The 72,089-nt window shown below is 46.7% G+C and overlaps 1 protein-coding gene and 1 long non-coding RNA gene across 2 annotated transcripts; one reads left to right on the top strand and one right to left on the bottom strand.

The window, feature by feature from the left end:
• The first annotated feature begins 29,897 nt into the window (after positions 1-29,897).
• On the top strand, positions 29,898-36,659 carry LOC147115466 (extracellular calcium-sensing receptor-like). The gene is made up of 5 exons (XM_085989424.1): positions 29,898-30,185; positions 34,048-34,884; positions 35,062-35,289; positions 35,440-35,563; positions 35,672-36,659. The coding sequence occupies exons 1-5, from the start codon at positions 29,928-29,930 to the stop codon at positions 36,580-36,582; spliced, it is 2,358 nt and encodes a 785-aa protein (XP_085845550.1). The 5' UTR covers positions 29,898-29,927; the 3' UTR covers positions 36,583-36,659.
• An 18,899-nt stretch (positions 36,660-55,558) lies between these two features.
• Positions 55,559-62,525, bottom strand: LOC147115465 (uncharacterized). The gene is made up of 2 exons (XR_015078578.1): positions 62,403-62,525; positions 55,559-56,642 (listed from the first exon to the last, which is right to left on the bottom strand). It is a non-coding gene; the product is annotated as an uncharacterized LOC147115465 (long non-coding RNA).
• Between the last annotated feature and the right edge of the window lie 9,564 nt (positions 62,526-72,089).

Raw genomic sequence — 72,089 nt, 5'->3', positions numbered from 1 at the left:
GGCAATAAATGCTGGCCTTGCCAGCGATGCCCATATCCCATGAATTAATAAAAAACTAGTACTCCATCATGATTGGAGGCTGTATTTGAGGAGCGAGCAGAATCATTTCTGGCAGACTGGACAAAACAACCACCGTTAGACAATGGCTGAAATTGAACCGGCTGTGCAATCGGGGAAAACAGAAAGCTGTATAAATGAACTACGTTATTTATTCTAGTGAAATACTTCCAATAGCACTGTAAAATATAGAAGTGGAATTAAAGATTTTATTTGTAAACACCAACTACCGCCATCGAGATTCATAGGTGTGGTACCAATTATAAGAGTTGGACAACAGTAATTGGTCGTGACAAAATGCGTGCAAGAATAGTGTCTATTTTATTTTTACACAAAACTGCAGTTGCTCTACTGGTTATACAAGTGCAACGGGCCATCTGTCTCGAGAGATACAACAATGTAATTGAAATGGATCATAGAATTCAAATTACAAGCCTCCCTGAGCAGATAAAATTAAATTAAAGATACACATAATGCAGCCACCTGCGTGGCAGTAAAAGTAAATTACAATTTATATTTTGGTCTTCGCCTGAAGGCTGCTAAACCGCTGTATAATGAATCTGAAGCTCTTGATTTATATTATTTTGCTATTCCAGCAATCTAAAGGACGTTCTTTCAATCCCTTCTCGCAAATGCAACCATTCCACACAAAGAGCTTACGCTGAAACCTGAACAACAGAACAAATAACATATAAAATTACCTCACACACCTTAAAATTTGGAAAAATGTTATTTGATCTCTCTACTCATGTGTATCTCTCTCTGTCTGAATATCTGTCTGTTGGTCTGGCTGTCTGTCACAATATCTCTCTATCTGTCTGTCTGTCTGTCCATCTGTCTGTCTCAGTATCTGTCTGTCTGTCCGTCTGTCTGCTTCAATGTATGCCTGTCCGCCTGTTTGCCTCAATACCTGTCAATCAGTCCATCTGTCTCTCTCAATATCTGTCTGTCAGTCCATCTGTCTGAATATCTGTCTGTCTTTCCATCTGTCTGTCTCAATATCAAGGGGTATGTGGAGAGAGCAGGAATATGGTATTGAGATAGAGGATCAGCCATGATCATATTGAATGGCAGATTAGGCTCCAAGGGCCGAATGGCATACTCCTGCTCCTATTTTTCTATGTTTCTATGTTTCGATCTGTCTGTCTGCCCTTCTGTCTATCTCAATATCAGTCTGTATGTCTCAATGTATGTCTGTCTGCCTGTCGGTCTGTCTGTATGTATATCTGTCCATCTGTCTGTCACATTATCCGTCCGCCTGCCTGTCTCAATGCCTGCCCGTCCATCTGTCTCAATGTCCATCCATCCATACGTTCATCCCTCAGTCTGTCTGTCTGTCTGTCTGTCTTGGCCAGCAGCGGGGCTGAGAGAATAGAAGATGCCAGTATCCTTATGTTTTATCCTGCTTCTCATATCCCATTTCCCCATCAACCCACAATCTCTTCTGATTTACAAGCTACACATGGTGTAAGCATATACCTCTTCCTTCCCTCTCCTCCCCTCACCACAACTCTACCCTTATGCCTTCTTCTTTTCAGACACCCAAGAAATATAGCCTGCACAGCCAATGGAAGAAGAAGAAGAAGAAGAAGAAGAAGAAGAAGAAGAAGAAGAAACAACAATAACAACAATAACACTGGCGCTTGATTTTGCACTTGTAGCTACCTTCTCCTCGAGGTCATCCTGCCAGGCCATCTGCTGTCTCCTACACTGAAAGTCAGAAGCCTTCAACCAGCCATGCTGCAGCCACTGCAGTAGCACTGCATTGGAGCACTAGAATAGGCAAAGGCACATTAAGGGAATGAACAAAGGTGATTAATTGATTTTCTGCTGTAATATTGGATGCAGATATGGATAAAGTTTCATTGGAAAATTGGCTTTCTGGTAGGTTTTATTTCATTATTGTGGACAAGAGGACACTGTTGTTGTCCTTAAAAGAGAGAAGGGAAGGTGTGGGACAAATGTTCAAAGGGGAATTGGGGTTGTGGTCACTGGCAGTGCAGGCAGATGATTCGATCAGGCTTATCCTGGCCAGAAAGGGGCTGTCTGGTTTGCTTCTTTCCTTCCATGTCCTCGTCCTCCTCTTCTGCTTCTTCCTCTTCCTGCTCTTCCTCTGTCTTGTGTCTTACTGCGAGGACCATTCGTAATAAGGTGGATGAATTAGCTGTGCAAATAGAGGTAAATGAATATGATTTGATTGGGATTACGGAAACATGGCTCCAGGGTGGCCAAGGCTGGGAACTCAACATCCAGGGGTATTCAATATTCAGGAAAGATAGGCAAAAAGGAAAGGGAGGTGGGGTAGCATTGCTGGTTAAAGAAGGGATTAACACAATTGTAAGGAAGGATATCAGCTCCGATGATGTGGAATCTGTATAGGTAGAACTGAGAAACACCAAGGGGCAGAAAACGTTAGTGGGAGTGGTATATAGGCCTCCAAACAGTAATGCTGAGGTTGGGGATGGCACTAAAAGGGAAATTACAGAAGCATGAAATAAGGGCACAGCGGTCATCATGGGTGACTTTAATCTACATATAGATTGGGCTAACCAAATCAGTAACAATACTGTGGAGGAGGAATTCCTGGAGTGTTTAAGGGATGGTTTCCTGGACCAATATGTCAAGGAACCAACGAGAGAGCAGGCCATCTTAGACAGGGTATTATGTAATGAGAAAGGATTAATTAGCAATCTTGTTGTACGAAGCCCCTTGGGTCGGAGCAATCATAATATGATCGAATTCTTCATTAAGATGGAGAATGAAGTATTCAACTCAGAGACTAGGGTCCTAAATTTAAATAAAGGAAACTACGATGGCCTGAGGCACGAGTTGGGTAGGATTGATTGGGGAATGCCACTCAAAGGGTTGATGGAGGATAGGCAATGGCAAACATTCAAAGACCGCATGGATGAACTACAGAATTTGTTCATTGCAGTTTGGCATAAAAATAAAACAAAAAGGGTGACTCACCGTGGCTAACAAGGGAAAATAGTGATAACATAAGTTCCAAGGAGAGGACGTATAAATTGGCCAGAAAAAGCAGTAAACCTGAGGATTGGGAGCAGTTTAGGATTCAACAAAGGAGGACAAAGGGATTAATTAAGAAAGGGAAAATAGAATATGAAGGTAAGTTTGCAGGGAACATAAAAACTGACTGTACAAGCTTCTATAGATATGTGAAGAGAAAAAGATTGGTGAAGTCAAGCGTAGGTCCCTTGCAGTCAGAATCAGGGGAATTTATATTGGGGAACTGTGGTAAACCACGTCCACTATCGTATCACTGTTAGTAGTTAGCACTGTTCACCACTGTTCGTTATAACTGTATCACTGACCACTATTGTATCACGGTACGAGGTCGCCTCTTGCCACACTGCTATACCTGGGATGACCACCGCCGACTCCGCCTTGGCTCCACCCACCAGGCCAGGTATAAAGGTGAGCGACTGACTGGTATTCCTCCTGCTTGGATCGGATCACCCACGAGAGTGGGCTCTGTTATTTAGTCAATAAAAACCTTTAGTCACCTTCGTAACTCTTCGCCTTTTATTGGAGGAATTGATAGGTATATCAATTTTATTGACTAAATTTAATGATGTCCGACAACGAGTCACAACCGGCGGAGGAGCCACCAGCGCAGCTCCCAGGAGCACAGCCACACCAGCCAGCTTGGCTGCGAGCCCTCAGACCGCCGTACCTGGACCTGAACCCACGAGCAGCAAACTCAGCCGCAGACTTTAAACACTGGCTGGTCTGCTTCGAATCATACCTGAGAGAATCCAGCGTCCCTCAGGCATCCAAACTAAGTGTCCTGCAGGCGCAACTGAGCCCGAGAGTATACACTCTCATCGAGGACATGACTACCTACGAGACCGCCATCAACCTGCTGAAACAGAAGTACCGGACCCCGGTAAACTACATGTACGCTAGGCACCTCCTAAGATCACGGCCGCAACAGCCAGGAGAATCAGTAGCCGAATTCTCACAGGCGCTATATGCACTCGCCAGGAACTGTGACTTTAAATCGGTGTCGGCAGCCGAAAATACTGAAGATAATATCCGCGACGCATTCCTGAAAGGCCTACGGTCCGAGTACTCACGGCAAAGACTGCTGGAAGCTAAAGACCTCAGCATGGAAAAAGCTGAAGCCCTCGCTATCTCCCTGGAAGTGGCCCACCAAGATCAGGAAGCATTCACCAGGTACTGCTCGCGACCCTGGGACTCGGGCCCGACCCCTACCACAGCACCCTTCCCAGCGCCGCCCCCGGGACCTACCTCTGCGTCGGCGTCCCGGACCCGACCGGCCCCGCCACCCCCGGCACCGGCCCCGACATCGGGCATCCGCGATCGGGCCGCCGGCTGTTTTTTTTGTGGCCAGGAGAAGCACCCGAGGTCGCGCTGCCCAGCCAAGAACTCCACATGCAGAACCTGCCTGAAGAAAGGCCACTTCTCCAAGGCCTGCAGGAGCGGATCCTCAGAGGCCAGCAGTGCCGCATGCGAACTATGGGGGCGGCCATCTTCGTTTAGGGCAACTGAGGCCAGCATCCCCACACATGAGTCATGGGGGTGGCCATCTTTGTTTAGGGCAACTGAGGCCAGCATCCCCACACATGAGTCATGGGGGCGGCCATCTTTGATTAAGGCAACCGACCCCAATAGTGCCTCATGTGAGCTACGGGGGCAGCCATCTTCTCCGTCATTTTGCCCTACCTCGTGGGAGACGCCATTTTACTCACCACGCCCGACCGCCTCGCCCGCAGATGACAACGACTCGCTCAGCTACACACTAGCTTCCGTCACCCTGGACCAAGCCCGCCCGCACCATCTGTCCAAGTCAATGATGGACATCAAAGTGAACGGCCACGCCACGACCTGCCTGTTCGACAGCGGAAGCACGGAGAGCTTCATCCACCCAGACACGGTGAGCCACTACTCCCTCTCTGTCCTACCAACGCGCAGCCGAATCTCGATGGCATCGAGGTCCCACGCCACGGACATCAGCGGCTACTGTGTCGTGACCCTGTCGGTTAAGGGCACGGAGTATAAAAACTTTAAACTCCTCGTCCTCCCCCATCTCTGCGCTGCCGTCCTACTAGGGCTGGACTTCCAATCCCACCTCCAAAGCGTAACCCTAGCATACGGTGGACCCCTCCCCCCACTCACAGTCAACAACCAGCAAACGTTAAACCGCCCACCGCGTAACACCTGCAGCCTCTCCACCCTCAAGGTCCCGCCACCCTCTCTGTTTGCTAACCTTACCCCTGACTGCAAACCCGTCGCTACCAAGAGCAGGCGGTATAGCGCCGGGGACAGAGCCTTCATTAGCTCTGAGGTGCGGCGCCTCCTGAAAGAGGGCATTATCGAGGGGAGCAGCAGCCCCTGGCGTGCCCAGGTCGTAGTCGTAAAGACCGGCGATAAAAACCGCCTGGTCATCGACTACAGCCAGACCATAAACAGATATACCCAGCTGGACGCATACCCCCTCCCCCGCATATCTGACATGGTCAATCAGATTGCACAGTATAAAGTATTCTCGACCATCGACCTGAAGTCGGCCTACCACCAACTCCCTATCCACCCTGAGGACCGCCAGTATACCGCCTTCGAGGCGAATGGGCGCCTATACCACTTCCTTAGGGTCCCCTTCGGTGTCACTAATGGGGTCTCGGTCTTCCAAAGGGAGATGGACCAGATGGTTGACCAGAACGAACTGCAGGCTACATTCCCCTACCTAGATAACGTCACTATCTGCGGCCGCGACCGGCAGGAACATGACGCGAATCTGGAGAAATTCCTCCGTACGGCCCAACGGCTGAACCTCACCTACAATAAGGAGAAATGCGTGTTTAACACCACACGCCTTGCCATCCTCGGCTGCGTAGTGGAGAACGGAATCATCGGCCCCGACCCAGAAAGAATGCGCCCCCTCATGGAGCTACCCCTCCCCCACTGCCCTAAAGCACTTAGGAGAACCCTGGGGCTTTTCGCCTACTATGCCCAATGGGTACCCAATTACGCGGACAAAGCCAGACCCCTCCTGAAAGCCACTTCCTTCCCCCTCACGGAGGAGGCGTGCGCGGCCTTCTCCCTCATTAAGGGAGACATAGCCAAGGCCACGATGCACGCAGTGGACGAGTCCATCCCCTTCCAGGTGGAGAGCGACGCATCCGACTTCGCCTTAGCCGCCACCCTAAACCAGGAGGGGAGGCCAGTGGCCTTCTTCTCAAGGACCCTACAGGGCCCCGAGATCCGACATTCGTCGGTCGAGAAAGAGGCCCAGGCGATCGTGGAGGCAGTACGGCGCTGGAGGCACTACCTGGCAGGCAAACGATTTACCCTCCTCACCGACCAGCGTTCGGTGGCTTTCATGTTTAATAACAAGCTGAAGGGCAAAATCAAGAATGACAAGATTTTGAGATGGAGAATCGAGCTCTCCACCTACGATTATGAGATCTTGTACCGGCCAGGCAAGCTGAACGAATCCCCTGATGCCCTTTCACGAATGACATGCGCCAGCGCGCATATCGATAGGCTTCAGACCCTCCACGACCAGCTCTGCCACCCCGGAGTCACCAGACTCTACCATTTCATTAAGGCCCGCAACCTGACCTACTCCATCGAGGAGGTCAGGACCATGACCAGGAACTGCCAGACCTGTGCGGAGTGCAAACCGCACTTCTATAGGCCGGACCGAGCAAGCCTGATCAAGGCCACCCGCCCCTTCGAGCGCCTGAGCATCGACTTTAAGGGGCCCCTCCCGTCCTCTGACCGTAATGTGTACTTCCTCAACATCGTTGATGAGTACTCCCGTTTCCCCTTTGCCTTCCCCTGCCCCGACATGACCAGTAGCACGGTCATCAAGTGCCTGAATGCCCTCTTCGCCTTGTTCGGGTTCCCGAACTATATACACAGCGACCGGGGCTCCTCCTTCATGAGCGAGGAACTCCGGCAATTCCTCCTAGAGAGAGGTATTGCAGCAAGCAGGACCACCAGCTACAACCCCAGAGGTAACGGTCAGGTGGAAAGAGAGAACGCGACGGTATGGAAGGCCGTCCTCTTAGCCTTAAAGTCTAAGGGCCTCCCAACCTCCCGCTGGCAAGAAGTCCTCCCGACAGCGCTGCACTCCATCCGGTCATTACTTTGCACGGCCACTAACACCACCCCCCATGAACGAATGTTCGTTTTCCCCAGGAAGTCGACTACGGGAACCACTCTACCAACCTGGCTGACCGCCCCGGGGCCGGTCTGGCTGCGGAAACACGTGAGGGCCCATAAAACGGACCCCCTGGTCGAGAGGGTGAACCTCCTGCACGCCAACCCCCAGTACGCCTACGTGGCGTACCCAGACGGGCGGGAGGACACTGTCTCCCTACGAGACCTCGCACCCTCAGCCGATCCGGAAACACCGCCACCACCCCCCCCAACCCCAGCCCAGGTAGACGGCATGCCGGAACCCCACGAGCCCTCGCCGACCACGCAAACACCAGCATCAACACCGGATAAGGCACCAGCACCGGATAAGGCAACACCACCGCTGCGGCGATCGGAGAGGCTTACGAAGCCTCCGGACAGACTGACCTACCAGAATTGGTAGTACACTTCACCCCGCCGGACTTAATTCTAAACAAGGGGTGAATGTGGTAAACCACGTTCACTATCGTATCACTGTTAGTAGTTAGCACTGTTCACCACTGTTCGTTATAACTGTATCACTGACCACTATTGTATCACGGTACGAGGTCGCCTCTTGCCACACTGCTATACCTGGGATGACCACCGCCGACTCCGCCTTGGCTCCACCCACCAGGCCAGGTATAAAGGTGAGCGACTGACTGGTATTCCTCCTGCTTGGATCGGATCACCCACGAGAGTGGGCTCTGTTATTTAGTCAATAAAAACCTTTAGTCACCTTCGTAACTCTTCGCCTTTTATTGGAGGAATTGATAGGTATATCAGGAACAAAGAAATGGCAGACCAATTAAATACATATTTTGGTTCTGTCTTCACAAAGGAGGACACAATTAACCTCCCAGAGATGTCGGGGAACATAGGGTCTGATGAAAGGGAGGAACTGAAAGAAATCAGTATTTGTAGGGAAATGGTGTTCGGGAAATTGATGGGATTGAAGGCCGATAAATCCCCAGGGCCTGATAATCTACATCCTAGGGTACTTAAGGAAGTGGCCCTGGAAATAGTTGATGCTTTGCTGATCATCTTCCAGCATTCGATGGAATCTGGAACAGTACCCATGGATTGGAGGGTAGCTAATGTTACCCCACTATTCAAAAAAGGTTGTAGAGAGAAAATGGGGAATTACAGACCGGTAAGCCTAACATCGGTAGTGGGGAAAATGCTAGAGTCCATTGTAAAAGATATAATAGCAGAGCACTTGGAAAACAGTGACAGGATCGGACAAAGTCAACATGGATTTACAAAAGGTAAATCGTGCTTGACTAATCTACTTGAATTTTTTGAGGATGTAACTGGTAAAATAGATAAGGGAGAACCAGTGGATGTGGTGTATTTTGACTTTCAGAAGGCTTTCGATAGGTCCCGCATAAGAGATTAGCGTGTAAAGTTAAGGCACATGGGATTGTGGGCAAGGTATTGACTTGGATAGAGAACTGGTTGGCAGGCAGAAAGCAAAGAGTTGGAATAAATGGGTCTTTTTCCGAGTGGCAGGCAGTGACTAGTGGGGTACTGCAGGGATCGGTCCTTGGACCCCAGCTATGCACAATATATATTAATGATCTTGACAAGCGAACTAGATGTAATATCTCCAAATGTGCAGATGACACAAAGCTGGGTGGGCGTGTGTGCTGTGAGGAGGATGCCAAGAAACTCCAGGATGATTTGGACAGGTTGGGTGATTGGGCAGAAGCATGGCAGATGCAATATAATGTGGATAAATGTGAGGTTATCCACTTTGGTGGCAAAAACAGGAAGGCAGATTATTATCTGAATGGAAATAGATTGGGAGAAGGGGAAGTGCAACGAGACCTGGGTGTCCTTGTGCACCAGTCGCTGAAGGTAAGCATGCAGGTGCAGCAGGCGTTTAAGAAGGCAAATGATATGTTGGCCTTCGTAGCGAGAGGGTTTGAGTACAGGAACAAGGATGTATTGCTGCAGTTGTACAGGGCCTCGTTGAGACCACATCATGAGTATTGTGTGCAGTTTTGGTCGCCTTATCTGAGGAAGGATGTTCTTGCCATGGAAGGAGTTCAGCGAAGATTCACCAAGCTGATACCTGGGATGGCAGGAATGATGTATGAGGAGAGATTGGGTCGATTGGGCTTGTACTCGCTGGAGTTTAGAAGAATGAGAGGGGATCTCATTGAAACGTATAAAATTCTGACAGGACTGGACAGACTAGATGCAGGAAGGATGTTCCCGATGATCGGGGAGTCCAGAACCAGGGGACACAATCTAAGGATAACGGGTAGGCCATTTAGGACAGAAATGAGGAGGAATGTCTTCACCCAGAGAGTGGTGAACCTGTGGAACTTTCTACCACAGAAGGCGGTGGAGGCCAGTTCATTAAATATATTCAAGAAGGATTTGGATATATTTCTTAAGGCTAAAGGGATCAAGGGGTATGGGTACCGGGTACTGAATTTGGATGATCAGCCATGATCGCATTGAATGGCGTAGCAGGCTCGAGGGGCCGAATGGCCTACTCCTGCTCCTATCTTCCATGTTTCTATGTTTCTATGTCTCATCCCTCAGCAAGCAGCTTATCCCATTTGCTGCCTCTCCTCTATTTCCATATCATCCTGCAGCCCAAGTGGGACTGCAAGCAGAGTCCCCAGGACTGGGAGCAAGTGGTGTTCTCAGAGTCCTTCCTTTATGATCCAAAACCTTGTAAATGTCCAGCAGCAATCTGTGCACACTTTAACATATTTTTAAAAGACTTAAACCAAGCCACTACTCAAATAAACTGTACAGGAACAAGCACAAAAGCAAAAATTAAAACTTACCTGAATGTTGCATGTGTACCTTTAATAGCACTGGTGGTGGCCTGTCCTGCAGCTGAATGCACGTTCACCTGTGCGTGCTTTTGAAAACGGGTACATTCGGGCGGCAATGTCCAAAATAGCAGGTGATGCATCAAATCAGCTTTGCATCCTGATTAACACCAGAATCTGACGCATTACCATTTTTCCAGCAAACGCAAGCAAAGGCAGTACGCAAAATGGCGGCCATTATGGTCCATGCCAGAAATGGGTGGAAGCGAGACGTCCGCCATTTTTTTGACAAAACCGGCCTTAACTTCCGACGATAAGGTACCCAAATCCATGGTCTGTATATATATATATCTATAAACGTATCACGTTGTAATTGCATTCTACAGCCAGAGGAGGCAATGCAGAATCTCAGTCTTGTATCTTCCAGCTCTTCCGGCTGAAGTGCACAGAAACCCCAATACCACAAATTCTCTACTTCCCAAATTGCGGTTAGCTTTAACATTTGATTATAAATTATAATATCGCATCAGTACTTTTGAAGTTTATCAAGCAATAAGAACATAAGAGCATAAGAAATAGGAGCAGGAGTAGGCCATTCATCCCTTCAAGCATGCTCCGCCATTCAATGAGATCATGGCTGATCTTCTGCGTCAACTCCATTCACTGGCCCTATCGCCATATCCCTTGATGCCCTTACTATCGACTTCTCTTTTGAATATCCCCAATGACTGAGCCTCCACAGCCCTCTGGGGTAGAGAATTCCAAATATTCACCACCCTTTGTGTGAACAAATTTCTTCTCCTCTCAGTCCTGAATGGCCTACCCTTTATCCTGAGGCTGTAGCCCCTGGTTCTAGACTCCCCAGCCAAGGGAAACATTCTCCCAGCATCCACTCTATCAAGCCCTGTAATAATTTTGTATGCTTCAATGTGATCCCCTCTCATTCTTCTGAATTCAAGAGAATGCAGGCCTAGTTTACTCAATCTCTTCTCATACGACAGTCCCGCCATCCCAGGAATCAATCTTGTGAACTTTCGTTGCACTCCCTCTATGGCAAGTATATAATTCCTTAGGTAAGGAGACCAAAATTGTACACAGTACTCGAGGTGTGGTCTCACCAAGGCCCTATATAAATGGAGTAAGACTTGTTTACTCCTATACTCAAACCCTCTTGTAATGAAGGCCAGCATACTGTTTGCCTTCCTAATGGCTTGCTGCACCTGCACATTCACTGGCAGTTGCTCACGTACAAGGACACCCAGGTCCCTTTGAGCAGCTGCATTCCCCAAACTTTCACATTTAGGAAATACTCTGACTTTCTGTTTTTTCTACCAAAGTGGATAACTTCACATTTATCCACATTATAATCCATCTGCCATCTTCTCACCCACTCACTGAGCCTGTCGATTTCCCCTTGAAATCTCTTCACATCCTCTTCACAACTGACACTCACTGCCGCCTAGCTTTGTGTCATCAGCAAATTTGGAAATGTTACATTTAGTCCCCTCATCCAAATCATTGATATAGATTGTGAATAGCTGGGACCCAAGCACTGATTCTTACTGTACACATCTAGTCACATCCTGAAAAAGACCCGTTTATCCCTACTCTTTGTTTTCTGTCTGTTAACCAATTTTCAATCCATGCTAGTATATTATCTGCAATTCCATATGACCTAATTTTGCTCACCAACCTCTTGTGTGGGACCTTATCGAAGACCTTCTGAAAATCCAAATACACAACATCTACTGGTTCCCCTTTGTCTACTCCATTAGTTACATCCTTAAATAACTCCAATAGGTTTGACAAACAGAATTTCCCTTTCACAAATCCATGTTGCCTCTGCCCAATCTTACTATCAGTTTCTAAGTGCCCAGTTATTGCATCCTTTATAATAGATTCCAGTATTTTCCCAACTACTGATGTGAGGCTAACAGGTCTGTAGTTCCCCGTTTTCTCTCTCCCTCCTTTCTTAAATAGCGGGGTTACATTTGCTGTCCTCCAATCTGCAGGAACCATTCCAGAATCTAAAGAATTTTGGAAGATGACAACCAATGCGTCCACTATCCCAATGGCCACCTCTTTCAAAACCCTAGGATGTAGATCATCCGGTCCTTGAGATTTATCGACTTTTAGCCCCATTAATTTTGCTAGTACTGTTTTTTTACTATTAATAATTTCTTTAGGTTCCTCATTCTCGCCACACTTTTGGTTTTCTCGTATTTCTGGGAGGTTTTTTGTCTTCCTCCTTGAAGACAGAAACAAAGTATTTATTTAATTTCTCTGCCATTTCCTCATTCCCCATTATAAATTCTCCCATCTCTGACTGTAATGGACCTCATAGAGTCACAGAGTCATAGAGTTATACAGCACAGAAAGAGGCCCTTCTGCCCATCGCGTCCATGCCGGCCATCATGCCCTGTCTAATCTGATCCCATTTTCCAGCATTTGGTCCGTAGCCTTGTATGCTATGGCATTTCAAGTGCTCATCCAAATGCTTCTTGAATGTTGTGAGGGTTCCTGCCTCTACCACCCTTTCAGGCAGTGAGTTCCAGATTCCAACCACCCACTGGGTGAAAAAGTTCTTCCTCAAATCCCCTCTAAACCTCCTGCCCCTTACCTTGAATCTATGCCCCCTTGTTATTGACCCCTCTACTAAGGGAAAAAGTTCCTTTCTTTCTACCCTATCTATGCCTGTCATAATTTTGTACACCTCAATCAGGTCCCCCCTCAGCCTTCTCTGCTCCAAGGAAAACAACCCCAGCCTGTCCAGTCTTTCTTCATAGCTGAAGCGCTCCAGCCCAGGTAACATCCTGGTGAATCTCCTCTGCACCCTCTCCAAAGCAATCACATCCTTCCTATAGTGTGGCAACCAGAACTGCACACAATATTCCAGCTGTGGCCTAACCAGCGTTTTGTACAGCTCCATCATAACCTCCCTGCTCTTATATTCTATGCCTCGGCTAATGAAGGCAAGTATCCCATATGCATTTTTAACCACCTTATCCACCTGTTCTGCTGCCTTCAGGGATCTATGTACATGCACACCAAGGTCCTACATTTACCTTCGCCAGTCTTTTCATTTTCACATATAGCTTTTATAATCCATTTTTATATTTTTTGCTGGTTGGTGCTCATATTCCATTTTCCCTTTCTTCATCATTTTCTTTGCCCCCCTTTGCTGATTTCTAAAAAGATCCCAATCCTCAGGCTGACCGCTTTTTCTGGCAACGTTTTCAGCTTCCTCCTTTGACTTAATACTGGCTTTAATTTCTTTTGTTAGCCATAGTTGGATCACTTTTCTTTATTTTGGGTCTTTATACCCTAGAGGAATATATGTTTGTTGCAAATTATGCATTATTTCCTTCAATGTTGCCCATTGTATGTCCACCTTCATACCTTTTAGTGTAGTCTCCCAATCTACAATATGGAACAAACGTGGATAAATGGAGTTGAGGTACAGATCAGCCATGATATGACTGAATGGCATTACAAGGTGGAAGGGCTGAGTGGTCTATTACTGTTCCAGTGACTGAATTATGCATGCACAACATTGTCCAATTATATCCGAACCGGTATCTTTACTACATCTAAAAATTACACAAAACTAAACATTGTAAAAGTGAGACCAAATGTGTCAAATTTATCAGCTAAACGCACTGAATAAAGCAAAGACTATGTGCCCCAACAACATCCCGGTTGCCCTGCTGAAGTTTGTGCTTCAGAACTAGCTGTGCCTCCAGCCAAGCTGTTCCAGTCCAGCTACAGTACTGGCATCTACCCGACGATGTGGAAACCTGCACAGGTACGTCCTGTCCACAAAAATCAGGACAAATCCAATCCTGCCAATTAGCACCCCATCAGTCCACTCTCAATTATCAGCAAAGTGATGGAAGGTGTCATCGACAGTGCTACCAAGCAGCAATTACTCACCAACGACCTGCTCACCGATGCTCAGTTTGTATTCTGACAGGATCACTCAGGTGGTCCTCATTACAGCCTTAGTCCAAACCGGACAAAAGAGCTGAATTCCAGAGGTGAGGTGAGAGTCACTGCACTTGACATCAAGGCAGCATTTTATTCTTTTTTTTTTAATTCGTTGATGGGATGTGGGCGTCACTGGCTAGGCCTGCATTTAGTGCCCATCCCTAATTGCCCTTGAGAAGATGGTGGTGAGCCGCCTTCTTGAACCGCTGCAGTCCATATGGTGCAGGTGATGTGCCATCGATAACTCAAAGACAAGGAGTTTAAAGGATTCAACTAAAGGCTTTTAATCACTAAGAACATTGCAGGTCTTTACACATCGGGTTCGTCTGATAGAATGACTCATACAGCTCTTGAGACCTTTATATGACAAAAGACAGGGGCGTAGCCAATACACACAATAGGAAAAAGGGGGCGGTACACACAATACAAAGCAGGTAAAACACAAGGGCTGATGAAGGCATATATTTCATCACAGCAGGTACACCCACAATGTTGTTAGGAAGGGAGTTCCAGGATTTTGGCCCAGCGACAGTGAAGGAACGGTGATACAGGTCCAAGTCAGGATGGTGTGTAGCTTGGAGGGGAACTTGTAGGTGGTGATGTTCCCATGCGTCTGCTGCCCTTGTCCTTCTAAGTGGTAGAGGTCGCGGGTTTGGAAGGTGCTGTTGAAGGAGCTTTGGCGAGTTGCTGCAGTGCATCTTGTAGATGGTACACACTGCAGCCACAGTGCGCCGGTGGTGGAGGGAGTGAATGTTGAAGGTGGTGGATGGAGTGCCAATCAAGTGGGCTGCTTTATCCTGAATGGTCTCGAGCTTCTTCAGTGTTGATGGAGCTGCACTCATCCAGGCAAGTGGAGAGTATTCCATCACACTCCTGACTTGTGCCTTGTAGATGGTGGAAAGGCTTTGGGGAGTCAGGAGGTGAGACACTCGCCGCACAATTCCCAGCCTCTGGCCTGCTCTTGTAGCCACAGTATTTACATGGCTGGTCCAGTTCAGTTTCTGATCAATGGTAACCCCCAGGATGTTGATAGTGGGGGATTCAGCGATGGTAATGCCATTGAATGTCACGGGGAGATGGTTAGAGTCTCGCTTGTTGGGGATGGCCATTGCCTGGCATTTGTGTGGTGCGAATGTTACTTGCCACTTGTCAGCCCAAATCTGAATGTTGTCCAGGTCTTGCTGCATATGGACACGGACTGCGTCAGTATTTGATGAGTCTCGAATGGTGCTGAACAGTGTGCAATCATCAGCGAACATCCCCACTTCTGACCTTATGATGGAGGGAAGGTCATTGATGAAGCAGCTGAAGATGGTTGGGCCTAGGACACTGCCCTGAGGAACTCCTGCAGTGATGTCATGTGATTGAGATGAATGACCTCCAACAACCACAGCCAACTTCCTTTGTGCTCGGTATGATTCCAACCAATGGAGAGTTTTCCCCTTGATTCCCATTGACTTCAGTTTTGCTAGAGCTCCTTGATGCCACACTCGATCAAATGCTGCCTTGATGTCAAGGGCAGTCACTCTCACCTCACCTCTGGAGTTCAGCTCTTTTCTCCATGTTTGGAACAAGGCTGTAATGAGGCCAGGAGCTAAGTGGCCCTGGCGGAACCCAAACTGACCAAGTGTGGCATCAATAAGTCCTAGTAACATTGAAGTCAATGGGAATCAGGGTGAAAACTCTTCACTGACTGGGGACATATCTAGCAAAAAGGAAGATGTTTCTGGTTGTTGGAAGTCGATCATCTCAGCCCAGGACATCACTGTAGGAGTTAGTTGGGGCAGGGTCCTAGGCCCAACCCTCTTCAGCTGCTTCATCTATGACCTTCGCTCCAACATAAGGTCAGAAGTGGGAATGTCTGCTGGTGATTGCATAGTGTTCAGTTCCATTCGCAACTCCCCAGGTAATGAAGCTGCCCGCATGCAGCAAGACCTGGACAACATTCAGGCTTGGGCTGATAAGTGGCAAGTAACATTCATGCCACACAAGTGCCAGGCAATGACTATCTCCAACAAGAGAGCATCTAACCACCGCCCCTTGAAATTCAATAGCATTACCATTGCCGAATCCCCCACCATAAACATCCTGGGGGTTACCATTGACCAGAAACATAACTGGACCAGCCACATAAATACTGTGGCTGCAAGAGCAGGTCAGAGGCTGTGTATTCTGCAGTGAGTGTCTCACCTACTGACTCCCCAAAGCCTTTCCACCATCTGCAAGACACATGTCAGTAGTGTGGTGGAATACTTTCCACTTGCCTGGATGAGTGCAGCTCCAACAGCACTCAAGAAGCTCAACACCGTTCAAGGCAAAGCAGCCCGCTTGATTTTAATTGTGTGAATATCTCTTGGGCTCGTGACCTGGGAATATCATGTAAAATTTGTTTTTTTGAGTTTAGAACCCATTACTGGGATCAATATTTTAAGTTCCATGAAAGTGGGAAAATGGTTGCTAAGTGTTCAGTTTAAGATTGTGCACCCAGAATTGGGACAAAAAAACTTTGAATTACATTTTAAGTTGAAAACTTTGGTCTCGATTTAATTTGACTAAAGCTTACTTGTGCAACCGTGAAAAGCAGTGTGTTTGTTCAATTTGGACTTTTCAATGTACTTGGTTTTAATTGGAGTACAGCTAAAAATTGCGACTGCTTTATGCTGTTTAAATTAAAAATGCGTGGTCTCGATTTAAATCAATTCGAACGTTTACAAAGTCACAAGATACAGGAGTTATTTTGCTTTCAACCTATGTCCCTTTAAAAAGCCTGTATGAATGTTTCGAAGCCCACAAGCTATGGGAAGCTTCGCTTTTTTTCCCCTTTTGTGTAAGAATGTTAAAGGTTTTGTTTCAATGTTAAAACTATTTTTCTTCAATTATATTCAGTATTTAAACACGTGATTTGGAAAGCCACCTGAAGAAAGAAAAAGAAAGATGACATAATTGACTGGGTTCTTGTAAGCACGTGCTATTTTGTTTTATTTTATCTGTTCTGTTTGTGTTCAGTTAATAAAATATTGATCTGAATTAATGAATTAATTATTGAAATGAACTAACCTATTAAATCGTCAAGACCAGAAGCTTCTTGGGGCCACAGTAAAATTCTGGTTATTACTTTAAATTATTTACTCATCTTGGTTGTACTGGAGAATCTAGGGATTGGAAACCTCTTTTAAAAAAATGCTAAAAGCTTTAAAACAGTTGTATTTTAATCTAAAATGCTGCCTTTCCTGATGAGAATTATTTTTAAATTTAATAATGACGTTTCTATTGATTTCTGCTGTTTTAACGGATTTTAAATTCCTAAGGATTAAAAAAATGTGCATGTTTTAAAATGTACAAGGACTTGGGGCAAGATAGTAAAATGATGTTTGGTTCTTTTTTGATCAGGGTAGGTTTTGTTTAAAGTGGTGTGAAATGTTGCAATTGCGTCTGAGGGTATCTTATAAAAATATAAGGAAGTTAACCCTTTCTGCTGACAGCTTTTTATTAGTTCAATACATTTTGTACTGCTGAATGTAAATTTTTACATTGGGAATTATTAGATTTTAATTTTCTAAATTGACAGAAGGAAATTATGAATTGACAAATTAACCTCTTGCGCTCTTAAGCAGACCAACAATTGATTCTCTGTCTTCTCATAGGACAGTCCTTGCAACCCAGGAATCAATCTAGTGAACCTTCATTGTACCTCCTCTAAGGCAGGTATATCCTTCCTTCGTTAAGGAGACCAAAACTGTACACACAGTATTCCAGGTGTGGTCTTACTAAACCCCTATATAATTGCAACTAGACTTCCTTACTCTTATACTCCAACCCACCTGCAATAAAGGCTAACCTACCATGTGCCTTCCTAATTGCTTGCTGTATGTTAAATTTCTGTGATTCGTGTACAAGCACCTCCAATCCCTCTGAATACCAACATTTATTAATCTCCCACCTTTTAAAAATATTCTGCTTTTCCATTTTTCCTACCAAAGTGGATGATTTCACATTTCCCCACATTATACGCCATCTGCCACTTCCTTCCCAATCACTTAACAGGTCTACATTCCTTTACAGCTCTTTGCATCCTCCTTATACCTAACTTTCCAGCCTAGCTTTGTATCGTCAGCAAACTTTGATATATTACTCTCGATCCCCTCATCTAAATCATCGATATAGATTGTAAATAGCTGCTCCCCAAGCACTGATCCTTGCGGAATTCTGCTAGATGAACCCTGCCATCCTGAAAATGACCTGTTTATTCCTACTCTCTGTTTTCTGTCAGTTAAACAACCCTCAATCCATGCTAATATATTAGCCCCAATCCCATGGGCCCTGGTCTTCTGTAACAAACTCTTGTGTGGCACCTTATGGAATACCTTCAGAAAAACCAAATATATTACATCCACTGGTTCCCCCTCAACTACTCTGTTAGTTGCAGCCTAAAAGCACTCTAATAGATTTGTCAAGCACAATTGTGATTTTTCCAACTTCACTGTTACCACATCCTTAATAATAGATTCTTGCATTTTCCCGGCTACTGCTGTCAGGCTAAATGGCCGATAGTTCCCTGTTTCCTCTCTCCTGCAGTATTGAACGAGTATATTACATCTGTTTTCACACAATAAGAGGATGAAGTTAATCTCAGAGTAGAGGACGGGGGAGTAGAGGTATTGGATAGTATAAAATAAATAGAAAGGAGATGCCAAATAGGATGGCATCATTTAAAGTTAATAAGTCACCCGGTCCAGATACTCCATAAATATTGGCGTGATGCCAGAAGACTGAATGTTTGCAATTATTATGCCCCTGTTCAAAAAAGAGGAGAAGGATAAACCTGGTAACTATAGAACAAACAGTCTAAAGTCAGAGATGGGAATATTACCAGATAACATTGTCAAGGACGCATTAGATATCACTAGAAAAAGCATGAGATAATAAGGTGCATGGATTTGTTAACGGTAAATCGTGTCTGACTAACCTGATTGATTTATTTGATGAAGCAACAGAGAGGGTTGATGATGATAGTGCATTGGTGTTGTATTTTTGTACTTTCAAAGGGCATTTATTAAAGTACCACATAACAGAATTATTCGGAAAATAGAAACACGTGGTAATAAAGGGATGGTGGTAGCTTGGTGCATTATTGGCGAAGGAATAGGAGGCAGAGAGTAGTGGTGAACGGATGTTTATCTGACTGCAGAGCTGTATGCAGTGCGGTCTCACAGGGGGCAGTATTACGACCATTGCTTTCCTTGTTATATAAAAACGACCTGGACTTGTGTATAACGTGTACAATTTCGAAGTTTGTGGATGATAGAAAACTTGGCAACGTAGAAAATAGTGAGCATGATAGTAGCAGACTTCAAGAGGACATAGACAGACTGGACAAATGGGCAGAACCATGGCAGGTGTAATTTAATGTCGAGAAGTGTGAAGTGATGCACTTTCTGAGAAACAAAATGGAGAGAAAGCATAATCAAATTGACAGTATATTAAGAGGGGTGAAAAATACAGGGACCTGCAGCTGTATATTCACAAACCTTTGAAGGTGGCAGGGAAAGTTGATAAGGTGGTTACAAAGCATATGGGATAATTGGCTTTGTAAATAGGGGCATTGGGTACAAAAACAAGGAAGTCATGTTAACATTTACCAATCTCTGGTTAGGCCTCAGATGGAGGATTCAGTATAATTTTGGGCACCACAATTTAGGATGGAAGTCAAGGCCCTGGAAAAGGTACAGAGTAGGTTTACCAGCATGATACCAGGAATGAGGGTGTTCAGTAATGTGGAGAGATTGGAGGAGCTGGGATTGTTGTCCTTAGTGCAGAGAAGGTTAAGGGGAGACCTAATAGGGATATTCAAAATTCTGAGGCGTTTTGATAGAGCAAGTAGGCGGAAATGGTTTCCTCTGGCAAGTGGGTCGCTAAGCAGATGTCATAGATTTAAAATCAAGTGAACTAGAGGGGAAATGAGAAATTTCTTCACACAGAGTATTGTTAAAATCTGGAATGGACTACCTGAACGGGGGGTGGGGTAGAATCAGAATCCATAGGACATTTTACAAGGAAATTGGTCATGTACTTGAAGAAGACTATTTTGCAGTGTTATGGGGAACTAGGGGGTGTGGGACTATATTGGACAGCTATTTCAAAGAGCCAGCACTGGCACCACGGGCCGAATAGCCTCCTTCTCTGCTGTGATTCTATCTTTCTACATTATTACATCGTTTGCCATGTAGAAGACTAAAATGTTCCTAATATAAGTGTCAAATTAACAGGCCCATATGATCAAAATCGATCCAGATGGCTACTTTCTAATCAGGCAACGTTAGTTATTTCCAATGTCAGGTTTTACCCGTGTATTAAATAATCTGCCAAAAAATCTAGGTGCCGTTTTCTCCATTTACATCTTTATTTCCATAGATTCTCCTGGACACCGTGGTTTCTGTATTATATCCTCTGCTACGTTCTACCCTTCCGGCTCATCACCTTGAACCCTCTCACTTATTTAATATTGTCATTGTCTTCAACGCCACAACTCCCACCTCAAGGTTCTCTCTCCTTTCTTCCCTGGTCTTTGCATTATGAGACCCGTCATCCTTGTGATTTCAACCTCCAATCAGCTGTGCTTGCCCTCTCTCCTCTGAATTCCCTGATATCCGGTCCTCTCTGAACCTCTCTCACGACATATATTCTCCTACCTTTATCTACGGCTGCCTCATCGACCTCGCAATCTCCTGCAGACTCTACAGCCGGAATTTTGCCTAGCTGGGCGGGTCCAGTATGGCCGGGTGTCCGTGGTGGGTCGCGGCCCCGCTGCTCCATCCCGTTGTTGAAAGTTAACTTATCTTAATGGGGCAAGCCTGCCCAGCGCCTTACCCGGCCTAGTAAGATGGAGCGGGTCTGTTGATATCATTCATGATGCGTTTTCAGCCGGGATCATTATAGGGACCAAGGCCACATTGCATTTCAAGTTTTATCTAACATAGTGCTGTCAGTGCACTACAGCATTGGAGTGCCTGCATACACTGACAATTACTGCACAGAGGCACAGGGCTGCACCCAGGCTCTCCGATGACTCACCCCATATACTGATGGAGGATGTCAGAGCACACAGGGCGGTCCCCTTCCCTTCCGATGTGAGGAAGAGGCATCCCCAAGAGACCAAGACAGCCTGGTTGCAGATTGCAGAGGAGGTCACAAGCAGAGATGTGGTCAGAAGGACCTGGGTGCAATGCCACAAACGTTTCAATTATCTCATTAGATCAGGAAACGCTAGTACAAAGCCACGCTCAACTGCATCCTGCTGTGCCTCTCATCACAATCTCATCACACTACCTTCCCTACCCTACTCCTGCACATCCTTACTCACACCAACATACTTTGCGCCTCCACCCAGCCCTCTCTATATCTACATTATCACACCCCATCTCACAAGACAACCCTAACACTCACCCTCATACCAACTAAAAAAGCACAAGGGTAGCCATTTGGGTGTGTTATGCAATATTTAAGTAAAGTTTCTGTTAATGTGCTTTCAGACATACAAATCTTTATATTCAACACTTGTTGGTCTTGGACTGATTTGTGTGCACCTTTGGAAGTGGTTTAGTGAGTTGCAGTGAATGGTGAGACATAATGGTACCCTCCGCAATGTTGATGAGTGTGAAAGGAATGGCTTGGTCATTGTAGGGATGCTTTATGGTGTTGGTGTGGGTTGTTGCAAACCTGGTGCATCACGTGGCAGCCATATGGATGTACAGCATAAAGTTAACTAACTCTGGCCATGATGAGGCCATCCCTGGCCTCCCAGGCAGTAATGTGGTCGAGTGTTGATGCCCTGTGTCCTGTGCAGCATCAGGTGCTCGCGGAGAAGGTTGGTGTTGTTCTTGGTGCTGCTGGTGTGCCTGGTGCTGCTGGTGTTGGGGCTCACCATGGTCCAATTCTGAGGACCAAGCGGAGAAGGTATAAACTGCACCCGTGTTGATGGAATAGATGGCAGGTGAAGTGCAGATGACAGAAGCATTCTGTTAATGGTGAGAGAGTTCTTCCAATGAGGTGACACTGGATGGAGACTTTGCTGGAAACACTTGCAATGAGCAGCAGCAGCAGACTCACGACACACTGCAGCACGTCGGCCGGCAGCTCCATTTTGGGTAACTCGCAGTCCGGATGGGAGGAGGGGAGCCGGGCATGGTGGCCAGAGCGGGAGAAGCAGGCCACCACACGTGGAGCCGGCAACAGTGAGGAGGAGGCCGCGGTGAAGAGGAGGACGGAGCGGCTGAGGGACATCGTGCTCCCACTGCCATGGGAAGCCATTGTATTGACTCTGAACGCGGCGCTGTATGTATAGCTGACGCGTCCCTACGGGGAACAAGCATTCCATTGTACTTGTTACATATGGCAAATAAATCTAATCTGAATCTGAATCTGAATCTGTGCTGGAAATGAACTGAGCAACCGCTTCTGCCTGAGAAAATTGATCATCTGTCAAGTGGGAGCTTTCACTGAACATTTCACGTTGTCAAGTAATCAGCTGGAGCAATGGCCACGGAACTCCCACCTCAGCTTGAAAATCGTGGTTCCCGAGCTCCAGTCACCATGCTGGGAAATTTAAAAAGTAAGTGAGAAAAGGCTCTTAAGTGCCTGAAAACTAACTCAATTGGGTCGCCCACCGCTGCCAGTCGTGTCGGCTCCACGCTGACAGATGCGCTGTCAAAAATAGCAACTTTCCCACCTGACGCGCCACCGATCCTGCCAGCTACCGCCCCAGAACATTCTGGCCGTACATTTCCATAGTGTTGAACACTGACAAGGCCATTACTTAATGATTCGTTATATCCCTCACAACCCATGTCTCCTGCTCCCTTCCAACCCCACTTCCTTCTGTGTCTACATCTGGAATAAAATAACACTCCCCGAATCACTTGAATTACACTTTTCCATAGCCTTTCAGCCAATATCCATTTTTCTCAAGCGCGGACTCTTTCATCTGCTCCTTTCATGCCCTCATCCTCAATTTGAGATGGCCCGCATCATCATTCCATCAAGCCCAAGGGAGGCAAACTTGAACATATCTGGCGTAAAACTGGTTAAGCTATCCATCATCAGATCTGGCTGGAACACTTCAAGCATTATTGGATTTCACTTTCTTGTTTCCAAAGCTTCCACTATTGAAGGATCATGTAGGATCAACATAGATACACCCCAGCCTCTTTTCTATGCCACTAACTTTCTCTTTAAACCCCTAACTTTTATCTCCTCCACCTTTTACTCCAACAGCAGAAAAATGCTCATGGACCTTCTTGTCATTAAAACGAGACTATCTGTTCAGTTGCCTCTGCTGCCTCCACCCGCACACCAAACCAAAACTCCCTCAGACTCTAATACAAACGCAAAATACTGTGGATGCTGGAAATCTGAAATAAAAAGAGAAAATACTGGAAATACTCAGCATGTCAGGCAGCATCTGTAGAGAGAGCAATACAGTTAACGTTTCAGGTCACTGACCCTTCGTCAGAACTGGAAAAAGTTGGAGATGTAAAAGGTTTTTAAGCAAGGGTAGGGGCAGGGAGAAGGGGTAGGAGAGGAAAGAACAGGAGTTGCAAGCACAGTAGGTGCAACACCTGCCCTTTTACCTCCTCCCTTCCCAATGTCCAGGGCCCCAAACACTCCTCGCAAGTGAAACAGCGATTTACTTGTACTTCTTTATATTTAGTATACTGTATTCGCTTCTCACAATGCGGTCTCCTCTACATTGGGGAGACCAAACGCAGATTGGGTGACCGCTTTGCGGAACACCTCCATTCAGTCCGTAAAGGTGATCCCAAGCTTCCGGTCGCCTGTCAATTAATTCTCCGCTTCGCTCCTACTCTGACCTCTCCATCCTCGGCCTATTACAATGTTCCAATGAAGCTTAACATAAGCTCGAGGAACAGCATCTCATCTTTCGATTTGACACTTTGCAGCCTTCTGAACTCAACATCGAGTTCAACAATTTCAGACCATAACCTCTGCCTCTATTTTTTTCACATGGCAGCTGTTGATGATTCTGCCATTGCCATCTAGACTCATTTTTTGTTTCTTAACTTGTCCCATTACCATCTCCTTTTGCCTTGCACCATCATCCCTTTTGTGCCTTAATCTCTCCTACCTTCCATCCTATCACAGACCTTCCCTTTTGTTCTTTCCTCTCCTCCCCTTCTTTCTGCCCTTACCCTTGCTTAAAAACCTTTTACATCTCCAACTTTTTACAGTTCTGATGAAGGGTCATCGACCTGAAACGTTAACTCTGTTTCTCTCTGCAGATGCTGCCTGAGTTGCTGAGTATTTCCAGCATTTTCTGTTTTTAGCCCCTCAGACTCCCCCTGAGGTAGCCCTGAACCCACCTCCCACACTAATTTACCTCTTATCTCCTCTTGTTTCATCTTCGAGCTCATCATGCCCACAAGACCCAATTCCTGTTCCCTTGACCCCATTCCTACTGAACTACTGACCAAATAACTTTCTCTTCTGACCATCAAGCTAGCTAACAGTGTAAATGGTTCCCTCTTTTCAAGTGCTGTACTTATCCCGTTCAGTACCCCATCCTTTAACGTTCTGCTTTAGAAACTAACATCTCATCTCAAAATTCCCTGTCCACTCCAAAGCTAATTAATATGTTGTCACCTCTCAAATCTGTGGCAATCTTTCCTACAACACCCTGCTGAATCCTTTCAATCAGTTTGGTATTCTTTTTCCACAGCATCAATCGTCCCGAATTAAACTTACAAATGGCATCGTCTATGACTGTAATGAAATGCCATTGACCTTTTTTTTATTATTTGTTTATGGGATCAGGGCGTCGCTGTCAAGGCCAGCATTTATTGCCCATCCCTAGTTGCCCTTTAGAAGGTGGTGGTGAGCTGCCTTCTTGAACCGCTGCAGTCTGTTTGGTGATGGTACTCCCACAGTGCTGTTAGGGAGGGAGTTCCAGGATTTTGAATCAGCAACGATGAAGGATCGGCGATATACTTCTAAGTCAGGATGGTGTGTGACTTGGAGGGGAACTTGAAGGTGGTGGTGTTCCCTTGCGCCTGCTGCCCTTGTCCTTCTAGGTGGAAGAGGTCGCGGGTTTGGGAGGTGCTGTCGAAGAAGCCTTGGTGAGTTGCTGCAGTGCATCTTGTAGATGGTGCACACTGCAGCCACGGTACACCGGTGGTGGAGGGAGTGAATGTTTAAGGTGGTGGATGGGGTGCCAATCAAGCAGACTGCTTTGTCCTGGATGGTGTCGAGCTTCTTGAGTGTTGTTGGAGCTGCACTCATCCAGGCAAGTGGAGAGTGTTCCATCAAACTCCTTACTTGTGCCTTGTAGATGGTGGAAAGGCTTTGGGGAGTCAGGAGGTGAGACACTCGCCGCAGAATATCTAGTACCTGACCTGCTCTTATTGCTACAGTATTTATGTGGCTGGTCCAGTTATGTTTCTGGTTAATGGTGACCCCCAGGATGTTTATAGTGGGGGATTCGGTGATGGTAATGCCATTGAATGTCAAGGGGAGGTGGTTAAGCTTTTGCTTGTTGGAGATAGTCATTGCCTGGCACTTCTGTGGGGCAAATGTTACCTGCAACTTATCAGCCCAAGCCTGAACGTCATCCAGGTCTTGTTGCATGCGGGCATGGAATGCTTCATTATCTAAGGGGTTGTGAATGGCGCAAAGTGACCTGAAATATAAACTCTGTTTGTCTGTCTCTCCATGGATGCTTTGGCCTGCTGAGTATTTCTAGCATTTTCTGTTTTTCTTTCATCTCTGACTATTGTTCGTGGTATCTTATCCACCCTTGTCCTCCTTGGCTTCACTGCAACTATCCACATGATCGACGACACCAACTTTCTCCAATGACTATCCTCCATTGTCCAGCTCATTGGGACTGTCTTGGCTTGCTTCTACTCTTATCTATTCAGTCATAGTCAGTGCATCTCCAACCATGGCTTCTCTTCCCACACCACACCATTACCTGCAGAGTCCCTAAGGATATATCCTTAGCCTCACCCTTTTCCTCATCCATCTGTTTACCTTTGGTGACATGCAGTTAAGGGGTCAGCTTCCATATGTATACTGATGATACGCAACTCTATCTCTCCACCTCCTCTTTCACCACCTCCATTACCACTGCGTTGTCAACTTGCTTGCCCAACACACGGTCTTGTATCCATCACAATTTCCTCCTGTTGCATATTGGGAAGACTTCAACTCTGGTAGATTTTTGTTAACCAATATTATTAAGGGATATGGGCCAATAGCGGGTATATGGAGTTAGGTCACAGAGCCGCCATGATCTCATAGAATGGCAGAACAGGCTCGAGGGGATAAATGGCCTCCTCCTGTTCCTGTGTTTCTATGCTTCAACCTTTTACTCTTCTGACCAATTTCAATTCCCTCCCAGCGACTGTTCCAGGTTTAATCAGAGTGCTTGCAACCTTGGTGTCTTATTTGACTCCGAGCTGAGCGTCAGACCCCATATTTGATTGAGCACAAAAGCTCTTCTTCCTTGTCTGGTACATCAGCTTTCTCCGCCCTACTCAGCCGATCTGCTGATACAACCCTCATTCATGTCGTTGTCATCTCCAGAGTCAATTATTCCAATGCTCCCCTGGATGGCCTCTAAACCTACATCCTCCATAAGTACTACTCCTCCAAGTATCTGTTGCCTATCCTGCACTGTCCCACTCACACATCAGCCCTGTTCTCATTGAGCTACATGGGCTCTCGGTCCCCAAACACCTCAACTTTCAAATACTTATCTACCTGTTTAATAACATTCATTGCCTCACCCCTCCATATCTCTGTAATGTTCCCGGTCGACAATACCCCTCCCCCTCAAATTATCTTTCCCTCTGACTCTTGACGACTGAGCACCTCTCCTCCATTCACCTCCTCCCAGTTGCGGCCGTGTCTTCCACTGCCTAGGCCACATGCTTTGAATCTCTTTCCATATTTCGCCCCCTTTTCTCCACCTCTCTCGCCTCTAAGACTTCCTTGAAATCCAAGTTTTTGCTCATGTTTCCTGACGTCATAATCATTGCTCTGCGTCCAATTTTTAAGTTATATTTCCTTGAAGTTCCTTGGACCGTTTGTTTTCTTTCCCTTCAAGACATTATATGTATTGAAGCTTTTGTTTTTGTATACATATCATCAGCGGGGATCAAACCTGGAACCTTACTGCTGTGGCTTATTCAGCTTTTCGGTGGTGGTTTTAAACACGGTTTTCTTGAAATCTAATATAATTGTGTAATTTTCTCTTGATTTTACTCAGTCATCTTCATCCTGCCGCCTTAAATAGATGTCCAGCAGGTAAATTAAAATAATCAGGTCATGTTAATTCGCTGGCTATGGCACTGGACAAGCAACCTAATAGTGGGAAATTCTAGTCTCTCAATGACAGCTTCCGAAATTGAATTCAATAAACCTGTTAATATGTGGGTTGGCACTCGAAAATTAAAATCCAACCAGTTCATTAATGTCTTCCGTTGCAGAGTACCTGGCCTGGCCCACATATCACCCCAGTTCTAAGTAGATGACAACTCTTAATGCCCTCTAAAGGTGTTCAACAAGTCATTCAGTTGTCTATCACCTTCTCAGAACAACTAGGGCTGGAATTCAATGCAGCTACTTGGGCATCAATTAGCCTTCCTTATCCTTAACTCGAGAAATACTATCCCATTATTCCTCTTAATCAAAAAAATAATGTTCAGCACTGTATACAAATGACTTCGCTCTGGTCCCGCCAGAACGACATTTACCCAAGCAGCTAACTGACGACCTTAGGTAAAGCAAAGGAACAACCATCGGGCAAATACCAGACATATATGTTCATTTGGAATATATCTATTGGATCGGCTGGAACAGCAAAATAAGAGTTTGACAGTTTGATTATTCTGCATATTTTATTAGAAATCGGTGTTTACTAAACAGGTGCAAAGTTTACTGTTTGGAAAGCAATGGGACGATGCTTGTTTTAACTACAAATTAAAGCTCATAATGGTACATTCATAATACAGTTAACGCAGTTTTCAGTTGTAGGTTATGTAAGAAAACCAACAAGCTTCAGCAAATCCCTGTCTTCATCGCTTGCTGACTGCTCCCAAATGAAACAATCATAACTGGAGTTCTCATTCACCTAGGGATAAAAGTAATTGCATTGGTTCTATTCATATGTTGTTTCTTTCTCTTCGGGCACAGTAAACTGTTAACATGTTTTCTTCTGGGGATTTTCAGGAAACTATCCAATATTTCCTGTATCTAAAATAGATTTGAGGTAATATTACCCAGGTGCATGTGACATACTGCAATATATAAATCCGTTTTGATTGCTAATCGTTTAATTTTTTGTAGCTCTCAGCAACGATTACAATGCATTGCCTTTTAATTTGGGGGTTATTTTTATCCGTTCTTGCTTCATTATGGGGAATGGATGAAACGACGTGCAAACATTGGGGCATATTTGATTTGCTTGGTATGTCTAAGGATGGAGATATTATGCTTGGCGGATTATTCAGTGTTCACTCCAATGTAGAGGATCGGGAGCTTACCTATCAAACCCAACCATCGGCGGTAAAGTGCAGAAGGTGAGTTGCACTGTTGAATTGGTCAGTTTCTGTCAAAATATGCATTGCATTTAATGCATTGCTTGGATAAAATTAGTGAATTGATGATTTCATTTCTTTCAAAACGCACTCTTTCTAGATATAGAATCATTGAATCATAGAATGGTTACAGCACAGAAGGAGGCCATTCGGCCCGTCGAACCCGTGCCGGCTCTCCGCAAGAGCACTTCAGCTAGTCCCACTCCCCCACCCTTTCCCCGTAGCCCTGCATTTTTTCTATTAATTATCCAACTCCCTTTTGAAAGCCACGATTAAATCTGCCTCCACCACCCTTTCTTGCAGAGCATTCCAGATCCCAAACACTCGCTGCGTAAAAAAGTTTTTCCTCATGTGCCTTTGGTACTTCTACCAATCTGTGTCAATGGGAACAGTTTGTCTGTCTATGATTTTGAACACGTCTATCAAATCTCCTCTCAACCTTCACTGTTCTAAGGAGAACAACCCCAGCTTCTCCAGTCTGTCCACATAGCTGAAGTTCCTCATCCCTGGAACCATTCATGTACATATTTGCTGCACCCTCTCTCAGGCCTTCCCGTCCTTCCTAAAGTGTGTTGCCCAGAATTGGACACAATACTCCAGTTGAGGCCGAACCACTGTTTTATAAATGTTCATCATAACTTCCTTGCTTTTGTAATCTATGCCTCTATTTATAAAGCCCAGGATCACGTATGCTTTTTAACCGCTTTCTCAACTTGCAAGATTGACCCGTATACGCGTTCCAAAAATGCAATTGTTGGCAAAGATATTTTTTGTTGGTAGTTTCCATGAAAATAATGACTATGTTTTTCTTGTTTTTATTTCCAACGGCGGGCGATTACTCACGGCAAAACAGTTAGAATGCATCAAAACTCTGCTATCTTTCGCATGACAAGCTATCAGCACCGCCATGTCTAGGGACATGCGTGCATGTTCTATACAGTATTTAGACCTAAGATTGTTCCAAAGCATGTCTTGTACTTGACCTGTAATTATTACGAGCTCGTTTCCGAGATTGATAATATTAATATCTTAGACCAGTTTTATAGGTGCGTGTACCGTAAATATGTATGTTTTCTTAAGGCAGGGGCATCTGGTGTTTACTCCCCTAAATCATTTATTTTCCACTATTGCGCTTCTGATTAGCAGACAAACGAGTCACCAATTAATTTTTCATATTAAAAAGTATATTCTGAATTACAGCTTGACCAATATTTTGCTCAGCAAATATTTGCGTCTATATGGGCTCAGACCATCAAATTGTCTTGTGTTCCGCAGCTTTGAGTTCAGAGAGTTTCGCTTTGTGCAGGCGATGATCTTTGCTATAGAAGAAATAAACAACGACTCGTCCTTACTTCCGAATATCACACTGGGCTACAGGATTTATGATTGTTGTGCTGTGGCACATTTGTCCATAAAAGCAACTCTACAGATGATAAATGGAGAAGGAGCAGCGTCGTCAGATCCGAACTGTAAAGCATCCTCGGAGGTTTCTGCTATTATTGCGGATTCTGGATCGTCGCAATCCGTAGCCATAGCAACCTCAATTCGTGCATTTAGGATCCCCGTGGTAAGTTCGGTACGGCAAGATGAAGCAAGTGTCATTATTAACGTTCCAAGACAAAAATAATGAAGCAATGTGTTTTATGTTATAATATAGTTTCACACAACAGCACACTTTTGCTGGTAAATCAAAAATCTATAAGTATAAAATAATGTTATTTGATTTTAGAACGTAATAACACTCTCATGGTTGTCCTACAAGGCGTTACATTTATTTCTGTATGACTAGTACTGAACCAGGTGCGTTTGAAATGTTACCACAGTAGAGGGTGTTGAGCATTTGTACAGTGCACCGCTGTGGGTTAAAAATCAATTATTTTGATTAGATTATAAAACGGTTTGATAGGGTGGATGTAGAGAAGATGTTTCCACTTGTGGGGAGAGACCAAAACTAGGAACCATAAATATAAGATAGTCACTAATAAATCCAATAGAAAATTCCGGAGAAACGTCTTTACCCAGAGAGTGGTGAGAATGTGGAACTCGCTACCACAGGGAGTGGTTGAGGCGAATAGTTATAGATTAATTTAAGGAGAAGCTAGATAAACACACGATGGAGAAAGGAATGGTAGGATATGTTGATAGGGTTAGATGAAGAGGGGTGGGAGGAGACTCCTCTGGAATATAAACACCGGCACGGACCAGTTGAGCCGAATGGCCTGTTCTGTGCCGTATATTCTATGTAATTATGTTTGCTGATAACTACCATCACCAACAGGAGTGCTGAGAGAAGCCAGCGTTACTCTACTAAGCGGAGAAAACTTAATATATGAATTGTAATTAGCAAGCTACACGGGTTTTCCAAATGTAGCAAAAAGAGGGACTAAAGCGGTGAATTTCCGCGGACGTTCCCATTCTTGCCCTGCGGAAGAGATGCCAAACACTTTCCCAGCGTTTTTGCATCGTCTGCCGAAGTTACAGGGTAGAATCATAGAGTCATAGAGTTACACAGCACAGAACGAGGCCCTTTGGCCCATCATGTCCACGCTGTCCTTCAAGCCCTGTCTATTCTAATCCCATTTTCCAGCACTTGGTCCGTAGCCTTGTAGGCTTTGGCGTTTCAAGTGCTCATCTAAATGCTTCTTGAATGTTGTGAGTGTTCCTGCCTCTACCATCTTTTCAGGCAGTGAGTTCCAGATTCCAACCACTCTCTGGTGAAAAAGTTTTTCCTCAAATCCCCTCTAAACCTCCTGCCGCTTACCTTGAAACTATGCCCCCTGGTTATTGACCCCTCTACTAAGGGGGAACGTTCCTTTCTATCTACCCTATCTATGCCCGTCATAATTTTGTACACCTCAATCAGGTCCCCCTCAGCCTTCTCTGCTCTAAGGGAAACAACCCCAGCCTGTCCAGTCTCTCTTCATAGCTGAAGCATTCCAGCCCAGGTAACATCCTGGTGAATCTCCTCTGCACCCTCTCCAATGCAATCATATCCCTCCTATAGTGTGGCGACCAGAACTGCACACAGTATTCTAGCTGTGGCCCAACTAGCGTTTTGTACAGCTCCATCATAACCTCCCTGCTGTTATATTCTATGCCTCAGCTAATGAAGGCAAGCATCCCATATGTCTTTTTAGCCACCTTATCTACCTGTCCTGCTGCCTTCAGGGATCAATGTACATGCACATCAAGGTCCCTCTGATCCTCTGTCCTTCCTAGGAACCTAGCATTCATTGTGTATTCCCTTGCCTTGTTAGTCCTCACAAAATGCATCACCTCACACTTTTCAGGGTCAAATTCCTTTTGCCACTGTTCTGCCCATCTGACCAACCCGTCTATATCATCCTGCAGCCTGAGGCTTCCCTCCTCGCTATTTACCACTCCGCCAATTTTCGTGTCATCTGCAAACATACTGATCATACCTCCTACATTCATATCTAAATCATTAAGGTACACTACAAACAGCAAAGGACCCAGCACCGATCCCTGTGGTACACCACTGGACACAGGCTCCCAGTCACAAAAACAACCTTTGACCATCACCCTCTGCCTCCTGCCACTAAGCCAATTTTGGATCCAATGTGCCAAATTGCCCTGGATCCCATGGGCTCTTACCTTCTTGACCAGTCTCCCATGCGGGATTTTGTCAAAAGCCTTACTGAAGTCCATGTAGACTACATCAACTGCACTACCCTCATCCACATACCTAGTCACCCTCTCGAAAAATTAAATCACATTGATTAAACATGATCTCCCCCTGACAAAGCCATGCTGACTATCCTTGATTAATCCTTGCCTCTCCAAGTGGAGACTAATTCTGTCCTTCAGAATTTTTTCTAATAATTTCCCTACCACTGATGTTAGGCTCACTGGCCTGTAATTCCCTAGTTTATCCCTGCTACCCTTTTTGAATAATTGTACTACATTAGCTGTCCTCCAGTCCTCTGGCACCTCCCCTGTGGCCAGATATTTTCTGAAAATTTGTGTCAGAGCCCCTGCAATCTCCTCTCTTGCCTCCCACAGCAGCCTGGGATACATCTCGTCTGGGCCTGGGGATTTATCCACTTTTCAGGGTACGAAGGGGAGAACCCCTATGGAGATTCATCCCCACTATTTTAAGTGTCTCATTGGCTCAATGAGAGCACTATCACTTCCCAATCAGGAGGGCTTGGGCTGAAGCGTCACTTCAAAGGCTTAAGCACATGACATAGTCTGCTACTTTTGCAGTAGTGAGGGAGTGCTGGATTGCAAGTCCTGCCCTCTTTGGGATGAGACCTTCAACCCAGACCATGGGGTACTTTTAATATGACCCACCCCGCGGTGTATTGAAAGGATGGGATCGGCCATCCATTTTACACCCATTTCACTTTCCATTGGAATGTGGATTCATTCGCCAGTTTTCCATAGGTTGGGAAAGGTGAACCCGACTACTTTCCCAGATGGACAAAAGATCCCATGGCAGATTTGGAAGAAAGGCAAGGGAGTTATCCTATCAAAACATTATCCCACAACCGATAGCATTAAAAATGTGGTAATTTATCTCAGTGCTGTCTGTGGGGCCTTGGTTTGTACAATTTGGCCATTTCGCTCCACAACAGAGACGAAAATTGGGGAGGTATTTTAACCGCGCAGATTATGGGCAGTAGAGGGGCAGGAAGGTAGGTTAAAATTTCAGAAATCTGAAACCCAACCCAAACTCATCTCCAACATGTCCACTTCCAGTTTGAACTGAGACGGGTTGGGGGGCGGGGGGCGGGCAGGCAACTAACCAGCTCTCCAGAAGCGGGTCTGTTATTTGAATATTCTCATGAGGCTTGCTGCATTCAATTTTAACAGACCTTTAGATTTAACTGCTGTGGACAGGTTTTCCAAGGGCTCCGGAAACTCGGAGCACGGCTTGTGGGCCAAGAGGACCAGGAATGATTCTCTCCACCCCAGCAAGCCTGCTCCATTCCCCGCGATCTCCCTTTCCCCCAGATCTCCTCAATCCCCCGCTATCTCCTCTCAACCCACGATTTCGTCAGCAACAACCCCCGCCCCAGCTCACCATCTCTCCCTACCTCCCTGCTCTCTGCTACCCGGGTGTGAACTTTCAGCGCAGCCATGATCTCATTGAATAGCGGAGCAGGCTCGAAGGGCCGAATGGCCTACTCCTGCTCCTATCTTCTATGTTTCTATGTTTCTATGTTCCCGTTTGACAATGGAGAAAAACAATTCAAATGTGGTCCTACCATTAAATTTGGCAGGACCTCCGAATTACCCACATTTCCAAGATTACTATCTATCCATTTATATCTCATGTATGAACATTAATGAGCTGGATGAAGTATAGTATAATGAAACCCATTGACTATTGTTAAATGGAAAATGCTAATCAGTAAAATAATAAGATACTTCACCGTAACTTCTTTTGATTATAATTTTCGCAGGTTAGCTACTTTTCTACGTGTGCATGTCTCAGCAATAAAGTGGAATATCCTTCGTTCCTAAGAACAATACCGAGCGATTACTTTCAGGCAAGAGCCTTAGCCCAACTTGCAAAACGATTTGGTTGGACTTGGATCGGGACCATTAAAAGTGACGATGACTATGGCAACTTTGGAATGCAAGCGTTCACTGAGGCTGTACAACAATTAGATATTTGTATTGCATACGCTGAGTCTTTTCACAGAACATACCCCAGGGAGAAATTGCTTAAAACTGTAGATGTTATAAAGCAATTTACTACAAAAGTTATCGTGGCATTTCTTGCACAAGCAGATATGGCCATTCTTCTGAGGGAAGTTGCAAGGCAAAATATCAGTGGGATTCAATGGGTAGGAAGCGAAGCTTGGATTTCCACTTCCCTGGTCACTCCCCAAGAAAACAGACAATTCTTAACTGGAGCAATCGGCATTGCAATCCGTAAAGGAGATGTGCCAGGTTTGAAAGAATTTCTAGTTAAAGTACATCCTTCAGTATATCCGGGAAATGTTTTAACGGAAGAGTTTTGGGAAACAAGCTTCGGTTGCACCCTACGTCCGACAGAAAATAAATCGGAAGGATTAAAACCTGCCTTATCGAGAACTGAATGCAATGGGAAAGAAAGTCTGAAGGAATTAAACAATGCATATACTGATGTATCGCAATTCAGAGTAACCTATAACGTGTACAAAGCTGTATATGCTGTAGCCCACGCACTTCACAATATGTTCTTATGTGAACGCGGTAACGGTCCATTTGCAAACAAAACTTGCGCAATGATTTCAGCTTTCGAATCGTGGCAGGTAAGCGAAATGTGTTGCTATCAGCACTGAATAATTAATTGAAAGTTTGTTTATAAAAGCTGTTTGGTCAATCTGAATCAGTGTCTGAATATTGGTGCAGAGTAATGAATACATTTAAAGGATTATATACAGTTACATTTCTTTCCTACTACACATTCATTTTCTTTCTATATACAGCTTCTCCATTATATAAAAACTGTCTATTTCAAAACAAAGACTGGGGAGGAAGTATATTTCGATGAAAACGGAGATCCAGTTCCAACATATGACATTGTAAACTGGCAGCCCAATGACTTTGGTGGTGCTGATGTTTTGACTGTTGGAAGGTACGATGGGTCGGCACCTCCAGGAGAAGAATTAATAATAAACGAAGAGTTGATTGTTTGGAGTGGTGGGCAGAGTGAGGTGAGATTACGGGTGTATCTGGGCACAAATGCTGAGGGGGGAGGCGGTGGAATTAAACAGCGGTTAAAGGAAACTTCACATTTTGCAGCCTAATATTACCAGAGTTCAATAAAACGAACAGCTTTTTTATTGTTTTTGCCTTGAAACAAGATCCCACGAGCAGTGTGCTCTGAAAACTGCCTCCCCGGAACAAGAAAAGCAGCAAGAAAGCGGCAACCTATTTGTTGTTTTGATTGCATTCCGTGTGGCGATGGTGAGATCAGCAACACCACAGGTGTGTATAAGCTCATCCGGTTGCTACTAATTTGTCGGAAATCGTTTTCTAAAGATCCATTGCCAAAATAAATCGCAGTTCTTTATTCTTCCTTCGCTTTAATCTTAGATTCGATACATTGTATCAAATGTCATTCGGAATATTGGACGAGTGAAAAGCGAGATGAATGTATACCGAAGCAAATTGAATATCTCTGGTTTACAGAAATAATAGGAATCGTATTGATGACACTTACAATAGCTGGAGCGTTGCTCACAGCGGGTATAGCCGTTCTGCTGTTTGTTTACAAAGATACTCCTATTGTTAAAGCTAACAATTCTGAGCTAAGCTTTTTTCTGCTGTTTGCACTCACCTTGTGTTTTCTTTGCTCGTTTACTTTCATTGGTGAACCAACATTTTGGTCCTGTATATTGCGGCACGTTACCTTTAGCATTACTTTTGTTCTTTGCATTTCCTGCGTTTTGGGGAAAACGATTGTTGTAGTAATGGCGTTTAAGGCCACACTACCCAACAAAAACATGATGAAATATTTTGGTCCCACACAGCAGAGACTGGCTGTTTCTATCCTTACTCTGGCGCAGTGCTTAATATGCGCAATCTGGCTAGCTACATCACCGCCATCTCCACATAAAAACGACAAGTATTTTAAAGACAAAATCATTCTTGAATGCGATGTAGGATCGGCAACCGCCTTCTATTGTGTACTGGGCTATATCGGCTGTCTCTCTTGTGTCTGTTTTATCGTTGCGTTTCTAGCTCGAAAACTGCCAGATACTTTCAACGAGGCCAAATTGATAACTTTTAGCATGCTTATATTTTGTACAGTGTGGATAGCTTTTATTCCAGCTTATATAAGCTCGCATGGAAAATACACAGTGGCTGTTGAGGTGTTTGCTATTTTGGCATCTTGCTTTGGTCTCCTTGTCTGCATTTTTGCTCCGAAATGTTACATTATTTTATTAAGACCAGAAGATAATACTAAGAAGCAATTGATGGGCAAAGTGAATTCCAATAAATAGTGACCATTTATCGACAATAGGTTAATGCTAATAAAAGGTACTATTAGGCGAACTGGCTTTAATATAATTAACATATTTTCATACTTTGTTGAAAGCATGTCTTCATATCTGAGTTCGGTGTGCAATTGTTTGTATCATAGAATATATACTATACTATATGAATATGATTTTTGCATACATTGCCATTCAATAAAATGTTAAATTAATATGCGTCCATCCAATCTCATTCACAAAATATAGAGATTAGGGGCTAGATTTTCAGTATAGACAGTTTTGGGGCGCTAACCTTAGCGCCCGCCCGAAGTTAGCGCCCGCCCCAAAGTAGCGCCCCGTTGCCGAAAATTCAGTGGCTTCACCCTAAGAGGTTGGTGGAGCGCTAAAAGAGGCGTTCCACTACTATCTTTAGGCGCTAAGCCGGCGGTGCAGAGCGCAACACCCGAGCTCGGGCGCAGCGCACGGCAGACACTCTGGTGCCAGTGAGCTCTTAAAGGGGAAGGCTGCATGTGTTTTTTTCAAAGGCAGAGGGAGGAGGAGGAGGAGGAGGAGGAGGAGGAGGAGGAGGAGGAGGAGGAGGAGGATGAGGCCGGAAACATAAATACACCGTTCACAACAACACACTGGATCCTTCCACACAACACATGCAGACTGCCTTTTATAGTGCAGGAGGAGTGCCCTTTAATTTGCGCTCCCCAGGGTGTGTTGCGTTCCATTTTACAAACGCTCTGGACGCCAGCCGCACAATGGGGCGGTCCGACTGAAGTTTGGATTCGGGGCGGCCAAAGGGCGTTGCACGAGGATGTGACGTCATTTTCTGCGCGCGCATCCGGGCGGCCGCTAAACTTTGCGCCTGCGCTAACGGGCAACTTAATTTGGGGTGGGGCGCAAACTGCGCTGCGCCCGGGCACTACACGCTTAGCGCCCGAAAATCACTTCTCTTAAGGCGCTAACTGCTGGCGCAAGCAACTGAAAATCTAGCCCCAGATCTCTATTGCGTTATGGAAATAAAGGAAATTTTGGCACACGTCGTATGTCCTGAACATGAATTGCAGCGTTGAAGTTATTAAAGAAAGATGAGCATAAGCAAAGTACACTTCAACATTTCTCAGTGTTTTCCAGAATAATTGTGTGCAAGTTATAGTTGGCATTTACCAGATCCCAGGTAACGACATGGCTCAAAAATGGGAGAAGACCTCCAATCAATTTCCTCCAGATACGTTTTGAGTTGTGCAACGCTGTAAAAGGTGTTAGCCGTGGCTCAGTGGGTAGGAAGCACTCTCACCACGCTAGAGATTTAAGCACATTTGTCTAATGCTACTCTCCAATGCAGTACTTAGGGAGTACTGCACTGTCGGAGGTGAGGTCTATCTGCTCGCTCATGTGGGCATAAAAGACCTCATGGCGCTATTTCGAAGAAAAACAGCAAAGGAACCACATTTTTTTCAGAAATGCTTGGAACAGACACTCTGAGATCTTCCTTTACAATGCCAGCTAAAATTCATTAATGAAGGTATTAAATAGAACGGATGACTTCTTTGCCTCAATCCACCCTCAAGAGAACTACAATTAATGAATTGCTAATTACATTTACACAGATCCTAAAATTGTAATAAACCAGCGAATGAAATCCTTAATAAAAACAGAAAATGCTGGAGATACTCAGCAAGTCAGGCAGCATCTGTGAAGCGAGAAACAGAGTTAACGTTCCAGGTCGATGACCTTTCGTCAGAATGAAATCTTTATACGTGTCCATGAGGTACTATGTCAAAATGTTTATGAAAATCCAGAAAAAAAATTAAGTGAGCCTTTCAATGCTTTGTGACCACAACGTGCCCTGTACCTTAATCGTGAGCACCGGAGCTAGCGCGTTCCTTTCTGATTATTCTACGGACTTCTCAGGTATCTGAAATATGTGTCGCATTGGTCTGGAGAACCAACTTTAGATTGGCTGATATTACTAACACCAGCAAAACCCATCAGTAGTTGTCGGACTCATTGGAATCCCCTTCCTTGTGGCTATAAATCACAGCTGTGCTCTAGAACACGCAAGGTAAGCAAATCCAAGTCCTCAGCTTTAGCAGTGCAGCTCAAACTCTATCACATCTCCCCCGCTTTCCTGGCGGAACAGTGGTAAAATTAGCATGCATGTTGTTCTTAAAATATAGGCAATGTAGTTCAAAGTGTATTCCACCAATTTACTCAGGCGTCCTATGTGCTGCACACTGTTCTGGTTTATCCAACAACCGAACTAATGACATAAGAACATAACATAAGAACATAAGAAATAGGAGCAGGAGTAGGCCATTCAGCCCGTCGAGCCTGCTCCACCATTCAATGTGATCATGGCTGATCATCCAAACTCAGTACCCTGTCCCTGCCTTCTCCCCATATCCCTTGATCCCTTTAGTCTTAAGAAATATATCTAACATTATGTAAAATTATGTAAGATTATTTTATGCCAATGACTGGTCTAGAACAGGCACACATCGCACTTTTTCATCCTCGTGACACTTTTAGCTTCACTTCTGCCTTCTAATATATCTGCAGAGTTGCCCTTAAACGTCTTTAAGGCTATGCTAACGTTTTAGAGATCTTCTACTTTTCTCTTCACGGTTAACTTTACAGTATCTATTTTAGTGGGTGCGAAGTTGGAAACCCAGTCATAATGAAGAATGTTTCCCATGTTAGAAATGGGCGTACGTTTCAGCGTTTGGAACTCCCTTGCAGCAAAGGAAAAATACAATGACAACAATCATTTCTATACTAATGCAAAAGCAAAATACGGCGGATGCTAGAAATCTGAAATAAGAACAAAAAAGGTCAGGCTGCATCTGTGGAGAGAGAAACAGAGTTAATGTTTCAGGTCGGTGACCAATCATCAAATCACTTCTCCACAGACACTGCCTAACCTGCTGAGTATTTCCAATACTGTTCGTCCTAAATAAATTAGCGTGTTCTACATAGATAGAAAATGTGAACACTAAGGGAAAAGGAGAAAGTTAGAGGAGGAGAAAGCATGGACAGGAAATGAGCATTGAAGAAACTATTGAAGTAACATCGTCACGTCTGATAGGCAGTTGGCGTGCATAGTAACAGCCGAAGGATAGCTGGAGAAGACATGGAAACTCTCGCTGTAATCCAGAATAAATTCACTGACTTGTACCATATAAATAACGATGGAACTTTGTGGCACATCAAAGGTTAACCATGCAAGTGTGAGAAAAAAAAGGTCAAGATATCTATTTACATTGTATAAGGTAAGAGCAAGAGTGGATTCTGGCGAGAGTTGTTTCCCCTCGGTCGGTTGCAGAGTAGAGATGTTAGAAGAGGATGGAGTGCCGGACGAAGATCAAGGTAGAGGAGATAAAGGAATATGAGGGGAGACAACGACCCATGGCTATCATTTTACAGGATGCTGTGTGTTACTTTAACAAGCGCAATCTCAAAGCTATGGGCAGGAAAGAAATGGAATTGGATGGTCTAAAACAGGGAGTGCTGGGAGCATAGATGCGAAGAAAGAAAAACATGCTGGGACTTTGGAGGAAAGGGGAATGGTGGAAATAGGCTGATAGTTCAGAAGAATAGAAGAGTTTGAGGATGTTGTTACCGATAACGAGAACTTTAAAAGAGATGAAAACATTGACGAAACAAAAGGGGGGATAAAGAATCAAAATATCCTCCAGAATGCAATGAATTCCTTCTAATATTTCTAGATGTCAGAAGCGCAGCATAAGGACAACCCATGACGGAAGATGAATCATAGCAATCAATACAGGGATACCAAATCAAAAAAACTATCAATATTAGATGCAAATCATTAATAGTAATAGCAGCTCATAACGATCAACAAGAAAACAACCATATAATTCTCACCAAGTTTTATATATAAACCAAAACTTTAGTATGGTGAGTACGTTTTCCTCTGGTCATCAAGTTGGCATATTATCAAACTGTTAATGGATGGTGTGGAGATGCCGGAGTTGGACTGGGGTGGACAAATGTAAGAAGTCACACAACACCAGGTTATAGTCCAACAGCTTTATTTGAAATCACAAGCTTTTGGAGCGCTGCTCCTTCTTCAGGTGAAGTGGAGAAATGCATAAAGACACAGCTTATATAGTCAGAGAATCATGTCAGATGTTTACAGGTAACCTTTCCAACTGCCATTTATCACACCTCGGCAGAGAGATAATCACAGCAGTCAAAGGTGTGAATGGTGTCCAAACAGGTCAGTCAGGGAAACATTACATCAAAGAACAATGAGGTGGGGTCACAAGGGGTCAAATATTGCAGATGCTGGGGTCTGTATGAAAAACAAAAAAACAGACAAAAAACATTTTTTTTGGCTGGAAATCACAGCAGGTCCAGCCGCATCTGTGTAGAGAGAACAAGCCAATGTCGACTCGAGTCTGGATGACCCTGCGTCAGGTGGGGTTACATGTAGCGTGACATGAACCCAAGATCTCTGTTGAGGCCGTCCTCATGGGTGCAGAACTTGGCTATCAGTTTCTGCTCGACGATTTTGCGTTGTCGTGTGTCTCGAAGGCCGCCTTGGAGAATGCTTACCCGAAGATCGGAGGCTGAATGTCCTTGACTGCTGAAGTGTTCCCCGACTGGGAGGGAACACTCCTGCCTGGTGATTGTTGCGCGGTGTCCGTTCATCCGTTGTCGCAGTGTCTGCATGGTCTCGCCGATGTACCATGCTCCGGGGCATCCTTTCCTGCAACGTATGAGGTAGACAACGTTGGCCGAGTCACATGAGTATGTACCATGTACCTGGTGGGTGGTGTCCTCACGTGTGATGATGGTATCTGTGTTGATGATCTGGCATGTCTTGCAGAGGTTGCTGTGGCAGGGTTGTGTGGTGTCGTGGTCGCTGTTCTCCTGAAAGCTGGGTAATTTGCTGCGAACGATGGTCTGTTTGAGGTTAGGCGGCTGTTTGAAAGCGAGTAGTGGAGGCGTGGGGATGGCCTTAGCGAGGTGTTCGTCGTCATTGATGACATGTTGAAGGCTGCGAAGAACATGGCGTAGTTTCTCCGCTCCGGGGAAGTACTGGACGACGAAGGGTACTCTGTTGGTTGTGTCCCGTGTTTGTCTTCTGAGGAGGTCTATGCGATTTTTCGCTGTGGCCCGTCGGAACTGTCGATCGACGAGTCGAGCGTCATATCCCGTTCTTACAAGGGCGTCTTTCAGTGTCTGTAGGTGTCCATCGCGTTCCTCCTCGTCTGAGCAGATCATGTGTATTCGCAGGGCTTGTCCATAGGAGATGGCTTCTTTAAGGTGGTTAGGGTGGAAGCTGGAGAGGTGAAGCATCGTGAGGTTGTCCGTGGGCTTGCGGTAGAGTGAAGTGCTGAGGTGTCCATCTTTGATGGAGATTCGTGTGTTCAGGAATGAGACCGATTCTGAGGAGTAGTCCATGGTGAGTTTGATGGTGGGATGAAATTTGTTGATGTTATCGTGTAGTCTTTTCAGTGATTCTTCGCCGTGGGTCCATAGGAAGAAACTGTCGTCGATGTATCTGGTGTATAGCGTTGGTTGGAGATCCTGTGCAGCGAAGAAGCCTTGCTCGAACTTGTGCATGAAGATGTTTGCGTATTGGGGTGCGAATTTGGTCCCTATGGCTGTTCCGTGTGTTTGGGTAAAGAACTGGTTGTCGAAGGTGAAGACATTGTGGTCGAGGATGAAGCGGACAAGCAGTCAAGGCCATTCAGCCTCTGATCTTCGGGTAAGCATTCTCCAAGGCGGCCTTCGAGACACACGACAACGCAAAATCGTCGAGCAGAAACTGATAGCCAAGTTACGCACCCATGAGGACGGCCTCAACAGAGATCTTGGGTTCATGTCACGCTACATGTAACCCCACCTGACGCAGGGTCATCCAGACTCGAGTCGACATTGGCTTGTTCTCTCTACAAAGATGCGGCCGGACCTGCTGTGATTTCCAGCCAAAAAAATGTTTTTTGTCTGTTTTTTTGTTTTTCATACAGACCCCAGCATCTGCAATATTTGACCCCTTGTGACCCCACCTCATTGTTCTTTGATGTAATGTTTCCCTGACTGACCTGTTTGGACACCATTCACACCTTTGACTGCTGTGATTATCTCTCTGCCGAGGTGTGATAAATGGCAGTTGGAAAGGTTACCTGTAAACATCTGACATGATTCTCTGACTATATAAGCTGTGTCTTTATGCATTTCTCCACTTCACCTGAAGAAGGAGCAGCGCTCCAAAAGCTTGTGATTTCAAATAAAGCTGTTGGACTATAACCTGGTGTTGTGTGACTTCTTACATTTGTCCACCCCAGTCCAACTCCGGCATCTCCACACCATGACTACTATCGACACCACAAACTGTCGGCTCAAAGTGGAGAGGATCTCCAAGAAGATCGCGCATATTGACACAGACATCAAGTTTCTACAGAGATGCAAGAAAGCAGACAAGATCCCGTAAGGACTACAGATCACCAACCCACTCAAGTCGACCTACAACACAGACTATGCTGAGAGACTCTGCCGTCGTACCTCTCGCACACTCCTCAACCATCTCGTACACCAGCTCTACAGCAGACGCCGCAACCTCGAAACCGAGATGGAGTCCATGTTCTCAGCCTGTGCTCAGGACGCAGCAGACCAGCTATGAGACACCGCCAAACAAACAAGGCAACGGAACTACGCTACCTACATGCACACCAAGAACAGGAAGCTTGAGAAACTTGGCATCACCAGCAGCAGCAACCAAGCCTCCCCCGGTACCACAGTTGAAACCACAGGGAAATCCATCGTCAACCTGTCCGACCACGCCCTTCAACCAGACGAAATTGAAGTTCTCAGCCGAGGGCTCAATTTCTGCCCCACCACCAAAATGGACCCCATCGGTCTCGCGGCAGACACAGAGGAATTCATCAGGAGAATGAGGCTCCGGGAATTCTTCCACAAATCCCAAGATGTCAGCAGCGAACCCAATGAGACAATCAATGATCCGGAACAGCAGGCAGAGGGATCCGCAGTGCAGCTACCGAAGAAGAAAGAGTCAAATTGGACCACTCTGGAGGGTCGCTGCCCTAAGCTTGACATGTATGCTCAAGCTGTCAGGAGATGCATCAACGCCAGATTCATCAACCGCACTCACAAGACAGTCCAGAATGTCACCCCGAGCACAACGCAATGCCATCCACGCTCTCAAGACCAACCACAACATCGTCATCAAACCAGCAGACAAAGGAGGTGCCATCGTCATACAGAACAGAACGGACTATTGCAAAGAAGTATACCGACAACTGGGCAACCAGGAACACTACAGACAGTTACCCGCAGATCCGACCAAAGAACACACCCGCCAACTCAACAGACTGATCAAAACCTTCGATCCAGACCTTCAAAGCACCCTACATGCTCTCATCCCACGTACTCCCCGCGTGGGAGACTTCTACTGCCTCCCAAAGATACACAAAGCCAACACACCTGGACGTCCTATCGCATCAGGCAACGGAACCCTGTGTGAGAACCTCTCTGGATATGTCGAAGGCATCCTGAAACCCATCGTACAGGGAACCCCCAGCTTCTGTCGCGACACTACAGACTTCTTACAGAAACTCAGCACCCACGGACCAGTTGAACCAGGAACACTCCTCGCCACGATGGACGGCTCGGCACTCTACACCGGTATCCCCCACGATGACGGCATCGCTGCGACAGCCTCAGTACTCAACACCAACAACAGCCAACCTCCAGACGCCATCCTACAACTCATCCGCTTCATCCTTGACCACAATGTCTTCACCTTCGACAACCAGTTCTTTACCCAAACACACGGAACAGCCATGGGGACCAAATTCGCACCCCAATACGCAAACATCTTCCTGCACAAGTTCGAGCAAGACTTCTTCGCTGCACAGGATCTCCAACCAACGCTATACACCAGATACATCGATGACATTTTCTTCCTATGGACCCACGGCGAAGAATCACTGAAAAGACTACACGATAACATCAACAAGTTTCATCCCACCATCAAACTCACCATGGACTACTCCTCAGAATCGGTCTCATTCCTGGACACACGAATCTCCATCAAAGACGGACACCTCAGCACTTCACTCTACCGCAAGCCCACGGACAACCTCACGATGCTTCACTTCTCCAGCTTCCACCCTAACCACGTTAAAGAAGCCATCCCCTATGGGCAAGCCCTGCGAATACACAGGATCTGCTCAGACGAGGAGGAACGCGATGGACACCTACAGACACTGAAAGACGCCCTTGTAAGAACGGGATATGACGCTCGACTCGTCGATCGACAGTTCCGACGGGCCACAGCGAAAAATCGCATAGACCTCCTCAGAAGTGGCAAATGGAATTTAACCCGGAAAAGTGCGAGGTGATGCACTTTGGGGGGTCTAACAAGGCAAGGGAATACACAATGAAGGGAAAGACCCTAGGCAAGACGGAGGGTCAGAGGGATCTGGGTGTTCAGGTACACAGATCCCTGAAGGCGGCGGAACAGGTGGATAAGGTGGTAAAAAAGGCATATGGGATACTTGCCTTCATTAGCCGAGGCATTGAATATAAGAGCAAGGAGGTTATGATGGAGCTGTATAAAACACTGGTTAGGCCACAGCTGGAATACTGTGTGCAGTTCTGGTCGCCACACTACAGGAAAGATGTGATCGCATTAGAGAGGGTGCAGAGGAGGTTCACCAGGATGTTACCAGGGCTGGAGCGCTTCAGCTATGAAGAGAGACTGGGCAGATTGGGTTTGTTTTCCTTGGAGCAGAGGAGGCTGAGGGGGGACATGATTGAGGTGTACAAAATTGTGAGGGGCATAGATAGGATGGATGCTGAGGAGCTTTTCCCCTTAGTAGAGGGGTCAATAACTAGGGGGCATAGATTCAAGGTAAAGGGCGGGAGGTTTAGAGGGGATTTGAGAAAGAACTTTTTCACCCAGAGGGTGGTTGGAGTCTGGAACTCACTGCCTGAAAGGGTTGTGGAGGCAGAAACCCTCACAACATTTAAGAAGCATTTGGATGAGCATTTGAAATGCCATAGCATACAAGGCTACGGGCCAAATGCTGGAATATGGGATTAGATTAGACAGGGCTTGATGGCCGGCATGGACACGATGGGCCGAAGGGCCTCTATCCGTGCTGTATTACTCTATGACTCTATGACTCTAAGACAAACACGGGACACAACCAACAGAGTACCCTTCGTCGTCCAGTACTTCCCCGGAGCGGAGAAACTACGTACGCCATGTTCTTCGCAGCCTTCAACATGTCATCAATGACGACGAACACCTCGCTAAGGCCATCCCCACGCCTCCACTACTCGCTTTCAAACAGCCGCCTAACCTCAAACAGACCATCGTTCGCAGCAAATTACCCAGCTTTCAGGAGAACAGCGACCACGACACCACACAACCCTGCCACAGCAACCTCTGCAAGGCATGCCAGATCATCAACACAGATACCATCATCACACGTGAGGACACCACCCACCAGGTACATGGTACATACTCATGTGACTCGGCCAACGTTGTCTACCTCATACGTTGCAGGAAAGGATGCCCCGGAGCATGGTACATCGGCGAGACCATGCAGACACTGCGACAACGGATGAACGGACACCGCACAACAATCACCAGGCAGGAGTGTTCCCTCCCAGTCGGGGAACACTTCAGCAGTCAAGGACATTCAGCCTCCGATCTTCGGGTAAGCATTCTCCAAGGCGGCCTTCGAGACACACGACAACGCAAAATCGTCGAGCAGAAACTGATAGCCAAGTTCCGCACCCATGAGGACGGCCTCAACAGAGATCTTGGGTTCATGTCACGCTACATGTAACCCCACCTGACGCAGGGTCATCCAGACTCGAGTCGACATTGGCTTGTTCTCTCTACACAGATGCGGCCGGACCTGCTGTGATTTCCAGCCAAAAAAAATGTTTTTTGTCTGTTTTTTTGTTTTTCATACAGACCCCAGCATCTGCAATATTTGACCCCTTGTGACCCCACCTCATTGTTCTTTGATGTAATGTTTCCCTGACTGACCTGTTTGGACACCATTCACACCTTTGACTGCTGTGATTATCTCTCTGCCGAGGTGTGATAAATGGCAGTTGGAAAGGTTACCTGTAAACATCTGACATGATTCTCTGACTATATAAGCTGTGTCTTTATGCATTTCTCCACTTCACCTGAAGAAGGAGCAGCGCTCCAAAAGCTTGTGATTTCAAATAAAGCTGTTGGACTATAACCTGGTGTTGTGTGACTTCTTACATTTGTCCACCCCAGTCCAACTCCGGCATCTCCACACCATGACTACTATCGACAGCACAAACTGCCGGCTCAAAGTGGAGAGGATCTCCAAGAAGATCGCGCATATTGACACAGACATCAAGTTTCTACAGAGATGCAAGAAAGCAGACAAGATCCCGTAAGGACTACAGATCACCAACCCACTCAAGTCGACCTACAACACAGACTATGCTGAGAGACTCTGCCGTCGTACCTCTCGCACACTCCTCAACCATCTCGTACACCAGCTCTACAGCAGACGCCGCAACCTCGAAACCGAGATGGAGTCCATGTTCTCAGCCTGTGCTCAGGACGCAGCAGACCAGCTACGAGACACCGCCAAACAAACAAGGCAACGGAACTACGCTACCTACATGCACACCAAGAACAGGAAGCTTGAGAAACTTGGCATCACCAGCAGCAGCAACCAAGCCTCCCCCGGTACCACAGTTGAAACCACAGGGAAATCCATCGTCAACCTGTCCGACCACACCCTTCAACCAGACGAAATTGAAGTTCTCAGCCGAGGGCTCAATTTCTGCCCCACCACCAAAATGGACCCCATCGGTCTCACGGCAGACACAGAGGAATTCATCAGGAGAATGAGGCTCCGGGAATTCTTCCACAAATCCCAAGATGTCAGCAGCGAACCCAATGAGACAATCAATGATCCGGAACAGCAGACAGAGAGATCCGCAGTGCAGCTACCGAAGAAGAAAGAGTCAAATTGGACCACTCTGGAGGGTCGCTGCCCTGAGCTTGACATGTATGCTCAAGCTGCCAGGAGATGCATCAACGCCAGATTCATCAACCGCACTCACAAGACAGTCCAGAATGTCACCCGAGCACAACGCAATGCCATCCACGCTCTCAAGACCAACCGCAACATCGTCATCAAACCAGCAGACAAAGGAGGTGCCATCGTCATACAGAACAGAATGGACTACTGCAAAGAAGTATACCGACAACTGGGCAACCAGGAACACTACAGACAGTTACCCGCAGATCCGACCAAAGAACACACCCGCCAACTCAACAGACTGATCAAAACCTTCGATCCAGACCTTCAAAGCATCCTACATGCTCTCATCCCACGTACTCCCCGTGTGGGAGACTTCTACTGCCTCCCAAAGATACACAAAGCCAACACACCTGGACGTCCTATCGCATCAGGCAACGGAACCCTGTGTGAGAACCTCTCTGGATATGTCGAGGGCATCCTGAAACCCATCGTACAGGGAACCCCCAGCTTCTGTCGCGACACAACAGACTTCTTACAGAAACTCAGCACCCACGGACCAGTTGAACCAGGAACACTCCTCGCCACAATGGACGGCTCGGCACTCTACACCGGTATCCCCCACGATGACGGCATCGCTGCGACAGCCTCAGCACTCAACACCGACAACAGCCAATCTCCAGACGCCATCCTACAACTCATCCGCTTCATCCTTGACCACAATGTCTTCACCTTCGACAACCAGTTCTTTACCCAAACACACGGAACAGCCATGGGGACCAAATTCGCACCCCAATACGCAAACATCTTCATGCACAAGTTCGAGCAAGACTTCTTCGCTGCACAGGATCTCCAACCAACGCTATACACCAGATACATCGATGACATTTTCTTCCTATGGACCCACGGCGAAGAATCACTGAAAAGACTACACGATAACATCAACAAGTTTCATCCCACCATCAAACTCACCATGGACTACTCCTCAGAATCGGTCTCATTCCTGGACACACGAATCTCCATCAAAGACGGACACCTCAGCACTTCACTCTACCGCAAGCCCACGGACAACCTCACGATGCTTCACTTCTCCAGCTTCCACCCTAACCACGTTAAAGAAGCCATCCCCTATGGACAAGCCCTGCGAATACATAGGATCTGCTCGGACGAGGAGGAACGCGATGGACACCTACAGACACTGAAAGACGCCCTTGTAAGAATGGGATATGACGCTCGACTCGTTGATCGACAGTTCCGACGGGCCACAGCGAAAAATCGCATAGACCTCCTCAGAAGACAAACACGGGACACAACCAACAGAGTACCCTTCGTCATCCAGTACTTCCCCGGAGCGGAGAAACTACGCCATGTTCTTCGCAGCCTTCAACATGTCATCAATGACGACGAACACCTCACTAAGGCCATCCCCACGCCTCCACTACTCGCTTTCAAACAGCCGCCTAACCTCAAACAGACCATCGTTCGCAGCAAATTACCCAGCTTTCAGGAGAACAGCGACCACGACACCACACAACCCTGCCACAGCAACCTCTGCAAGGCATGCCAGATCATCAACACAGATACCATCATCACACGTGAGGACACCACCCACCAGGCACATGGTACATACTCATGTGACTCGGCCAACGTTGTCTACCTCATACGTTGCAGGAAAGGATGCCCCGGAGCATGGTACATCGGCGAGACCATGCAGACACTGCGACAACGGATGAACGGACACCGTGCAACAATCACCAGGCAGGAGTGTTCCCTCCCAGTCGGGGAACACTTCAGCAGTCAAGGACATTCAGCCTCCGATCTTCGGGTAAGCATTCTCCAAGGCGGCCTTCGAGACACACGACAACGCAAAATCGTCGAGCAGAAACTGATAGCCAAGTTCCGCACCCATGAGGACGGCCTCAACAGAGATCTTGGGTTCATGTCACGCTACATGTAACCCCACCTGACGCAGGGTCATCCAGACTCGAGTCAACATTGGCTTGTTCTCTCTACACAGATGCGGCCGGACCTGCTGTGATTTCCAGCCAAAAAAAATGTTTTTTGTCTGTTTTTTTGTTTTTCATACAGACCCCAGCATCTGCAATATTTGACCCCTTGTGACCCCACCTCATTGTTCTTTGATGTAATGTTTCCCTGACTGACCTGTTTGGACACCATTCACACCTTTGACTGCTGTGATTATCTCTCTGCCGAGGTGTGATAAATGGCATTTGGAAAGGTTACCTGTAAACATCTGACATGATTCTCTGACTATATAAGCTGTGTCTTTATGCATTTCTCCACTTCACCTGAAGAAGGAGCAGCGCTCCGAAAGCTTGTGATTTCAAATAAAGCTGTTGGACTATAACCTGGTGTTGTGTGACTTCTTACATTTGTTAATGGATGGTTTGACTTTCCTCTGTTTATCATATCAAACGAGGCATTCACCTGTTCATTTTACATCAGTTAACGCCTCTGTTAAAATAGTAATCAAAGGAATGCCATACAAACATGCTAAGGGTCCCTGCACTATTTTTACAAAACTCTAATTTCATAAATTCCCGTATTAGTTTCATTGTGAAGATAGTGAAAAGGTTCTATTTGACTGCTTTTCCAGCAATGACATAGGCCTAGAAATTGGGTATAGCCCCGCTTGAGGCGTTAGAACTGGCGCTGCGCAAAGTTTATAGCCAGACGAAACTTATCGCTGCCTGGTGCGATATTGGGTTGCATCGCCCCCAAAGGGGATTGAGGCGTGAATGCAGACGTTACACGGGGCTCCTAAGGCGCAAAAGTTCAGGCGCTACCCAATATCGGCGCAGATGGGCGCAGCACAGGTGATCTCAATTACCGAAAACCACGAGACTTCCAGGCGCCGGCCGACTCTTAAAGGGGTGGGTCAGTCAGCCTGAGCTGCCACACTCAATGCCCTGTAGGCCTCAGAATTGGCGCTCGCCCTTCTCTGGCGCAAAAAACTTGGTGAGGATGGAGAAGGTGAGATAGAGAGCAGAGCGCTTCAGCACTGAGGCTCTGGACCAGTTGGTGTCCGCAGTGGAGCGCCGTCGAGATGTTCTGTATCCTGACAATGGCAAGAGGCCAAATCAAAAGGATTACCGGTGATCTTGGAGGGAGGTTTCTCTGAGGGTCAACTCCAGCAGTATGGCGACCAGGACCCCTGTTCAGTGCAGGAAGAAATTCAACAACCTCACTCGGGTCGTTAGGATGAGTGTTGTTTATGCAAGCTTCTGATTCCCTCCATCTGCACCTGACTTCGAGCACCCTGTTGCCATGATGCCCCAATGGCCATCTGTCAGCAAGCACCCATGGCCCTTTCTGGGCACACACATGGACATTTGACTGAAGGCCACATGTAAGCGCTTTTACACCATGTGGGGCATGAGATGATCTCTCAAGGCCTCATGTAAGGGCTCTTTCACCATGGGGAGCATGAGATGATCTCTCAAGACCTCATGTAAGGGCTCTTGCGCCATGGGGGGCATGAGATGATCTCTCAAGGCCTCATGTTACAGAACTTCCCCTTCTTTCCCCTGCAGTCCAAGCTGGCGGCAATGCGAAAGGACCAGCTTCGAACCAGTGGCGGGCCTCCACAAGTCGTCACTCTCACGGATCTCGAGGAGAGAGTGCACCAGATTCTTGGAGGACGTCTGAGTGGTCCTGTTACCACTGCAGCTGCCGACCCCATTCTCGACAGTGAGGGTAAGGCTCTCTCCTTTTTCAGCTGTTTCCTTCCACCTGGTCCCCCCGCCAGCATGCTTCCTCAGTGTGCAGCCATGTCAGAGCCTTGTCGCAATCTGGCATGCCTTTCTGCCAACCTGTCCTTTTGCTAAAGCCACTCTTCCACCTCCCTGCTTTCAGATGATTTATCACCAACTCGGGATCAACGCCCTGAAGCTGCCAGTGCCAGTGCCTCCGGAGGCGAGGATCAGGAGGAAGCCGAAGCATCCGTTCCAATCTCAGGGGAGCATACACATCTGCAGACTGGAGATAGTAGTTCCCTGGAGGGGAGGGGGGTGCTCTGATGATGAGCCAGTTGCCGGAACAAGCGGCATGCAGCAACGCAAGGGGGGTAGGCAAGTTCAGCCACTGGCTCCCCGGAGGGCAAGGCAGGGAGTGATGACTGCTGCACAGAGTGCAGAGGAGGTGTGTTGCCTGGCTGAAATGAGCACCCAGGCCTGGCTGCAGTGGGGAGGATGTCTCAGTCAATAGAAACACTGGCGAAGAGTGTGTTGGACTTCGGGGCAGCAATGGAGAGGACTCTCCAGGGCTTCGGGGCAACAATGGAGAGGACTCTCCAGGGCATCAGGGCAGCCATGGAGAGGACTGTCCAGGGCTTCGAGGCCGCTATGGAAAGGACTGTTCAGGGCTTCGGACAATCCCTGGAAAGGTCTGTCCAGGGCTTGTCCGAGGCAGTGGAATGGACTACTCCGGCCTTGTTCGAAGCAATGGAAAGAACTGTCCAGGGCTTCTCCGAAGCACTGGCACCTGCCACACAGGTCCTCACTGCTGCCACGCAGTCACTTGCTGGCCTCGTCCACACCCAGATTGAGGCAACGCACACTCTCACTGCAGCCACCCTATCTGCATCAGCTAGGATCACCCCGGGCCCTTCCAGTACCATACAAGGCCAGGAATCAGTGGAGCATGCGATTTTGGCAGATGAGCCGAACCGGTCCCCTCAGAGAGCCAGTGTGTCATCCAACCATGGTGCAGGTGTCCTCCCTCGGCAGGTGACCATTGCACATGCCAGCGCTGGTACGTCTGCAGTGCAGCTGCCACCATCTGCAGGGCACACTGCTTCCAGCCATGCTCAGATCAAGTAGCCTGCGTCCACACCCTCCAAGACCAGAGGTCAGCCAGGCCGTCCCTCAGGGGCTTCTGCACTTCCACACAGTCAGCAGGCGTCCCCCAGCCTTGACCCCACCACTGGGGTTCAATTACGTAGGAGCAGCAGGGAGGGAAGGGGCCGACCACGAAAGAGAAGTCGTTCTCCATCAAGGGGCCAGCAATAGAGGGAGGTGCTGAGACGTTTCTTTGGCCAAATTCAAGGACACCCTCACCTGTTGTAATTGTTGGAAATGGTTTGTTTAGTTTTGCGGCTTTGCCGAAGAGTTAACTGTTATGTTGTTAGTTATGGTTTCTGTTGACTTGACGTTGTTTTGCTGTAATGAAAGACTTTTGTGATAATAAAGAAAAGTTTTAATGTGCTATGATACACTTGACTATTTACAGTGATGCTGGCCTTCAGAGGCTTTCAAAGATCCAAAGTGCACAGGAGTAAAGACACCCATCATTCCGCCAGAGGGGCCTCAAAACGAGTCCTGATAAGCCTCTGACGGATGGCCCTTCCACTTTCAGGAGCCCTTCCATCTTCCTCCTCCTCCTCCTCCTCCTCCTCCTCGTCCGCATGCTCCTCCTCCTCCTTCTCCTCCGCCTGCTCTTCCTCCTCCTCCTCCTCCTCCTCCTCATCCGCCTGCTCTGCTGGACGTTGAGGGACAACTGGAATTGGCTGGGTGCGTCGAATCGCCAAGTTGTGGAGCATGCAGCAGACGACGACGATGTGACCCACTTGCTCCGGCAAGTACTGCAGGGCTCCCCCCGAATGGTCCAGACAGCGGAAACGCTGTTTGAGCACACCAATAGTGTGCTCTACAATCTTCCTGGTCGCCTGATGGCTGCTGTTGAACAGCTCTTCTGCTGGGGTGGCGGCCAGATGGAGTGGTGTCATCAGCCATGGGCAGAGAGGATAGCCCTTGTCCCCAATAAGCCAGCCTTGTGGTCGAGCCGGCCCCTCAAAAAGGTCAAGAACTGAGGTCTGCCGCAGGATAAAGGCATCGTGGCTGCTCCCTGGGAATTGGGCATTGACTGCCATGATGATTTGGCGGTTTTCACAGACCAGCTGCACGTTGAGGGAGTGGAACCCCTTGCAGTTGCGGAAGTCCTCAGGATTCTGGAATGGTGCCCTCAAAGCCACGTGTGTGCAGTCAATCGCCCCCTGCACCATGGGGAAGTCCGCAATAGCAGCAAAGCCCTGCACGTGCTCCGCCTGCTTCTCCAGGGTCAGAGGGAAGGTGATGAATTGATGCCTTCGTCTATAAAGGGCAGCTGTAACTTGCCAGATGCAACAGTGGACTGCAAACTGAGAGATATTCGCAATGTCCCCAGTGGCTGACTGAAAGGATCTGGTGGCATAGAAATTGAGGGCAACAGTCAGTTTTACGGCCACTGACAGAGAGGTCCTGCACCGTAGACGTGGCTGCAGACCCTCAGCAAGCAGGTGGCACAGCTCAGTAACAACGTCCCTCCCGAATCGGAGCCTTCGCACACACTGCTCCTCCAACATGTCAAGGTATGACACCTGCTGCCTAAAGACCCTCGCAGCATACCCTCGGATTGGCCGACCTCCATTGCCCCTCCTCCTTCTGGCCAATCCCAGCCCTCTCTCCCGCCGTCTCTCTGCCCCTTCACAGTGCTCGGCCATGAGGCCATTGCCCTCCAAAGCAGCTCCCATTCCGATGCCAGTTGGTCAAAACGCTGTTAGGTGTAGTGCTCCAACTGCTCCGGACAGGTTTGAAGGTCCCAAGTACTGTAATGCTAAATTCCAAAAACTCTGCTCCACAGTAGCTCACCAACTCTCTCCAGCAATGATCGCAATGAACAGGCCAAGTGGCTGCAGCTTTTATACTAGAGCTGTCCCCTTTAAATAGCTGCCCCGACTCCGAGAAGGGCCTGCTAACATTCCTTCGAACTGTCACTAACAGCGCTAGGCGTAAAGGTTCCGGGCGCCACCCAATATCCGGTCAGGGGCACCTAAAACGCGTTGCACACTGAAATGATGTCATGATCTGCTTGTGCACACGGGCGCGCGCAAACACTTAGCGCAGGCGTTAAATGTATAATCAATATGGGGGTTGTCGCTCTCTTCATTGTGCCCGCCCCAACATTAGGTTACGCCCCAATTCTCGGGCTGTTTAGGCGCTAACCGCTGGTGCTACCAACCGAATTTCTAGGCCATAAACCTGTGATTTTGCTAGAAATAGGATCCCATCGTGCTTACGATTTTGCGACTCCGTTGCAACGAGAGGTATTCTACTTTACTTTTGGGTTTGTAATCTAATTTATGTCTAATTGAGTGAAGTACAGTATATCAAGCGCGAATAACAGATCGAGCTATCGAGGCATCTATCGATTTACCGTCCATCCCTTAATCCATTAATTTACATGCACTGAAATAGTCTTAGCAGATATTAACTACAAAAGGGGAACCAACTTCAAGCGAAAGGTTTTGACAAATTATTTATTTGTTGTTTGAAAAAACGGACAAAAGGGTGCATGATGCAACTTGGCCTCGTCCCGAAGACTCTACTATCGCAGATACCAGAGTCAAACCAATACGGCTCCTTGCATGTGATATTACGAAACGGATGAGAGCAATGGACACGCGAAGTCTATGGGATCAGACAAAATCCCAGCTGTACTGAGGCACCGCTGTGTACTGCATCTATTTACTTCCCTATCCAAGCTGTTTCTATGACACAGGCATTTACCGGACAATATGGAAGACTGGGGAGGTATGTATTATTCACTAAAAAGATAAATCTATCCAGGCCAATTTTCGCCTGATCAGCCTCCGCCTAATCCACAGCAAACCGATAGAAAAAGTCGGTAATAGCGTTGACAAGAAGCACCTACTCACCGATCGGCTCAGGTCGGGTTCCACCAGACTCACTCAGCTCCAGACTGCATCTCAACCACGATAGAGACTTGGATGCAATCGTTGAAATTTAGATGAGAGGATGTTATAACAGCCCTTGCCATCAAGGCTACATTCAGCCATTTATGGCACCAAGGGGCCCCAGCAAACTGAGGACAATTTAGATGTCTTCGCACAGGAACTACAAAGAGTAACATGCAAGCACAACAAGCCAATAGAAAGGAAAATGGCATGTTGGCCTTTATTTAAAGGGTGTTGGAGCACAAAAGTAATGAAATCTTGGTACAATTGTACAGGGCTTTGGTGAGACCACACTTGGAGTACTTTGAACAGTTTTGGTCTTCCTATCTGAGGAAGGATATACTTTCCAAGAGGTGGTGCAATGAAAGTTTGTTAGGTTGATTCCTGGGATGAGAAAGCTGTTGCATGAGAAGAGATTGAGCAGATTGGGTCTATACTCTCTGGACGTTAGAAGAATGAGAGGTGATCTATTTGCAACATAGTTCTGTGTGGCAGCTTTCTTCGGGGCCAGCGGCGAACGCCTTCGCTAACTGCAAACTATGTTACAAATTATATTAGAGATGTAAAATTTGAAAATTTACTTGTCAGCATTTTGTTTTCTAATTTTCACTTCTTCCAACACCCCAGTTGACCTTTGATGTGACCCACGTGACTGTACTTCATGTGTAGACCAAGACAGTAACTGCAGCCAAGCTATTGACCTATGGTGATATCACAGCCAAGCCCAATCCTATCCTGAGTCTACATGCTTATTGGCATATTTCACAGCACTGGTCACTAAATAGCCACCTGATTTTCTTTCCTTGCCGCGAATGCTAAACCCAGTTGGAGGCGCTCTCTTGCCATTCCAGCTGAGGACAGGGAATTCATCATAGGGCACAGATACCGAACCTATACAGCTGGGTGACACTCTGTCTTACATCAAATAACTAAGCCATCCAAATTACGGCAATGCCGTTTTAAATAGCTACATTACCACGTTGTGTTGGAATCGTTATTTGACTGCTTGGGTTAGGAATCTTTTTCTGAACTGTATTTAACTAAAATACAAACAATATTTCCCACATCGGACAATACGCTAACACCTAGGGCCTTGAGTTTTCCTTTAAGCATCTCTTGTACACCAGAATTATTTTCAGGGACGATTGTAGCCATGTTTTGGTTCAGTTGACCATTTCCCAAGTATTGCACCAATCCAGCGGCTGTGGTGCTGGGAGCTGGTTTGGCGCAAGAACAATTCCACCATTCTTTGACAAGTAAGCCATTTTCGTTGTGATTGTCTGAAAGACAAAACAGAGCAAAATAAATCTTTTCTGATTTGTAAATCAATCTTCTATTATGTATCTCAATTTAAATTCGATGACTACAGTAGTGACATCTTGTGCAATAATTTGTCCACAATTCTGAATAAAACGCAGATACAGAAAAACAGAAATGCTTTTCTTTTATTAACTTTGGGTAAATTGGGTTCGGAGAAACGAGATCCAGGAAAATTCTCCTGTGGATCTCAGGATTGCAGGAGTGGGGAACACGGTTAGGAGGTGTGCGTGTCCAAGGAACATACTTTTAAGCAACATTTTTCCAGTATGAGCAAATATATTTTCCAGTGGGGATGTAGAACTGAAAACCATGGTAGGATTTGGAAAAGGGCTGGATGAATTCCTGTTAGAAAGGGGCATTCAGAGTTATTAGTGCTAGAATCACAATAAGGCTGGGACATTGGAAGGGAAGGCTAGATGGTCATTTTCTGCCCAAAGCATTCGCATGTTACGATGTAAAATTCAGAACAATTCATTGAGAAGATTTAGTCTCAGAACATCGGGGCATTCGGACAAAGAAGTTAGCGTTCTAATTTTTTTCTAGCTAATTCACTTCTCCCTTCAGACCCTGATTTCTTGCTGTCCTGGGGAGAGTAGGGTTGCAGGAGCACGCAGGTGGCTAGCATCCATCTGCCTCCCTAAACACAGAGTGTGGGCAGGACATTTGATCTTAACCACTGGCCACTCCTCATGTTGGACCTGGATCCTCTCCTCACCCTACATCTGTACATGTGCAGGGGACACTGGACGGCCATCGGAAGGGCGAACTCGCTCTGCCAGAGGCAGCTGGCCAGTTGTAGAGCCCCCACCCCCCAGTCCACGCTGGCGGCAATTAACTAGTTCAGCATCTGGATCTGGTGTATTTCCGTGTGGCTCAGCTATTCACTGGATCAATTTGCACATCCATAACATCATGCCAATGATTTAAGATCAAACAGATGGCATACTGACCTTCCTTGGGTTTTTAATGATTGACTGGGCATTCGAGTGTCCTGTAGATGGGATAAATCCTTCAAATTAACTGATACACATCACAATGAATTAAATTGTCCCTTCAGTTCTGGCCAAACGCCAAAACTGTTAGTGATTTCAGTAAATATGGGTTACATAAAGACTGCAGTCAGCAAACTCTCTCAACCCGGGACGGGAGCTATCACCCAAGGCACTCTAAATTGGTTTGACAACTCGTTAACCTCTATTACTAAGTGGAAAGTTTGGGACAAAAGTATCTATTGAGTCACATCCACTGACAGTTCATTAAAATCCATGTGATATTGCTAACTGTGATCCGCTAGTACGCATCCTTGAGAACATAGGTTATCCCAAGCTCCATAGTTACATAAATACATTCGTATTGAATCCGAGTTCATAAACCTTTGTCTGACTATCAGGTAGGCGCCAGGAGAGCTCCAGCATCGAGTCTGTTAATTTTACTACTGCTGTACTATATGTGTCACGCGACTGAAAATAATTAGCATTATAAATAAAAGCGCCTCTCCCTGTGCTGCTCAACCCCTCCCCCCACCTCCCAGAACAGATCACTTTCGATTCTGGGTAGAGGTTGGGTTTGCTGAGCTCAGCAGTACTGATAGCTGGGGCAATATATTTCACAGAATCGTACGGCACAGGAGGAGACCATTCAGCCCATGGTGCCTGTGCCGGCTCTTTGAAAGAGCTATCCAATTAGCCCCTCGACCTTGCTCTTTCCCCACAGCTCTGCATTTTTTCCAGTTTTTCTTGTTGACACTGCCCAGGAGCTTGGAAGAGGAATCAACAAGGGTTTCACGCAGTTATTGCTGCCCAGCCACCTTTGCTGTGAATGCTGGCAGTGAATATCGGATGAGGAGAGTATGTCGGATATATTGAACATTCACTGGGATTAAGAACATAGGAACATCATGACAGGAGTAGGCCGTTCAGCCTCTCGGGCCTGCTCCACCATTAGATTAGATCTGCACCTCAACTCAATTTTCCCACTTGTGTTCCATATCCCTTGACCTGACAAAAATCTATCTATCTCCGCCTTGAATGCTGCAATTGACCCAGCATCCACAGTTTATTAAGGGAAAGAGTTCCAAAGATCTACTGCCCCTTTTGTGAAAAGGTGCTTCCTAATTTAACTCCTGAAAGGCCGAGCTCTAATTTTAACTTCATGTGGCCTTGATCTAGATCCCCACCACCACGGGAAACAGTTGTTCTGGTTTTATGCTATGAAATCCTTTTAACGTTTTAAACCCATTGATCAGATTATCCCTCACTCTCTTATACGCAAGGGAATAAGAGCTCAGTTTATGCTGCCTATCCTCATAATTTAACTCTCTAAGCCCCGGTATCATTCTGGTGAATCTTCACAACACTCCTTCTAAGACCAATGTATCCTTTCTGAGGTGGGGTGCCCAGAGCTGAATGCAGTACTGCAGATGAGGCCTGACCAAGGCTCTATATAACTGAAGCATAACTTCCTCCATTTGTATTCCAGCCCGGTTGAAATAAAGGCCAACATTCCATTAGCCTTTTGCTTGTTTTTTTTTGTACCTGTCTAGTGGCTTTTAAAGATTTGTGCACTTAGATTCCCAAATCCCTGTGCTCCTCTACAATTCCTAATTTCTCACCATTTAGAAAATACTCCAATTTATCTTTTTTGGTCCACTGTGGATGACTTTACACTTGCCCGCCTTTTTTCCCTTCCCTTCCTGCCATTAGAGGATCTCCAGCAGCAGAGGTGGCAGCAGCAGAACCAGGAACAGCCAGATCAGCAACAGGAGCACCAGGCTGCTGCTCACTCACCTGAAGCTGCACAGGCCAGAAGGGGCCAGCGCTTCGAAGTGGCTTGAGAGCACCCTGCTGCACTTTAGGGGGCCATGGGGACCTGTTTCTGCACAGGCAGTCCTACTCAGAAGGATGTCCATGAAGATCTGGTTTCTCTGTTCAACAGATGGCCAACGCTCCTCAACAGATGTCATTCTCTTATGAGCACTCACCATGTTTTCTGTACCCTGGCGAGTTATCTCCTCCATGGAGTTTGCCAACCTTTCCATGGCGATGCGTTCATGCGCCAATGACTCCACAAAGGCTCTGCTCTTGATCGCTATGGACTGCTCCATTCACCCCACACTTGCAGCGACCCTGGAGACAAAACCTGCATCTGTGCATGGAGATCCATCACCTCTTCTCTTGCGGATGGACCCAGAGGCAGAGGGTCGCCATGCAGCGCAGCTGAGCTGAGCTGGCAGAGTCCTGCGCCCTCCGACGAGGACTCTCCACTGCTGTCCCTGTCTCCAGAATCTGCTGAGGCTCACTTGTGAGCTGTGAAACACCAGGTCAGAACACTACTCTATGTCCCGAAGGCCCCCCGAGGTGTGAGTGTCTGCACTGGTCCTGGGTGCGCTTACTTCTGCTGACGCTGCGCCCTCAGAGGTTGGAGCTTCCTCTGAGGAGGCTTGCTGCACAGCCTCTTCCTCCTCCACAGTGAGGACGGGGGCTCTGGATGGAACTGTGGGGGAGTAAAGGAAGGAGTTAGAGATGTAATGCCAAGGTTCTTCTGGTGACTCCCAGTGAGTTGGCATCTGCTGACACCTGCATCTATGCAGCATTGGTCTCAGTGGGAGGCCTCTTCCTCCCTGACCCAGGGAAGAGGACTTCCCTGTGGGCCCTAACCCCATCCAATAATGCCTGCAGTGAAGCCTCGTCGAATTTGAAGGCAGCTCGGGGTCTGGCACTGGCCACAGCTGCTGCAGGCTCCTCTGCCATCCTGTATGGTTCATTTGGAAGCCTTCAGAGGATGCAATGCTTGCTATGGACCTTGAAAGCACCACGAATGATGACATCATACTGTGGGGATTTCTGACTGGAATTGGACAATTAGCAAGGCTTCCCACATGCTGGGAATTAATTGGCCACTTGAGGGAAAATTGTGTGGAGCTGGCTGACACTTTTTTATGTGTGTCAGAAACCTCACATTCGGGGAAACCCGACCATTTCCCACACAAGCCAAAAATCGGGGCCTCTGTATCTACTCTATCAAACATTTCATAATTTTAAAGACCTCTATTAGATCACCCCTCAGCCTTCTCTTTTCAAGAGAAAAGAGACCCAGCCTGTTCCTCATTTCCTGATAGGTATACCCTCGCATTTCTGGTATCATTCTTGTAAATCTTTTTTGCACCCTCTCCAGTGCCTCCATATACTTTTTTTAATTTATGGTGACCAAAATTATACACAGTACTCCACTCCAAGAGTGGTCTAACCAAGGTTCGATACATTTTAGCATAATTTCTCTACTTTTCAATCTATGCATCTAGAAATAAACCTTTGTGCTTGGTTTGCAATTTTTCTGATCTTGTTAACCTGCATCGCTACTTTTAGTGATTTAGTGATTAGTACTCCAAGATTGCTTTGCTCTTCTACCCCATTTAGATTCTTATTTTACAAGTAATATATGACCTTTTTTTCTTAGCAAAATGTAATATCTCACATTTATCTGTGTTGAAATTCATTTGCTAATTATATGCCCATTCAGCAAGGTTATTAATGTCTTCTTGTAATTTGTTGCAGTCCTCCTCAGTATTGGCTATTCCCACAATTTGGTATCATCCACAAATTTAGACCTTGTGTTGTTGATTCCAATGTCTAAACCCTTAATATATGAACAACATTGGTCCCAGCACTGACCTTCTGCCACTCTGAATAGCTACCATTTACCCCTACTCTCTGCCTTCTGTCTTGAAGCCAGCTAGCTATCCATTCTGCTACTTGTCCCCTGACTCCACATTCTTTGACCTTATTCATTAGTCTATTCTGTGTTACCCAAGGCCTTTTGGAAATCTAGATAAATTACATCTACTGCATTACCCCTGTCTACTTTCTCTGTTACCTCTTCAAAGAATTCAATGAGTGTGGTCAAGTAGGACATGAAATCCATGCTGATTATTTATTATTATATTTTTGATTTCTAGATATTCTTCTATTTTTTTCCTCTAATGGGGATCATATTATTTTTCATGCCATGATGTTAAACTGACTGGTCTATAGTTCCCTGGAAATGTTCTATCTGCCTTCTTAAAGGTATTATGTTAGCTATCCGCCAGTCCTCTGCCACTTTACCTTTTTTTAACAAATTATTGAGTATGTGCACTCTGAACATATGTTGTCATACCGACCGCAGATTCAGCACCAATAATTTTTACTATTAGCCTCTCTATTACTTGTAAGTGTTTTTGTCTTCCATTCTCTTAATATTTTCTTTGTGTTCCTTTGTTGCTTTCCATATTTTTCCCAGTCCACTTTATTGCCACTTTTTTGGCATTTATGTAAACCACTTCCTTTAGATTTATACTGCTCCTTACCGTACATGTTGACCACGGTTTCTTGTCTGGAGAAGTGGAACTGGTTCCCTTCAGCTGTGTGTATTGATTTTGTTAAATACTTCCTTGAATGCCTTCCACGGTTTAGTTAATGGCTGATTCCTTCTAAGTTAGCCTTCATAAGTTTTAAAACTAGGTTCATGAGTGACTTTTCTCCTTCTCAAACTTAATGTCAAACACTATCGTGTCATGGTCACTGTTTGCTAGATATTCCCTGACTGTTCGATTATTAATTAATTTCTGTTCTTTCCTCATTACTAAATTCAGTGTGGTGCAGGCTCATCGGTGAACAAGAGCCTCTTCAAGGGAAGGGGGTACGGTTAACGATAAGAAAGAGTTAGAAACTATCTTAGCTTACCTGAGTGCCAGCAATCTTTCTTGGGAGTCTGTGGTTTGGATTTTATGTCCTGGGCAAAGAGTCGCCAGCTCAGTCTGAAGTCAGTATGTTGCAACCAAATCTGAGTGTCGTGACTAATCATATTTCCGCCAGTCACGCAGGTAATTGTATTACTTGTAGGTAATGTAACCGATTAGATCTCACACCCTCCACCCTGTTCGGTGGGGATGGTTGTTCTGAAGCTATGATTTGATTTATGATTTGCTCGTCACACAAGAAGTTGCTGTACTCGGTGGAAATGTTTCCTTATTACCCCAAGTTCCAGCTTCAGCTGCTGAACTGTGTTTGTGATCAACAAAAATCGCCTCACCCACTCAGGGCGATAACGAGAAGGTTTCAACTAAACCTGAGAGCATTTTCTATTTATAACAGGAGCACAAGAGTGTCTGCGTTGTCCCTCCGGCTGTCTTGTGTGTTCTCTTTGGGTCCTGAGCCTAAACGGAACAAATTAAGCAGAATGAAGACACGGCCCACCACTCTCTTTAATTAGTGAACTCTACAGAAAATGAGGCATTCCGGGGCTGGGGAATTGAAACAAACAGATAATGATCTAGGAAGTGTCATCCCAGACCCCAAAGCTCTTAACAGATCCTCCGGCTGCCCAGGAGAAGGGCCTTTGCGGGCGGCGTGTTCCTCTTTTTGGAGACCCTCCGCCCGCAGAAAACACTGACAATTCTTGCGCTTGGTAAAGGCAGGTGTAAGGCCTGCTTTTACCAGGATAAGAGTAGAAAAATGTAAAAAAACACATTTTTTCCCACTGATTTCTCATTTAAAATTACTTTAAAGAAAGGTAAGTTTATTTTTAGCCCCGTTAAAAACTTCAATTATTTTTTTCAAAAGTTTAAATTTTTGTCTAAAATAGTTCATTTATGTGATTTTTAAAAATGTTTATTTGAAGTTTTACTATGTTTTGGGGGGTGATCTCCATTCACATATTTGACAGGTCAAATGTATGAATGGAGATTCCCTTCTCTGATTGGCTCCCCATGACCCACGTGATCCCAGGGACGCTGCGAACTACTTGTTTAAACTCGTTAGTTTGACATTAAAAAACCTTTTTGATTGATTGCCTGCGTCGAACTCAATCTCGAGATAGGAATTTGACCATTCCTACATTGGTGTCCCCGACTTTTGTGAACGAATTTCGCAAAAGGAACACAGCATGGAGGCAAACGCCATTTTGTTGAAGCTGCCGCAGTTCTGGGAGCAACAAGCGATGTCGTGGTTCATCCAAGTTGAAGCCTAGTTCGCCCTGAGAGGCATCGTTGAGGATCAGACCCGATACTTATAAGTGGTCTCCGCACTCGACGGCTCTACCGCCTCGCAGATCGTCAGTCTTCTCGAGAACCCTCCAACGGATCGCAAGTATGAGACCCTCAAGGCACGGTTGCTACAGGTTTTCGCGCTCACGAAATCAGAGCGCGCCCGTCGGCTGCTCGCGATGCTCGGGATCGGGGACTCCAAACCTTCTGAGCTGATGAGCCAAATGCTCACACTCCTCGGCTCCGAACCGGAATGCTTTCTCTTCAGAGAGTTATTCCTCAGCCAATTACCGGAGCAAGTGCATGCGGCCTTGGCGAGATCCGAGGTCGAAGACTGCGCAGCGCTCGCTGCCGAGGCAGACAAAGTATTCGCAGTTATGCAAAAGTACTGCGCTGCCACAAGGCGCCCAGCTCCTCAGCCCGCAGGGCTGTGCTTCTACCACGCACGGTTTGGCACGAAGGCAAGATGTTGCCACCCTCCCTGCAGCTTCTCTCCAAAAAAAACCCCAACTCCGTCATCTGAAGAACAGGTCTAATGGGTGCCCCGCGGCCGCGATGGCAATCGGTAATGCAGGCAAGCTGCTCTTCATCACAGATACCCTCTCCGGTCGTCGGTTCCTGTGCGACACCGGAGCACAGTGCAGCATTCTACCCGCGTCAGCTCTTGATGTACAGGCTGGGAGACATGGCCTCCCCCTCGAAGCGGCTAATGGTGGAGCTATTCGGACCTTCGGCCGACGGCAGGTCCAGGTGTGCTTCGGCGGCCAGCGGTTTTTCTGGGAATTCATTACGGCCAAGGTTTTGCAAGCCATTCTCGGTGCAAATTTCCTGTGTGCCAACGGCCTCCTGGTCGATGTAAGGAGCCAGCGGCTGATCAACACGGCCACATTTCATTCTATCCCTTGCCACCGTAGTAACACCATGTCACGCACCGTCTCCTGCGCTTTCCCGACTCCGAATGAATTCACTCGCCTGCTAGGCGAATTTCCAGACCTGACCAGGCCCATGTTCTCCTCCACGGCCACGAAACATGGTGTGGAACACCACATCACCACCACCGGCCCCCCGGTACACGCGCGGGCCCGGCGCCTCGAACCTGGCAAGCTAGCGGTCGCGAAGGCGGAGTTTGCAACAATGGAACGCTTAGGGATTATTCGCAGGTCGAATAGTCCCTGGTCTTCGCCTCTTCACTTCGTACCAAAACCTGGCAGCGGATGGCAGCTCTGTGGCGACTATCGGCACCTAAAGGACACCACCACTCCTGATCGGTACCTGATCCCCCACATCCAGGATTTCTCTGCCCATTTGGCAGAAAACACCGTTTTTTCCAAGGTTGACCTTGTCCGAGGCTACCACCAGGTCCCGGTGCACCCGCAAGATGTCCAGAAGACCGCAGTCATCACCCCTTTCGGTCTCTTCAAATTTTTAAGGATGCCGTTTGGGTTGAAGAACGCCGCCCAGGCTTTCCAGCGCCTCATGGATTCTGTGCTGCGGGACCTCAAGTTCCTTTTCGTCTACTTAGACGACATCCTCATTGCCAGTCGTAATAAGGAGGAACACATCTCTCACCTACGCACCCTCTTTCGACGCCTCAGCCAACACGGCCTGATTATCAACCCAGCCAAGTGTCAATTTGGTCTGCACCAAATTGATTTCCTGGGACATCGCATTACCTCAGAGGGAGCGATTCCTTTGCAAGCGAAGGTAGAGGCGGTGACATCCTTTCCACACCCGCAGAACATAAAGGCCCTGCAGGAGTTCCTCGGCATGGTAAACTTTTACCACCGTTTCGTGCCTAAGGCAGCACTGCTCATGCAGCCCCTGTACGAGGCCCTCAAGGGCAAGTCTGGCAAGGATCCGGTAGGCTGGACGGTTGGCATGGACCGGGCATTCACAGACACCAAGAGCACCTTAGCCAACGCGACCATGCTGGCGCACCCGCTACCAGGAGCCACCATCGCCCTCACCACCGACGCGTCACATTACGCAATCGGTGCCGTTCAGGAGCAGTGGGTGAACAGGACGTGGCAGCAATTGGCATTCTTCAGCCGTCAACTGCGGCGTAACGAGCGGGCGTACAGTACTTTCGACAGGGAGTCACTAGCCCTTTTTCTGGCCAACCGCCATTTCCGGTTCTTGTTGGAAGGACGTCCTTTCACCGCTTTTGTCGACCATAAGCCACTGACTTTTGCCATGGCCAAGACCGCCGAACTGTGGTCATCTCGACAACAACGTCAGCTGACATACATCTCCAAATTTACCACAGATGTTCAGCACGTGGCCGGTAAAGACAACCTGGTGGCAGATTGCCTCTCCTGCGCGACCGTGCATGCTGTCCAGCTGGGCATTGACTATGCCCTCATGGCAGCAGACCAAGTCTCAGACCGAGAAGTGCAGGCTTACCGCACCAACACCACTAGCCTCCAGTTGGCCGACGTCAGGTTCCATTCGGCTGGTACCACGTTGCTGTGTGACGTCTCCGTTCGGGACCCTCGCCCTATTGTGCCGGTCGCCTGGCGCCGCAAGGTGTTTGACTCCATACATGGGTTGTCGCACCCAGGAATGAAGGCTTCTCAGAAGCTAATGTCATCTAAGTTCGTTTGGTGGGGCATGCATAAAGATGTCTGCGACTGGGCCAACACCTGCGTGGTCTGCCAAAAGGCCAAGGTACAGCGCCACATCAAGGCTCCATTGACCACCTTTGCAGTTCCTGAGCAACGGTTTGACCACGTTAATGTGGACCTGGTAGGACCACTTCCACCTTCCCATGGTTTTACACACATCCTGACCATAGTAGATCGCACCACCAGATGGCCGGAGGCGGTTCCCCTGTCATCTACTACTTCGGACCTACACCACCAAATTAGCACCTCAGAAATGAGAATGAGACTGATCCCCAGTCGTTTTAAGCGACCTCCAACAGAAGGGTGCAAACTGTGATCTACAGGCAATGAGGAGATGCTGAAGTACGTTTAGTGGCAGAGAGACCTAGGGGTGCAAATGTACATGGGGTGAAACTGGTCTGGCAGAGTAGGGTAAAATGTGTCATAGCAAAGCGGCAGGCAATTTTACAGGCACGTTTTTCTTTACCATTGACTGCAAAACAGGCTGCCGATTGGCTATCACTTGGTTTGCGCTAAAGCTGAAGATCAATATCACCCAGATGAGGCAGGTGACATGGTCTATTGAAGGGTTGGGATTGGAACCAGTTGAATGTTGCAGTCAAGCGACACAGCATGACAACCTAGTTTCGGTTGAAACTAGTTGAAACCACAAATGGAACAGATGGTCAGAAACTGAACTACAAAAGGGATTAAGCATGTGGGGATATGAGAAGCTGCAATAACAAGGTTAACATTTGCAGAACAATCAGGTTACGAATAACAACTGTCACGTGGATGTATGTAGGGTATATTTGATTAATCTTTGAGCCATGTCCAATCACGAGTCACTGACTCAGATCGGCCGAAGCCACGATGAAGCAAGAATGAACCCTGCGGTCCAGGTAACTGGACAAACTTAGATAAAAGACAGAACTGAAAGAAGGGGCTTAGCTAATGATGTAAAGTTATAATTAGGTTGTTTTTGAAGGAATATAATTGGGGGGGGGGCGGCTGTTGCCATGGAGCTGGATTGGCCAAGGAATAAGTAATGTAATAACGGCTATCGGTGTGCTCCGGTCTTGTACTGTATATAAGCTTGTGAATTTTGTTGATCGGGGAGAAGGTGCTCGCACAGACCGCGGGGTCTGAGACGCTTCTCCCAGAGCTCTGTTTTCAATAAACTGCACCTTTTACTTTACCACAGATTAGATGTGAATTTATTTTCACCCAACAAATTGGCGCTGCGAGCAGGGTACTTCGGAGCTGGAAGACCGCCTGCACCAGTGAGCGGGGCGAGTAGTCAGATCTTTGACCGTCCAGAAATTGGATCACTTGGAAGGGCGGTGTGACAGCGACGCAGCATCAAAAGAATCTGGTATCCGTGACGGGTGAGAGATGCAGTTTAAATAGTGGTTAAGTTGAATGAAACCTGATGTGTTATTTCGGAATGTAAATATCTCGAGGACCCATACTGAGCCGGAATTAAGAGGGTGACTGTGCTCCATGTGAGGGCCAGAGTTGGTTGGGAATCCGAGACAGACTAAAAGTCTCTCTGCTGTGTTGCGTTGCAGGATCTGTTGTATTGCATTACGTGACGTATTGTATTAATGTATTAACGGCTGCAAGTGAAATAATCACCTCTGACAGCGAGATAGTTACAAGTCAGGACCGCCATCACTAGTGGTGGACGATAGGTAGACCTCTGAGAACGAGTTATTAAGGGGGACCGGGACGTGGTAAACTAGTAACAAGAATTAATACATTATGGCAGAAGGCGAAGGCCCAGACTGGGGTCTGCCAGGATCGATGAGTCGGCTCTATGCTGACGACCAAAAGGGTTTGATGGATAAAATGAAGAAAGATGGGTGGGATACACTAGAAAAACCAATAACACAACGGGAGTGGTGGGAAAAGCAGAAGTAAAAGAAAACTAAGAAAGCAGGAGTAATTTTAATACATCAGTTAGTAATGTTAACAAAAAGGGTTAAGACACAAACCAGTAAGATGGAAGAACAAGAAATGAGAATAGCAGAATTAGAAACATTAGTAGAAAGGATGGAATTGACAGGCAAGGGAAAAGGAGATGAATGGGATAAAGAAAACCCCCCGCCGTATGCCTCGGCTCCACCTGGAGACGAAAGTGATATTCCGGTAGTGCCAACGGCACCCGTAATACGACACCCAGTGCCAGCTCAAAATCGATATCGGGCTTTCTCACCTCTTGAAAAACAAGCCATTCTTAAAGATTTAGGAACCCTTAAACCCCATAGTCAGAACTCAGAGTTCTGGAGGAATTTAGAGGAAATGTGGGAAATCCATTATTTACACCCTCGAGACATCCACCAGTTAGTGAGGGCGAAATGCCCAGCTGACAAATGGAGAAATGTAAACCCCGCTGCAGGCATGGTAGATGGAGCGTGGGTGGATGCAGTACCTGCGAGTGCCGCACTGGCGGCACAGCGGGCCCTTTAAGATCGCAGTAGAAACGGCACTTGGGGCCCCTACTATAAACTGGGGAAAAATCCAATCAATAAAGCAAAGAAAGGGAGAATCTAGTAGTGATTATGGAGAACGATTGTTTGACGCCTATTACGAATCGTCAGGGCAAGCAAACCCACAACGAATAGACCAGCCCTTCATCCAGATGTTTAAGGATGGACTCTCATCGGCACACCAAGCCATCCTAAAAATGGGGGTAGTAGCCGCCCCTACATATGATCTCGCAGTTCAATGGGCATGTCAGATAGATGCAAAGGAATCTGAACACACCGAAAAGGGAGGTGTAAAAAATTAAACAGGAAAGGGTAGCAGCAGGGGGGGCATCACAACCAAACAAGAGGATTCAGGGGAACTGTTATAATTGTGGGAAGATGGGACATATGGCAAAGGATTGCAGGAGTGGAAAGAAAGGGGGATGTGACTATTGCGGTAAGCCAGGACACCAGAGTCACAGCTGTTGGCAGAAGAAACGAGACGTGGACCAGACACAGGGCGCTTATCTCAGTCTGGAGGATAGAAGGGACTTTCTTGAGTACCTCAAGTCGAAAGGGAAGAGTCAATGACGGGAGGCGGCCCCAGTAAAAGGAGGCTCGGATAACCGAGTCTATGTAGCAGCATTATTAGGGGGCCAACCATGTGAAATGTTAGTTGACACAGGAGCATCAGTATCCTTGACTGATTTGCCCCTTCCGACAACCAAGGAGTACATATATATATTGGATTAGGGGGTATAAAAATGAAGGCTTATAAAAGTGAAGTAGAAGATTTAGAGATAACAGGAAAACTCCTCCCCGCCCAATATTATGTGTGTCCAAATAACGAAGGTACCATATTAGGAATAGACTTGCTAAAATAATTTAATATATTGGTGGACTCCGCGCAAAATAAAATTGTTTGGTCCAAAGGAGATGGGTCCAAGGTCAGCATAGATGAACCATGCACCAATTTGGCTAGGGTAGGGAGTGCAGCAGCTTTGAGCAGGGATTGGGAACTAGAACAAAAACCATACGGGACCATATGCAAAATTATGAAAGGGATTTGGGCAAAGACAAAACAGGACACCGGACGGGTAAAAACGGAGCCAATCACGGTTCCAGATCCGGAACACAAGCCCCATAAGCAAAACCCTATTAAACCAGAAGCACAAGAAGCGGTACAAGAACTAGTGCATGATCTGGAAGAAAGGGGCATAATTAGGATTACCGAAAGCACGACCAACTCGCCCGTATGGCCAGTCACCAAACCGGATAAATCATTCCGATTGACTATTGATTATACTGAATTAAACAAGGTAACGCCCAAATTGCACCCAATAGTGGCCAGCCCATCCACAATCTTAAATGCCTTGAGCTCGGAGCACAAGATTTTTACAGTTTTGGACATAGCTAATGGATTCTGGTCTTTACCTTTAGACCAGGAATCCCAGAATAAGTTTGCCTTTACGGTCGGGGAAAGACAGTATACATGGACTAGGCTACCTCAGGGTTCCATAACAGCCCGGCAGTATTCCACCGGGTAATGAGTTCACTGTTAGAAACAGTGAACCTCAACCCGTACCGCAGCACTGTGTTGCAATACGTAGATGACCTGTTAATCGCCTCGGAAGATGAGCATGGACATGCAGCTGCTTTAACTGAAGTCCTACAAGCTCTGGAAACAGGAGGGTTCAAGGTAAACCCTAAGAAAGCTCAAATCGGGCAGAGCACAGTTATTTACCTGGGACAATAATTATCCCAGGGGACCCGAGCCATGCCAGGTGACCGACGGAAGGCCATACAAGAGATGCCCCGACCGGTCTCAGTACGAGGAGTCAGGAAGGTTTTAGGTCTCTTTAATTATAGTAGGAATTTTATACCGAACTTTGCAGCTATAGCGGAACCCATTCAGAAATTGGTGAAAGGGGGAAGTCCCGGTAATACCCCGGTAGAGTGGGGACCAGAACAGGAGCAGGCATATGGGAGTTTAAAACAAGCGCTGATATCGGCCCCTGGCCTCGGTCTACCCGACATGAGGAAACCATTCCACATTCATTGTGAGAACGAAGGGGGGTTCTACGCCGCCGTGATAACCCAACAACATGGGGACAGGCGACGGCCGGTAGCATATTACTCCGCTAAACAGTCATCCGTAGCCGCTGGATTATCACGATGTTTAGCAGCACTGGCCTGCGCAGCATGGGCGGTAAAGGTTAGCGAGCCCACAGTAATGACCGGGGACATTATCCTCCATACCAGACACACGATAGTAGAAATGTTAAATAATAATAAGCTACGGTCAGTATCTAACATGCAAAGGGCACGTTGGGAAACGGTCCTAATACCTAAGGACGAATCAGTGGTAATTGTTAGGGATACGGGGGAGAATCCTGCTGAAGGGATCCTGGGATCAGGGGAACCCCACGTATGTGCAGAAGTAGATGAGGAAGTAGACGGAGACCCTTTGGAGGAAGATCCTCTGGAAGACCCACAGCTTACCCTGTATGTGGACGGCTCCAGAAAATATGTTGACGGGTCTCCCCGAAATGGGTGGGCAGTCGTAAATGAAAAATTAGAAACAGTATTGTCCGGCAGATTGGACGGGGCATTATCAGCCCAAGTGGCAGAATTAGTAGCACTCACTGAGGCCCTGACTCTGGCAGAAGGAAAAACAGTAAATATTTACACAGATAGTAGATATGCGTTTGGAGTGGTGCACGATTATATGATAGCTTGGGGAAGAAGGGGATTTGTCACCGCAGGAGGAGATCTTATCAGGCATCAACAGCGAATAGGGGCCCCCTTGGAAGCTGCAAAGGCACCAAAGCAGGCAGCAGTAGTAAAAATTAAAGCCCATCAGAAGGTAGAAACACGCCAACAGGAGGGCAATCGTGCCACGGATTTGGCAGCGCAGCAGGCATTAGAACAGGAACTATCGGTAGCAAGTACACAGGTAGACCAGATAGACATTGGAAGGTTGCACCAGGATACCGCGCCGGGAGAAAGGCAGGAATGGTATCGTGTAGGAGGTAGAGCGGATGATCAAGGGGTTTGGCGAAAGGACAGGAAGGTAATAGCCCCCGCTTGTATTCGACAAACGCTCTTGGAGTTACACCATGGCATAGATCATGCGGGCAGAGGGGCGATGACCCATCTGGTCAGACAAGAAGGGATGTAGCAAAGCATTGTCAAAAATGTCTGACATGCGCCCAGCATAACCCAGGACGGCCAGTAAAAATACAAATGGCCCACCAGCCAAGACCTAGAGGCCCTTGGGAAAAGATCAAATTGATTTCACCAGACCATTAC

This window comes from Somniosus microcephalus, chromosome 6, assembly GCF_052327205.1.
Source record: "Somniosus microcephalus isolate GS21.2 chromosome 6, FLI_Smic_1.0, whole genome shotgun sequence".
Taxonomy (NCBI): Eukaryota; Metazoa; Chordata; class Chondrichthyes; order Squaliformes; family Somniosidae; genus Somniosus; species Somniosus microcephalus.
This window is presented reverse-complemented; position numbering and strand designations above follow the sequence as displayed.

Bases quoted from the DNA above. Each gene is read 5' to 3' on its own strand.
- LOC147115466 (XM_085989424.1), top strand. From the start codon at position 29,928: ATGATCTTTGCTATAGAAGAAATAAACAACGACTCGTCCTTACTTCCG. The intron at 30,186-34,047 runs GTAAGTTCGGTA...TAATTTTCGCAG, and splicing joins GTGCATTTAGGATCCCCGTG to GTTAGCTACTTTTCTACGTG. The intron at 35,564-35,671 runs GTGTGTATAAGC...CTTTAATCTTAG, and splicing joins TGAGATCAGCAACACCACAG to ATTCGATACATTGTATCAAA.